Source organism: Danaus plexippus, assembly GCF_018135715.1.
Source record: "Danaus plexippus chromosome 22 unlocalized genomic scaffold, MEX_DaPlex mxdp_27, whole genome shotgun sequence".
NCBI lineage: Eukaryota > Metazoa > Arthropoda > Insecta > Lepidoptera > Nymphalidae > Danaus > Danaus plexippus.
Window position 1 is genome coordinate 3,481,886 of NW_026869855.1, and position 72,089 is coordinate 3,553,974.

The window sequence follows — 72,089 nt, forward strand, 5'->3', positions numbered from 1 at the left end:
TTCCTAGTGACATGTATACTTATTTATCGAGGAAACCTAAAGAATTATTTGCCTCTAATTCTTTAGTGTAATGAATCGTGCTAATCGAATTAAGGTGGTTCAGAAAAGCAGATGTTTCATTATTATTTCATATAGGGTGCATTTTGCAATAACCAGAGGTTCCAGGAAAACTACGATTCTTACTTATATGTTATTATAATAAGAATTACATATAAAACTTATAACCTATACCTAAGACTACATGATTGCCCTCATATTAGGATAGCAATGCCAACCCATAGCTTGTGTGGTATCAGGAATCTTCTGGTTCACAAAGCTTGGTGTTCGTTCCGCGGAGTCAGCAAAGTCACTCGTAATATGATATTTTATCTGTACAACTATGTTGCCCTGGCTATGTTCATTTATATTTTAATATGTTGCGAGTACGTAATAAGGTTTCATCTACATACTATTCATATACTAAAGGTTTTATTGTAGTAAAGCAAAGGGCTCGCGCCTAAAAGTCCTCCAAGAATATATCAGTGGCAACGGGCGAAACGTTATCCCGATCCTGAATCCCGAATCCCGAAACACGATCCCGACCCCAAAACTGCAGAATTTTTCACATTCTTGTTTATGGATTGTAGGTAACCAGTACAATTTTAGTGGTTTTGCACACGATAGTATGAATAATTTCATATCTAAATTCAGTTTTTTACTATTTTTATTTATTTAGATTTTTGTTTCTGTTACTACTTTAGTGTCGGGACTTTGTTAACTTTTTGTAAATGGTACTATCTGCAAGAATTTCAATTATTTTGTTATAATTATCATTCGTAGCCATTATTACGATCGCGTTCCCTTTATTTATTTTTGAATGTAATATTTTCATACAATTCTCGTTTCATATATCCATTAGTGTGAAGATTCTCACAGGTTACAGCTAATTTACAACTAGACTATTACTGTAACTAAAATAATCAATAGGACTTTCGATTATTAGTACTTAAGAAGCACAAAAATGTGTTTTCAACAAAACACTCTTAATGATTTTGCTTGAACATAACAAACTTTGGAAACAAACGGCATGTTTCAATAATATTTCTTTAAACATGTCGCATTATAAGTATGTCGTAAAAATATTAATCATAAATATTGATATCGTTATCGTAAGTGACTGTATATTCTTATTCTAGAAATACTGAAACATGATAACAATAACGTTTTCAAAACAATGCAACATATTCTCTTCATTTTATAACAATATTATTATAATTAATCTCCATGTAATGTGTTTAAGCTTTATGACAATTACAACATCCTATTAAGGGAAACAACTATAGAAACATATGTACATATATATATTTATGTAAACTCTATACTATGATAATTATATTTCATATTTAGAAATTAAACTAAAGGAATAGTAAATCTTCAAGAAAGTCAAAAGATGTAAAAAAATATTAAATAATAAATGTGTTTAAATTTCACTCAATAATTTATTTCTATTTATTATTTGTTTAACATCTATTTTGTAAGTTATAAAACAGAGCAGTCACTCAAAAGGTTTTATATTATAATATCCAAGGAAAAGTTACCTGATGCCAGAAATAATTAAATTTCTAATATTTCATTTCGTCAACAACTTTTGTAATATCCAGTAGAGTTTCGTGAACGAGAAATTGTTCCAGCAACAATAGTTAAACGAAAGTTAAGTGCTGCATATTTATGTAAACTGCTGTCGAATTTGAATCAATATAATTTTACAGCAAAACTAAAGTCCTGTTACGTTATAATTTGAGATTTTGAATTCGGTTGAATGATCCTTCTGTGTGGCTGCGTTTGGAGGGTTTTGGTCAGAATCTTCCACGGTAACCAGCCGGGTTGTAAAATGATTTCTGGTGATTCTGTTCTGTTCCTGGTTATGGTATTCTTGGGGGAGGGGGTGATTAATTGCTATATGTTGCTTCCTTTGTTGTTATCATTGTTTTGCTATATTGTTGTGTTTATATTTTTATTTACCAAGAAGTTAACCATACTGTGTTCGACTTTTGAAGCGGTTCGTCAGATTTTTGAGCTCGATTCTTTTTATGGGCTTGCATGATAGTGTGATAGTGTTTTTTGACTGAAATGCTGAAGTTTTCTGGAGATATTTTACGAGTCTTTTTTTTTCGTAGTATTTTGTATCCTTTAATATTCCATTATGCTTCAAAATATTAATTTTTAATCCGAGAGCAGAAAAAGTAACAATTATTGGGCGAGGTCTGTCTCCTTTCGTCCCAACTCTTCGTATCTCTTGAATATCTCTGAGTTCTAGTTCGGTGCTGAAGTAGTTTTTAATAAAGCTAACGAGTTTTGTAGGTTATCGTATGATGACTTATTTTTATCAATACCAAAAAATACTAAGTTTCGTTGTTTGCCTGTTTTTCCATAAAGTATATTTTTTTCTCTACATTTTCCACCCTCTCCTTCAGTATGTTATAAATAATTAATATATAGCAACATGATACGCACATCTATGCGTAGGACTTAGAAGGACTCATCAGTTACCATATGTAGATACATATGGTAACTGATGAGTCCTTCTAACGAACATCTTGACGATTCCTCGTGCGACACAAGAAATGCGTTGGTCTTACTATCCCTACATCAAGGCATACATCATAATATACGTCTAAATAAATTTCGTAGTTTTCCTAGAACCCTTGGCTGGCTATGAACCGTACCCTATGCAACTAATTTTATTTATTACATTTATTATTTAGATTTGTTAAATAAAAAATAGATAATGTTATTTTTATACAAATTGTTAATTTAAATTATCACATTTTTTCCTAAATCTTTATTTGGCTGTACAATTGTCATATAATGAACTTTAGTAAACTCTATGTATGTTATGTATTATAAAACTATAAAGTTTTATATTTAAAAAATAATATGTAATTACAACGACACATAAACGTAAAAGCGTTACGAAAATAACCGTGAAAAAAAAGCGATATACGTATATTGCGTTTAAAAAAATATTGCCATCATAAATAATTCTTTATTAATAATTTTAGACCAAAGAAAAGAGATTTTATTTTATGTTAACATAATTATATCAATTTTATCACAAATTTAAGATGATATTAAAAACGTTGACATAAATTGAACGCCAGTTTAAAATTACATGGCCCAGTTGACTATGACTGCCACCGTTATACACGATATTGTAGCGATGAAATAAAGTTAACAAAATTATAATTTATTTAATTGATATTTGTCAAAAAAAATTAAAAAACTCTTGAGTGTTTTGAAAACAACGAACATTAGGAAAACTGTAAAAAAAATTAAACAATTTTTTTTTACAACTTTTGTACCATTGTCTTTACTTCATGTACATAAAATCTGGTAACTATTGCACTAATGTTTAATTCAAATGAAGCTAATCGTAATATAGTATTCACCATTTTTATGGTATCCTTTCAAATGTTATTCCATGTTTGGGTTTGCTATTTTGTTTTAATTTTTTGAGTGTCAGTTCAACAAAGTATATATATATATATATATATGTATATATATTTAATTTTTTTTTTGAATAAATGTTAGGGAACTTTAACGGCCATACGTGAAATTGAAAACATAAAAACATTAATAACGCTTTCCAAAGGACCTATTATGCTTTAGTTTTATAGAATATGAACAGAAAGATTAAGACTTGGATAAATATATATTCATAAATAAGTTCAAGTATATGACATTTAATTTATTACTAAATCCATTCTTCATATAAAATAACAATTATATTTATATGTTATAAATGTAAAATAAGTAATGGGCCGGATAACATATGCACAGAGGCCGTTCATGAATATTTAAAGCCGTACAAGATTTATTTGCGGTCCGTTTCTACCTTTCACAGTGGTACTGGCTTTATTATTCGTCACTCAACACTAATTACAAAGGCACTTTATATATACTTACTGTATCGTTAAATATATCTGTTTATTTTGTATTTTTATCAAACAGCATGTTTTCAAATAATGATACAATTATTTTATGATAACCTAATCCCGAAATTTCAATTCTCTTACAGCAAGTGATTATTAGGCAGAAGAGACGATATATAATTTCAGTAGTAACTGAACACACGCGTAGTAATTTCTTTTGTAATTATTTTCAAATTTAGTTTAATGGAACAATGTATAACAAAATGCCAAACTTTTAATCCCAACCTGACAGGATTTATGCAAACATATCTATTTTTATTCCACGTGGTTAAGTATCTGAAGTTGTCCTTAGGTCTCATTTATCTTTACATTCGATGATCTCTGATGGAAATCAGTATTTCTTTCAACTATTTGGGACTGGTTTAATAATTATTTATATCGTGGTTTTATTAACAGAACTTAACTACTTAACTGTGTGATATTATCTACCACGAGAATTTGTATTTTCCACGTATTAGAGTTGCATAAAGTTTATAGTTGTGTTGGATTATTGATGGATATTAATTTTGTTACAACTGAAAGGTAATGTTTTCGGGTACCTTCTTTCTCTACTGATAAAAATATTTTCTTATATTGCCTGGGTATATCCAGGACTACTTGTGATGCTTCCTTTTTCTTCTTGCTCGTATTCTAACTTATTTTGAGCCTTACCTTAGATTAATGAACAATTTGCGCTATAATTAAACCCTTTAAATGATTATGATAAAACTAAGATTGTCGGATATACTATGCGTTTTTTATTATTTTAAAAATACATACTCTCAACGTATACGGCAGTCGAGATGAAAATGTCTGTCCATTTCACCTCGTCTGCCCGTCGCCACAGTAGCTGCAAAGTACCCGAAACGTCGGCAGTGTGTAGTTTTAAAATAATAAAAAGGCATAGTATATCCAAAAATCATAGTTTTATTTAAATGAAAACTCACGTAAATCTTAGATATCATTATGTAATGTATTTAAACAAGTATTTGTTTTCTCATAAATAAATGTCCCTTTTTGTTAATTGTATCAGCATGTGTCTAATTTGGGTATTTCTAAATGTTTATACGTCTTCTATGTCCTTTGAGGCTTTTTATAGCTATATTAAAACTTGAAAATTAATTTTGTTTAAAGCTTAAATATTAGGTTGCTTATTTTGTGAGTTTTTATCTTAAAATTGAAATAAAAAATATTATATTAAAAATTTAACGCCACGAAATTCATAGATAAGAATTTAAACCTGCATGATGCATAAACATAAATCGGATTCCAATTATTATATCATAGCAATCAAATTCTAAACAACTCAAATACTGTATTGAAGGTGATTGATGTAAATTAGTCGTGGTGGCCTAGAGGTCTGCCTCTCGTGCATGAGGGTGTTGTTCCGAAACCTGGACAGTACCAATGTGATTTTTTTTCCCTTTATAAGTACTTTCTAAGAGTATTTAGACACCACTGACGGGCGGTGAAGGAGAACATTGTGAGAAAACTTGGACTTATAATTTCAAATCATTACTTTGAAATTGAAAATCCACCTTGAGCAAGCGTGATGATTAATGCTCTAAGCTTCTAAATGTGAGAAAGGGCCTTTACTCAGCAGTGGGCACCTGTAGGCTGATGATTGAGATGATGTAAAATTCCTTTTTACCTAATATAAATCAGACAAACTTTCAATAACAAAAAATATTTGAGTGTTAATTATATTTTCATTTATTATTATTAATTTAATATTATTCAATTCAAAAATAGATAACATTTTATGGATACAGGCATAAAGTAAATATTTAAAACCTTTCACAATATTAAAGGCCATGACTAATAAAATGTACATTTCACGCTCTATTTCGTAAGCTTTGAAACGTTATTTTAGATTTAGCGATTCGTTAAGCTCTATTTACGACTGAATTACTGAGTAATTAACTTTATTGATCAATAAATTAAGTCCTTTTAGAATCACCTTTATAAAATCGCTTTCATTGAATTATAATTATAAGTGAGACGTCTTGATTGTTTATTAGTATTATTTTGTACTTTAGGTTTTATTTTTATTTTTTAAATATGTTAACGGAAATGTATGTAATCCGTCATTGTATACAATTTCTAGGAAATGTATGTAATTCATAAAATCGCACGGAAATGTGTGAAATTAATTATACTATACTGACACATTACACATTTCAGAGGAAATCTATATATTTCCTAAATAGCAATCAGAAATGTAGAACATTTAAGATATTGGTGGTAACGCGGGGACAGCGGGGCGAGGGGAGGGTATTGTTTCGCCTGATCCGGCGATCGCGCATGCCTTGTAAACTGTCGCTATTGTTCCAAAATGGCTGCCGAATCACGCATCGCGCTTATAAAAGAGCGATTTTATATGACTTTGGCGTCATTAAGAATATTAACAAACGCCAAACACACTGCTTTTATTGAAGATGAACGTTATAAAGAGTTAATTGAATAACTTTCTACGGCAAAAACAACTTCTAGAAAGACTTTTCGTGATTACTGGTTAAGTTAGGTTAGGTTAGGTTTTTTTTTTTTGCGTTGGGCAGTGAGAAGAGAGGAGCAGTTAGAAGAAGCCCGCGTACAACGATTGTGAGTGAAATGGAGACGGAGGAGACGCACTCCGCCTTCTTTGCCGGTACGCCGACGAGCCTGGCGCTTTTCCGGAAGCGGCCAGCGACCAGACGACAGTCAGGCGGGAGTTCGTCCGGCGGAAGTGCTAAGTCCTCCTTCCCTACTGCTGTGAAGAGAGGACGGGCAGTGGAGGAAGGCGAGTCGAACTCGGAGGAGGATACGGTGGCCAGGTCGACGCGTCGGGTCGAGGTGGCCCTGTCGTCAGTGAAGACGCTGCCGGCCTCGTGCCTCGCGAAGGAGATGGAAAGGGCCCTGAGCGCTATAGTCGAAGTAGCCCTCAAGTCTAAGAACTTGAAGGGCGGATACGTCAGGGCCTTGAAGACATCGGCGGCACTCCTGGGGGAGGCGAAGGAAGTTCTCCTGCAGCGAAAAAGCGGCGAGGAGAATGAAATTCTCCGAGCCCGACTCGCAGAAGAAAAGAAGAAGAGCTCGCTGCTGGAGAAGGAGCTGGGGCTCCTGAGAGAGGGGCAGGCCCGCCTGCGGGCGGACATGGACCGGCTCGCCACTGCCCCGAGACCAGCACGAGACGGGAAGAGCGAGGAGGAGCTTCGCGGGTCCCTCATGAGGGACCTAGGTGCCATGATGGACGCGAAGCTCCAGGGGATCGCAGACCGGCTGCTCCCCGAGAAGCGCCTGAGGCCACCCCTAGCGGCGGACAAGAGGCCACCCCCAGCGCCTGCGTCGGCTGCTGTGGCTGAGCCGACAGGCAGAGTGGTGAGCAGCAGGAAAAAGAACGGTGCCACCAGAGAACCGGAGAAGACGGCGAGACCTCTGCCCCCGCCGCCTCCATCCATGGACCAGACATGGACGGAGGTGGTAAAGAAGAAGGGCAAAAAGAAGACTGGCCCGCCGGTAGCCCCACCCCAAGAGGGGCCGAAAACGAAGAAGCCGGCCAAGGAGAAGAAGAAGGAAAAGAAGAAGAAGAAGAGGAGCCTCAAAAGCGTTAAGAATCCTGCGGTGGTAATTACGCTGCCGCGGGATTCAGAAAAGACGTACGAGGACGTCCTCAAAACGGCGCGGGCGGGACTCAACCTGGCAGAGCTAGGACTGCCGATGGGTCTCGTCTGCAAGAAGACGGAGACGGGAGCCCGCATGTTCGAGCTGCCGGAGAGCGCGGGGGAGGCGAAAGCTGACCTCCTGGCGCAAAAACTCCGGGAGCTCGTCCCTGAGGTAAAAGTCGCCAGTCTCCGCTCTGTCTGCCGTTGGGGGCTTACGCTCGGCGGTGGGTAGTTGGAGACTGGCCGCGTGGGCTTGGGTGGGAGGGGTAAGGAGTTAACCCTCTCGCGATTAAGCAAGCCCGCCAGGCGGGGGGACGCTCCTTTTTACTTAGAGTGAGCCCTCGGGGGAGGTGGCCGTGGATCGTCGCGGATGCCTGCCTTGAGCGATTCCCGCGTTGATCCACCAGGCGGTGAGGAGAGTAACCGCTGGTATTTTAGTGGGTAGCATGGGCCCTTCTGGCCCGTGAATCCCACATAAGATCCTCCGTCTCCCCTATATACCTACCCGTCCTAGACGGAGGGGTAGGTATAAGAACTTTCACCACGTTAACAAAAAAAAAGGTTAGGTTAGGTTATATTATTATCGGCGCCGACGAAGGCTGGTTCGTAGGCAGCGGGCTTATGCCCGCCGAATGCCTCCCTAGTGAGAGGAGCCTGCGGGTGTCGGAGGGGTAATGCGATGCCCGATGATCCAGGCAAATGGAGAGCTGCAGGCCTAACGTCCTGGCAGGCAGCTCTTGGATAGGAAGGAGGGTGTGGGTGGGGCCCACCTCTCCTACCGAAGGCGGAGTCCCTTAGAGGCTCGTGCTTAGTGAACGGATGAATGGCAGGCCGTCCCCGTTACACTCGCTTACGCACTGCGCCGAGAACGTCGAGGTGGTTAAAAATCCCAAATGCCCCGGCCGGGTTCCCCCTCGGTCGGAAGTCTTTTAGAAGATCTCCCTTCGTTAAAAAAAAAAGGTTATATTATTATTATTTCACGGTATGACTGTTACCCGATTGTCTCAATAAGTGATATAAAAAAATATTATTTACAACGTGTTTTATTACAGAAAGCATTTACTTTATACATTTCCTAATACGATATTGGAATTATGTACAGTTCCGAGAAAATTTATTCATTTCCTAGGATATATATGCATTAAATAGTTTTTCAAATAGTATCGGAATTGTACACATTTCCTAGGATTTGTATACAATTCCTTGATTTCATACATTTCCGGTAACATATACATACACGAGGAAAACAAAGACAGAATGAAATTATTCATGAATATGTTATATTTTAAGCAACTATGTTTTTTATATTAAGATAATATTTAAAAATCTGTAAAGCAGAGGATGGAAGTTAAAAGCCTGCTCGTCAATGAATTTTACATTCTATATTTTCTAATTGAAATTGAAATTATGTTTTATGAATAAATATAGAACAAAATAAAATACATTCATTAAGCTGAAATGTAGTTATTAAGACAAATGGAGTCATATTTACGAAAACCCCAGAGAGTTAATTAATGTTATAAACGTGGATTAATTAATTAAGATAAATAATACCTTAAAGTTTCTTTTAATAATGCAGGTGGTTTTAATTTGAACCTTGCGTTTTTGAGATTATTATTGCATATTATTATTGAAATTATAATTTTATTTTTTTATCTTTTATCTATTAAAACAATTTGATGTTAAAGATTAGATAATATTTTTGATAATTAAACACAAGAAATGTTTAAAAAAAATTAAGTTTTTTCGGTTACTACGCGTTTTATATTATTTTATAACTACATAACCCCGATGTTTAGGTTCCTTTACAGCAGCTGTGGTTGCAGGCAGACGAGGTGATCACTTTCAATTGATCAGTTTTCTGTTGATTTAGTTTGATTAGTAACAAAATAATAAAAACGCGTAGTATCCAAGAACTTTAGTTTTATATAAATGTGTACGTACGAAAATCTTAGGTATCATTACAAGAAGTATTTAATAATGAAAGTAAAAATTATGAACATATAATTTAACTTAATATTAATTTTTATAGAACCTTATAATCATGATTGCATTTTTTTTACCTTTCATTGTTTAAATATCATTGGTTTTTGTGCTCGTATTGTTGACCTCAGGAAAAATATGAAGGTAATCTAAGTACAGTACAGAATCAATAAATATAAAAATAGTCTTTAAGGTTTTTTTCACGTAGTTAACTAATATCTGAAATAAGTCAGAATTTTTTCATACTTTTTATTAAAAATTATTAAAACTAAATTACTACATTTAATATTACACATGAACTTTATTAGTGAAGTATAATTTTAAATTAATCAGACTTTATTTCAAAACCAGTTTGAACGTTGAAAAATTAACATGCAACATATTGTTTATACTTCGTTTTAAGTTCAAGTTAACTGATTTGGGCTGATGAAGATGAAATCATACATACATACATATATCCTTTACGCCAAAAACTGAACAATAACACTACGTAGTACGAATCGAAGTGTTAAGTTATTTTATTTAAAAATCTTACAGTTTCATTATTACTGTAAACTTTATTTTGACATACCTACGCGTCAAGGGCATCATCAAAAAGAAATAACTCCTCTTACTACTTAACATTTGCAATTGACAAAAGGGTTATAATGCAGTAATTGGTCTAAAAAATAGCCCGTAGATGATTCATTTCTTTTGCATACATATTAATATGTTTATTATTTTTGCATTTAATTGAAAAAGTTCTATTCTTATATAAATGGATAATATCTATAAAATCATTTTTTCATTAGCACTTATCTCAAACTTTTGAGAATTCGAAATTTAGTCCTTTTAGTATTTTGTTATTAATTTATTTAATACATTCCTTTTTTATTTTATATATAAATCAGGTAACTCATGGAAAGTAGTTTAAAAGATTGTATTTTTTTAAATCAGTTTGTCAAATAAGTTTCATGAACAGACGAACAGAAGATCGAGGCAATAGACTGTATAAACATACACATCTGGCATCCTGGAACTTGCTTAACTAGCTAGGATAAACTTGGTAATAAAGCAAAAGTGAATATTTTTCTCACGGAGTTGTTAGCAAACTTTTATGGAAACAAATAACCAGCTAACCTGATGGCCGATCAGCTAATGTATTCGTCTCTGTCAAAGAGAGCGAGAGTGGCTTACTAGTCTCTAGGTGACAACTGGCAAGAGATTACAAGGAAGACTGATGTTAAGATCCATTTTAAGCGAGAAGAAATGCAACCGCTGTGAAGACTACTTCTTGCTTAATTTAATTCATTTTATACGTATTTGCAGTTAGAAAAAAATATATTTTTTAAGAAATATGGAACTATGAATAATAAAGTCTTATACGAAATAAGGGCATTTGAATAATCAAACTTTAAATCCGTATAGCTGTTTCGAAAATTTATTTTCAATACATTGATAAGATCTGTTGTCTCACTAATTTACAATTTTAGTAATTATAATAATCACCTAATAAGAGGATGAAGTCGTTGAATGTTTTTATCAGAATGATTTTATGTAAGTATATATTATTTTAAAATATAAGTCTTCTTTAAATATAAAATTTACTTCGTTAAATCTTAGCATTTGTAAGGCATCATTTGAATATCATTATTAGTACAGCATTAATGCCATACTGTTACTGTTATATCTACGAGTGTAATCCGCTAAAAATTAATTTGTTTTTAAATTTATTTTTGTCATTTACTTCAATGCTTACAATCTTAAATCTGAATTTTGATTTTAATTATCAAATATTTATATACAACAACAAAATCTCAGCGACAGCGTATAGGAATCCATTCGATATTGCGACGAAATTCGGAGAAGCTTTCATATTTGCGTAAACGAAATATGAACTGCATTTCCATATCTCCGAGTCTCTCAAGTTTTTTAATTAAGTGCTCGGTCAAATTTAAACAACTTACATCCGCGCAAACAAGAATTGGAAACGAGAGAGAATATTCTCATAGATTTCTTTTTTGAATTCCCGTCGTTCGCAATCATAGTTTTCTAGGAAACCCTATAGGAATTGCTATAGATCGGAAATTTTCTTTTAAAATTACATTAAAAACGACTGATATTAAGAAAATATAAGGGATAAGATATTTTGAATGTTTTTGTGCCACTGCTATTATTTATATTTTTTATTTAAGTGGTTTAATGACATGGAATGTGCAATTTATAGAGTTAATTACAATTTGAAGTTTCGCAATACTAGGAAGAGCTAATGTTATACCAGTATCGATTTCCCTTATAGTAGAGAATTAGGGTTGGTGCTGAGATTTGACCAATTATATCAAATAGAAATAATGTATAGACAAGTTACCTTATTTATGTTTGATAAATGAAATACAATAGTTAAAGGCAAAATCATATATGTAAAATTATTTATTGATTTTTCTATATAATACTTATTTTTCCAATTAATATTTATGGATTATAGTATAGTAAGGTACTATTAATGCAAGTAACCGTACCTGTGTAATAAATATGTTGTATAAACTATAACCCTACAAAGAACAATGTTATAAATTTGAAATAATTATGTTAGAAATTAGAATCGAACAAAAAACACACCACAGTCAACCCTAATTCTCACGGCAATACTGATCGGTATTCATTATTCAGATTCATTGCTCCCAATATACTTCAGCAATAAATTGCAGACCTTAATACATTTCAAATAGTTATATCTTTATTTTAGCAACGGTCTGAACTTGAATAATTGATCTTAAAGAATACTAATTACCTTTAGAGCTTATAGAAGACAGCTGAATATTTAGTTAGTGAGAAACTAAGATACTTAATAAAAAATATTTTTTCGTTAACCGGCTTGCATGATATATATGAAAATGGCCATTTTAAGAGCCCTATACATCACGGATGGTGACATGAGAGTGTAATATATTTTATATAATATAGTATTATATACGATGTAGGTTACTATTTATTTATATGTTGACATTTATATCTTTATTGCTTTTGAGATGCTAGAACGCATAACGCACATAAAGGCAACAACCATACAAATGCATTTAATTAGATCGTATATCATTCTATTAGATTATTAAAAAAAGAACAAGAAGCAGTGATTAAAAAAGCACTTTTCTATCTTTAACACAGGGTACAATTATTGAAAAACATACTTGAAATTTCTCAATGACACTAAAGAAACTTTTGTCTCTGTGACACAAACTTTCTGATGGATGGCGCACTTCGAGATGTAAAAGTAATGGGTTTCTTTGAGTTTGGTTTTACTTTTTAATATTGATGATAACAATTTTATTATAATTAATTGTTTCTCTAAAAATCTTTAACAGTAAATATAATTTCCACTTCAGGTCCGTGTAAAGAATTTTCCAGATATTATTTATTTTATATATAGGCTCTTTATAACAATCCCCCTCCATACTTTCTTTTACTTATCATTCCAAATACTTGAAATAACTAATAATAAGAGAAATAAGGTTGTGGAATTTTATTTTATTTCTTTTTCATTTTATTTATTTTCACTCACCTAGTCTTTTGCTTCCATATATAATAATTACACTAATACTGCTGACACACTTTTAATTAAGCGTTTTTGGGGCGCACTACTTACTTACTATATGATGATCACTATCGTTGATAAAATATGAAAGCAGAACAAAATGAATATAGAAGAACACAGGCTTACATGAACATGGAACTTATAACCTGATTGGAACTGAAAATAAACTGCTTTTGACTACGGTTGTCAGTTTCACTGGAGATTTAAAATATTTGTTGTTTTATATCTTAGACATCTTCTCAATGATGCACAAATTATTCGTACTATAATATATACTCGCGTGATAAAGCTTACATATTAGGAGATAGTTCCCTGTCATGAATATTCCGTGTTCGTTGAGATTTATAAGGGCCGAGTTTTCCTCTTGCCGTAGATTTTTTCCTGTTTGAATAACATTCGTCGATATCCTCGTTTCAGTTTAATGTTGAGAAGTGGGTAATGTATGAGTATGAGGATTCTTAAAACATTTTTATTTTAGACACATTTATTAATGAAGGTAGGACATTGACAATAGTAGACTGACATTGATATTATTGATTTATTGCGGATAAATCTATTTTCGTCGTTACCTAAACATGTAGGTCAATATAACCCTTTCGTTCTTTAATAATTTATTTACGTCATAATTAGGAAAATGTAATAGTACAAAAAATATTTTAAATATGACAGTTACCAAGATAATAGAAACACCTTTTATTAAGAAAAAATTGTCTTCGAAATCAATCGCTACATATCGATTATTAATAGTGATAAAATAAACACAATATCCAATATAATTATTAGAGGTATTTTGGTACAGTATATGTTGGAGATATTATTACTTCATTGTTTTTTTAAGAGCCTTGCTTCTCGATTATAGTCAGGTGCTCAGGCTATTGGACATTACCTGATAGACGGTTTAATGAATTCTTTATTTTGAAGAGATCCGAGCACTGCAACGGTTCGAGTGAGAATGTTTTAAATCTATATCCTCGCCTCTATTTATACCAACTGACACTCATTGTTGTGACTGCACTTTCAGAGTTGGCTACGTGGCTATGCAGGTGACAACTGATAATTTTAGCCATCCATTGTTATTAATTACGTCAATAAAAGGTATTCAGTATATTTACAATATTATTTATTTTCAGTGACTATAAACAATATATTGCTTGTCGATGTTTTGTTATCCATCAAGAATAAGCTTGCTGATTCATGTTATTACAAATTCTTCATACATACAATACTTTTCAGTAATAATATGTCCACCATGTTTCAGACATGAAATAACTCTAAGGTGGAGTTAACAATAGTATTGTGAGCTACATTGTTAACAACACTCTCTTTAAAACCCTTTAAATGGGCATATAAAAACGATTGTCATAGTTATCATGCTATGATTATAATGGATAGTAAACACTGATCAGTTCAATGACCTTTGATCAAAAACACAACTGAATAGTGTTGCAGAATAAGACTTCTACAAAGATATATTGTAAGGTTTTTTTATTCATAAACTATTATGGGTCACACTTTAAGTTTTATTATTAAAATAAGTTTTATTACTTAAAAACACATATGCTTATACAACACACATACATATTAGTAAATAAATAATAACAATAATACTATTAATAATTGCATCAAAGAAACTTACTAATTTATTGGAATACTTATCAAAATTATATATATGATTGAAACTTTTAAACTGAACCAACAATAATAAAATCAAAACTATCATTCTTATCCCGGTATTGACTTCTGAAAAGTAAAATATCAGAAAAAGTTTGTACCAAAAATGTAACCAATATATATTTATATAGCTATTATTGCTTATATTCAGATTTGATTAGATCCGATATATATTCTGCTATTGTTACTGTTGGTATATTTATATTGCCTCTTGGTATAAACGGCATTACAGATGCATCAACAACTCTTAATCGTTTGACACCGTACACCCGTAATCTAGGATCGACAACTGCGTCTTTATCCGACGAAGGCCCCATTTTACAAGTCCCAACCGGATGATAAATAGTAGTAGTATACTCAGTAAGTAAACATACAAAATAATCATTGGATCCCCACTCATGATTTTCACAGTTTTTTATAGGAACTCTTACAAAACGCGCTCCATTTTTTTTAAATGCTTCAGTTTCTTCTAAACTTAAAGCAAACTTAAAACCTTCTATAAGAACATCTATATCTTCCTTATCAGTAAAGAAACGCTGATAAATCAAAGGGTTCCCGTGAACGGGATCGTTATTGTTAAGCAAAATAATACCTCTACTTCGTGGTTTTATTAAAAGAGGTTTACAAGAAAGTCCATCATAAAAAGCAGCAGTAAAACTGTCACTCATTAAATAAGCTTGAGGATCAGAATAAAACTCCGCAATATTATTAATACCTTCAAAAATAAATTGTATATCTGGTGCATTTTCAAGAGAGTACATAGTTTTTATAAACGCAGTAGTACCAGCAACATTTGTAGTTGCCAATGGTCCATACTTTTTCGGTTCCTGGTCATGGTACCGTTGCACCTCTTCTAATAATTGCTCAGAACTAACGTTGGTGGCAGTTTTATTTGACAGAGAAATAATAAAACCGTTCGCAGTAACGTGGTCTTGTAAATTATGACCAACAGATAAGTCAGCAACAACCGATATATTCAAACTCTCTAATTGCTCCCTAGGCCCAATACCAGATAACATCAATAATTTTGGGGAATTGACAGTTCCACCACTAGATATTACTTCCTTTTTAGCATAAACATTGTAGGATTTGCCACCTTTCTCATACGTAACACCTAAAACCGTTTTTGTTTCGTGGTCTATAATTAATTTGGTCACAAAAGCGTTTGTTATAATATCAAGATTCTTTCTTATATCACGAATAGGCTTGATGTAAGCCACATTTTCTGATACTCTTCTTCCATCTTTAGAAGTTGATAGAGCTATATTGACACCAATATTATCTTCTGCAGTTAAATCTATTTCTGGGACATTAGATTCCTTAAAAGATTCAAGAAGCATAAAACTATTATCATCGTAATAAGGATATCTCTCTACTGTGATGGGTCCACCTGTTCCGTGAAGATACGTATCAAGTCCTTCAACAGCTTTATTATTTTCAGATTTTCTAAAGTAAGGCAAGAGCTGAAACAAAACGTAGTAATATATATAAAGGAGAACAAATAAGTTCCCGCCGTTTTAATATAAATGGCGCGGCATGGTGTGTCCGTTAGCTTTCGGAGATGATAAAAAATAGTTTGGACATTTAAGAACAACATAACCTATCCGGCTTAAAAGATAATTTGGATATTACAGAACAACATAGCCTATATGTATGTATCGAAATTTGAGCCATGTAAGCGTCATTTGTGGGAAATATTAGTTTACTTCTTTAATTTAAAGAAATCTGCTTCTGTGGCGGAAAGATTGCTCGTAGAAGCATATGGTGAGGGTGCTTTAAGTGAGAGAACGTGTCGTGAGTGGTTTCAAAAGTTTGAAAACGGCACGGGGTAGAAGACAAAGATCGCAGTGGAAGGCCAAAAATAACGACGATGCAGAATTGGAGGAATTATTGAAGGAATAAAACTCGCGAAAATCTTAGATCTCTTTAGATCTCATTATTATTGAAGGAAAATTCATCTCAGAAAAGAAAAAGAACTTGCTCTAACATTAGAAGTCACTAAGCAAGCAATCTCACATCGTTTAAAATTATTATTAATAATTCATTAACAAGGAACTTGGGTTCCGTACGAAATAAAGCCGAGAGATATTGAACGCCGATTACGCTTAGGTGAAATACTGCTAGCTAGACATAAGAAAAAGGTTTTTTACATCGTATCGTTATTGGTGAAGAGAAGTGGATATTTTATGACAATCCAAGAAGAAGAAAATCATGGCGATTACCTGGCCACACGTCAACATTAACAGCAAAACCGAATATTCACGAAAAAAAAAATATGCTGCGTATTTGGTGGGATTAGCCAGGTGTAGAGTATTATGAGTTGCTTAATTCAATCGAAACAATTACTGGAGCCTTCTATCGAACACAATTGATGAGATTGAGCTGAGCTCCGAAGGAAAAACGCCCTCAATACTATTCTAGACACGAAAAAATTATTCTCCTGCATGACAATGCTCGTCCAAATTCTGCGGGTCCCGTTATAAAGTATTTGGAAACGCTTGATTGGGAAGTGTTATCCCACACGCAGTATTCACTAGACATTACACCGTCCGATTATTACCTGTTCCGGTTCATGAGATATGCTCTGTCGACGCAGCGGTTCACGTCTTATGATACCAAAAATTGGGTTGATTCGTGAATAGCCTCAAAAGACAAAGAGGTCTTCAGACGTGGGTTTCAAGTGCTGCCGATCGAGATATGGAAAAAAGTGGTGGCAAGTGATGGAAAATACTTTAAATAAATTTATATTACCGTTCTTCTATAATAAATATTTAATTTTTGATAAAAAACGGCGGAAACTTATTTGTACTCCTAAATTTTGCTCCAAAACGTAAGAATCTTAATCATGAACATTAGTACCTTATCATAGCCCCATCCGTAGTTGCCTATTTCCTCCCAATGGTCATAATCACGTCTATTGCCTCTCATATACACAAGGGTGTTTACAGCGCTCGAACCTCCCATGCTTTTGCCACTGATGCCAACGTAAATTTTAAGTTTTAGACTTGGGTCAAATTGACATTAATTAATATTTTTATGTAATTGTTCATGTTTTTACCGAGTAAAATCACACATATGTCCTTTCATGGATCTGCAACTCTTTTCTTCCGGTTGAGTGCTATAGTTCCAATCCAACGAAGATCCTTTTAATGCTTTATATAGTGATGGTACCATTGTTATATCCGGTTCCTCGGATCCAGCTTCTATCAAGAGTATCTTTGAAAAAAATTACAAGTAGGATTTTTTTAAGCTATTCATATTATTCATATTGTAAAATTATCATATTTATAAAGGCATGTTATTACATGCTCGTTACTAGAAAACACTAAAACTTGGTTCACACATTCGAATAGTATTTATATTTGATTTACTAAGAGTTGTTTTAAGAGTCAAAATTTACAAATGATTGTCTTCAATTAAATCAAATGTACTATAAGTTCTAATGACTGCTAAAATGGAGTATCTCGAAAGTGAACCCCAACAACGCAAATACTTTAATTCTCTAATATATTTTACAATTTAGAATTATTCACATATATAAAGTGAGAGACACACTTTAGTCACCAAAAATTATAATGGTTAAATCATTATCCAAATATTTTACTCAGTATATTTTACTTAAATTTAAATAAGAATTAAATTTTTACCCGCCATTGTTCTTCTTCTGATAATCTATTTGCTAACACACAACCTGCTGATCCAGCCCCAACGATAATGAAATCATATTCATTTTTTTCTTTTGCCTCATCTTCATATTCTCCACTACTATATTTATTCTCCTCATCGTAGTTATGTGGGTTTTGTTCGATATAAGTTGTTGGCAATGAATTGTTTTCAATTCTTTGTGATATCTCGTCCAATCCAATATTAACGCTTGTCCGATCACTGACACTGTCCTAAATTTATTAGGAATTTAAAAAAGGTAAAGAATTAATATGATAATTATTGTTTACACGTCTGTTAATAAACCTTGAAATAAAATTTGTTATCACGAACCTACTTTGCCTAGTTTGGTACCACTTGCGACATCCGCATCCAACGTATGTTTTTAACTATCTGAACACTATCACTTTTCAAATTTTTCATAAGATATACTCGTTTTTCGGTAACTAACGAATACCAAAACATAAAACTGTTTGTTCCATTTGTAGTGGGGGACTTGTAGTAAGGTAGTTTTGACGTATGGTTTACTTTTCCATCGCAACCTCGACTACCACCTGAATAACGAAACAAATATTAATTTATCAGTTAATTCTAATGCAAATTTCGAATTACGTCAATAATATTCTGAATTATATAAACGAACCTTGAAGGTGCGGATTATTTTTAACCTTTAAGAATTTCAATATTGAGTTAAAATAAGACATACAATTTAGTAAACAACTTTTGTTAAGACTCCTATTTTTTATTTCTATATTAATTTTCTTTATATTTTAAAATTTTAAAATGTAAAATAAATGTTGTATAATATTCCAGGAAACAAAAGTAATTTATGAGCTGCTGCAACAATATCCTAAGACCACATAAATTTTAACAAAAAGTATTAGAAAGAGAGTAGTAACTATACAGTCTTATTTGTGAATTCTATAACTGTATCTTTGTCACTTAATAACTCTCTGATTTATGAACAATTTCTCACGTATTATATCAAATTAAATTCCAAAAACTATGATGACAGGCGATATGGAAAACGATGAACCATATAATGAGAAAAGATTTTTCTGAAGAATATGATTTACCAGTAATTATTACAAAGATACAGCTGACAACATAATTTATATTCACATCTCGTAACGGAAAAGTAACCGTTCAAAATTAATTGTAAAATTTTCTAGGAAAGTGAACGACGAAGGAAGGTATAATAGAAGCGAGAATTAATGTTAGTGCTAGTATAATTTAAATCGGAAAAATTTTAAATAAAAAGGAACGTGGATTTAAAAAAAAGTTATAGAATTTGGCAAGTGTTTATAAAACCTGTGAGAATAGTTTATATTAATATTTGCATAAAATTTATTAAGAGAATAATCTGCACTGTAACCTGTATGAAAGAATATATCATCCTATTGAGATCAAGTTTGATAATGACAAATTATAATATACATTTTGAACAATAGTAATTAAGTATTTGCAAATAAAACAAAATACGAACAACGTATTGTTAAGATGAAATTATAAAATATCCGCCTGTATATATATAATATACGTATTCAAGATATTTTTTACATTTGTCCGACTTACTTAGAAAACGAGAACGTCGGATTATTTTGTGATAATTTACAATTTTCTAAAAACAAAATTAAATATTTTGTAAAAATTAAACAACGGGCAAATATTACTGGTCATATTTGTATTCTTTTTATACCAAAGATAGTTTCCTCAACTCTTTTAATGCTATCACTAATTATTATTAGCTCAGAACCAAAAACACCAAATATCACATAAAAAATCCAAAGCTTGTTTATGTTCCACTTCAGGAACTCAAATTAATACCAGAAGTTTACATAGACGGAAACGGAAATTAAAGATGTCTTACTATAAGAACTATTAATTTCTACTCACTCAATGGAGAAATATTGAAACAAAAATTGTATGCTCTCAAAGTATCAAAATAATTACTTTAAGAATCTGGTCGTGACTTTAAAACTATGAGCATCTTAGACCTCCTATAATGCTTTCTAGCATGTTTAATTTTTTTTTAACTATCATTCTGAAGTGAATATAAAACGTATTCCTGAAAAAAACTTTTTGCTGACACTATTCCTTTACATCTGAAGACTTTATATTTACAATTGATTGATTGATTGATTGATAAACTAATTTGTAATAAAATGAAGTAATGTGTTTATTGCAGTGCTTATAAAACTGTTGGTGTAATTTTTTACTTACTTAAATTTTTTGGTGGTACAACTGCTCTACATTTTTATTTGATACTCCATTCTTTTATAAGTCAACTAATTGTAGTTCAATCCAGCAAACACTTTTTTATATACATTACATCACAGGGGGTACCCAAGCTGCTACAGCTAAATCTGGGCTGGCTCGACCGGGGTAGTACCACCCTCTCACAGAAGATCGGCGTGCAGTAGCCTTTGAGGACTGCATTTCGTCCCTTGAGTGAGAGAACGGGTTGCCCTTTCCCTTTTCCAACCCTTACCTCTCCAACTTCCACAATCAAGTTCGGCAACGCATCCGCAACATTCCTTATATTACAGATGTCCATAGGCGACGGCGACTACCTTACATCAAGTGCGCTGTGTGCTCGTTGGCCACCCTTTATATAAAATGAAATTAACCGTCCATTTAATTTAGCAAAACTCCATTAAAATAATTAAAGAAACAGTTTCAATAACATCATCTATACGTTTATTTAGTTTTAAACTGTACAATCTAAGCTCCTTATTCAAATATGGCTTGAGGATGAGGACCGGACTTGAGTTACTTGTTGCCCTATTTTCCGAAGACCTTCCATTAGACAGTTATCTTTTAGAAAAAAAATAAATAATTATCACAATTATAAAAAATAAGAATATATTTGTTTTATTGAAAAAGGTCTCTTTAAAATATCAAAAGCCAAATATATACTAGGAGGATTACTCTGAACACTGTTTATATTGGTTTTAGTAACTGGATTCAGTCTTATCTACTTATAGCCGCTTACGCTTTATTTAATGTTAAAATATTTTAAATACTAATTGTTTTGTTAGAATGAGGGTAACGTGATGACTAGAAGTAATATCCTGATTCAAAAATAAATATGAAAATATAAGTATTGAAAGTACTCATCGAGTTACAGATTCATGAAAGTATAAACGGTTAGCGTTCAAAATAGGGCTGAAATTCCATGATTCGAAACTCGAAAAAATTCCAAAAATATTCATATAGTAATATATATTTGATTATATAATTTTACATAATATTATTTCTTTTTCTACAATTAAACACTTTACTTTGAAAAGCCTATAGAAATAAAAAATCATATTATCGACAGCCCTGCTTCAATAATATTCATTATTCACTTTCTTTGACTCCCGAGCTACTTGAGTACAAATCGAAAACTCTCATTTCCATTATAGTCCTCATGTTTCATAGCAAAGTTGAAAGATATTTCAACTCGGGGCTTGATGATAATCAAGCCCCGACAAAGTCTGCTCTCCGAATGTCTGATAGATAACAAATAAACTGACGTTAAACAATTTTTTTGTTATTATTATAATAGTTACTTATAACGAATAATTTCGTGTTTGGTTCTCTTTAGATGCAAAAGTGAAGTAATAATTTTATACTTTGGTAAAGAAAATATTCAACACAAAATATTTTATTCCCGAATATCAATTATATCTCAGGGGATTTTCTTGGGAAGTATATATGAGACTACTTAGTTAATAAGATAAATATATCAAGTAATTATAAACTCTGATATTTTTTTCAGCTAGGTTACAAAGAAGCCGAAAATAAAAATGTACAAAATGCCGTCCCTACACGATAGTGTACACGTGGAGATTTTACGATCATAATTTTGTAACTCATGTCATACTTAATGGAGGAAACGTGATATATTTTCCATAAACCACTTCCTTATCTAAATTCAATTGTACTTTTTATCGTTTATTACAGAAATTGTATTGGTATATTCGATATAAAATCTTCATCAAATTAACTCTTACTTTGTCAAGGCATTCTTCTCATTATATTTTAAGAAGCTTTGGTTTATTTCATACCGTTATGAGGTCTTATTCATTTCTATCATAGTACAGTGATAGAATCAATTCAATACTACTTTACACACTAAAATACATTTATCTACATTACCTGGAATATTTTTAATGAAAATTCGACCTTGTCAAGAAGAAATTATAAATTTTTAGTCTTAAAGTATGTAGATAGTGAAAAATGTAATTCCATATATTTTCAGAACATTACTGAATTTAATTTAAGCCGATCGGTATAGGTTTTCCACAAAAAATATCATTTCAGAATCTTCAAGCGGCTTATGAATTATTTCCTTGATTATATTTGTATTGAAATTATTCGAAATTCACGATGACTAATCATTTTCGATCAAATTACATTTTTATGAAAGTTATCTAACGGCTTTGCTAGAGAAAATAATTCATTGTTTCTGATATACATATTGCAGCTAAGAAGTGATACTGTGATTATTAAATTAAATATAATATATTGAAAAAAAATAAATCTTCATATTTTATTAAGTTCTGTCATTTATTTTTATGACAATGACACAATGCCTAAATATTGTTTTGGATACTAAAATACTGCATACACTTTTTTATTTTCTAGCGATATTACTTTCAATGATTTCAAAGACAAAATATAAAGGTATATAATATATGTCATATTGAGATTATATTTCAAACTACTACTACTAAGATGGCTGAAATCTTACCTGAAAGACCGATTGCCAGAAATCGAAGTAAATGGTTTAATTTCACAAATATTTTTTGTTTATTCGGGCGTACCGCAAGGTTTCCAAGTCGACCCTACACTGGTCCTTTTCTTCATAAACGACCTCTCAGATTATATAAATCACAATGAGTGTTTATTTTGTCTATGATTTATAGTTGTATAAAATTGACAGCGACACACACGTCACGTCTGACACTATAGACAGTGTTGCCAAACGTGAAAATAATTTACAATTTTTACAATAACGTTCCAAACGACGTTTAAAAATCTTGAAATCAATAATATGGAAGGTCAATTTCAAATATTATTTCATAAAATGAAGATTGAGATCCAAAACCAAACTGCTGAATTGAAGGATTCTATTACAAAAAGCATTATGGACAAAATGGAAGAAAAATTAATCCCTTTAGTGGAAGAAAACAAAAACCTGAGAATCAAAGTGGATAATCTAGAAAAAAAATAGTTTACCTAGAGAGAGGGGAGAGGAGTAACAACATTATAGTATTTGACTTAGAAAATAATGAAAAATCCTCCTTCGAACTACTACAAAAAGTAAAAAGGAATTTAAAGCATGACCTAAACATTGATCTAGAAGACTACGAAGTCAACAAAATTTATCGTTTAGGAAACAAAAACAAAGAAGGTAACAAACCTAGGCCGGTACTATGTTCTTTTAAGTAAGTTCTGTAAGTAACTGGAAAAAGACTGAAATCATCGAAAATAAAAAGAACTTAAAAGAAATGTATATTTCAGAAGATTACTCAAAAGAAGTGCTAGAAAAGAGAAAAACATTGCAAGCGGAATTAGTTAAAGAGAGGGAAAAAGGGAACATAGCGTACTTGAAATATGATAAATTTATAGTAAAAGAGAATAATAGTAACAGCCAAGAGAAGAGAAAACGAGAAATATCTACGTCACCTTCTTTTTTTCCCTCTTCTTGCAACAACCAGCCTAAAAACAACACACTATATCTTCATTCAAGTCAAATAGAACAAATGCCTTCGTTTTGATGCGCTCCAGGTCGAGCTCTCTTTCTAATATCCCTGATACCTCGAATATAACAACTGCCAAATAACAAGAGCAACTAAATATCGGCAAACGGAAACCAAAACCAACCGAAGAAACTAACAACAAGGAAACAGGAAAACACCACCCTCTCCCAAGCCGACTGGTCCTCGTGGGGGAAAAGACCAAAACCCTCCAACAAGAAGAAACAGCAAAATTCAAAACAATAATCATAACAAAAATCACAATTGGAGTCCTATGCCGATTGGCAAACAGATCTACAAAGGATAAACAAGAAGCAAATATTAGACTAGAAATATTAAATTAAGTAAGTTTGTATTGTATAGGAATATTATATTAGGTTAAGTTGATCTGAATAAAGGGCTTTAATATAGAAAACAAGTTTGTCTCCGAAGTAAATGGAGTCAAGGACTTAGGCATAAATATAGACGAAAAATTTAAGTTAATGAAACACATTGATAAAATAGTTAATAAATGCTTGAATTTAATAGGTTTTGTTATCATGTCACAATTTTAAAAATATTAATGCCTCTAAAACTCTTTATTGCACATTATACCGTTGTGTCTCTGAATATCCATCACCATCATCGAATCTTTCTAACAATATTCACATTGCTGGATTGGAACTAATTCAAAAAAGTTCCACCAAATTCTTGGCTCTTAGAGCATAAAAGCTGTCCGTATCGAGCAAACTATCATTTCTCATTTGCATAAAGTAATTCACGACATACTAGACTCACAAAAGTTGCATTCTCAAATTGAATGATAAGTCCCAAGAAAGATTCCGTTTCAGCCCATTCAAAATACTTTTGTTATTTCATACAAATGTTGGAAAATTTGACCTCTGACCCTTGCACGAGAAGCTACAACACTATCATCTAACATGACACCGACAAATATTGTATTACCAAAACATTGTTTATTTTAAGAAGTTGGTAACCATATTAGTTAAGTAGTTATAAGTTTATAAATATTTTAATTGTTATTGTCTTATTTTAATGTCTTTGGATTACATAACTTTGTTTTGATCGTCTTCTTTATTTTTCTTAGTTGTTTACAAGCACATTTTAATTTATTTTTTTCATATATATTACTATGGGAGTAGATTATTAAGTTGCTACTTATTTTATTAATTAATATAAAATTTCTTTAGATTTGCCAGGCCTTTGCCTGCAGTAGAGTATCACTCTGAAATGGAACGTGTCTCCAATATTATTATTTTTTATATGCCCATAGTGTTTCTTAGACAAATAAATACATAAATAAAAGAATATCTCCAAAAGTTTTGGGATAACAAGAATAGAACATTTAAAGTTATAATAAGTATGTAAAAGTAAAAAAGGTTTTGCTTAGAAATATTTAAGAACCTTGACATTATTGAACTATCGTTTTCTTTCATTTATGCAGGTATGTTCTTTTTGATGAACGAAGAATTTTAAAAGAGTAATTTTTAAAAGTAAATATTAAAATAAAATATTTAAAACTTTCTAAGATCATCATTGAAATTCAAGTTTTACATAATATTTACCTAAAACCCAGCAGATTTGTTTGTTTAAAAAGGAAGTGCCTATTAAAGAAAGTTATTCGCAGTTACATAGATATGCCATTTGAATATACGTACATTCTCATTAATTTATTGGGAATTTTTCTGACCATTATGACGGAATATAAATAAAAATATATCTAACACTTCCCTTTGCTCAAAATATAATAGAAAAATACTGCACGCAAGCATATCATAATATAAATAAGAACTCAACAATCAAATATAGAAACCAAATATAGATCTGATTTCAAATCTATTTTAATCATAAAATTTTTAAACATAAAATGTGGACAACGGTCGAACATTATGTGAAGATGAGAAATGAGGCAGAATATGTTATCCACTGGGAGTATTTTATTCAAGGAAGGCAATGAAGTAATGCATACATAATAAATACTCTTTCTGTGTATATATGAATGTCTTACTAATTCGTTTTAGACCAATTTTTTTTATATAGATGCAAATTGCAGAGCAAACCTATAAACTGTATTTAAATTGAACAAGGGCAGAAAGGCATTGTTGATATCTATAATTTTAGAACCGCATGAAGTATAGTCCACCTGTTTGTAATCACGGTGATAAATTGCTTTTAAAACTTTCCCCTTCTTCTAGAAATGACATCATCACATTTTTTTATAAACATGAGATTTTTTTTTACCTCGTGACAATTCAAAGTAGAAAATCTTATTCTTCGTATTATAATATGTAGTTTGCATTGAATCATATCAAAACACAAGTCATTTCATTCCCATAGACAAAATTAAAAAAGAAAAAAATAATTATTAGGATATTTATTTTATTATAACTCCTCAAATGAGATACATAATTACAAAAATAAAATATTCCCAATCACATATATAGTGGTTCATTTAAAAGTATTTTGATAATGAGAAACGGAAATTTGGTTCCCAAGAACTACTAGGTATATGAGGAGAGAATGATCTAGAAGCACCAGCACCGAAGTCTAATGATGTAGTAGGATTTTGATAGAGATTCAGTTTGCCCAACGCATTAACATCCGTCCGCTGAAGGAAGGGTGTGTGAGCCACGTCTAAACTGGCGCCTACCTTCTTACTGTGAATAAAATACAGCTCATAAATACAAATTTCTTTCAAATTTTTCATTTCTATAATGTGTCATGTATATCATCCATAGAAAAATAAAAAAATGTATTCTAAAAAATGTATGCAATAGATGACAAAAAAAAAATGTTAATGCTTACTTGAACATATAATCAACTCCCCCTCCAACAGTATTAAAATTAGGTACTTCGGGAAATTTCGGAATGTTTCTAGTAACAAAGGCGTTAGCATTCAAATTATGCTTATCCGTGTTCATCAAATTTAAATTTCCCGCTAATGTCTGCTGCTTGCCAAAGTCTGGAATACGTGATTCTGACAGGCTAAGAGAATGACCTTTTCTGAAATCGAAAAACTCTACTTATTACTTTCATATTCTTTTGATGTAAATAATAAAAAAATACGTAACAGTAACTTACATATTATCCAAAGCCAATCCATAACTTTGTCCGTTAGGAGACGTACTTCCAATCGCACTTAAGATATTTTTATCATTATGAGCTATTGGGAGCTTAGCACTTAAACCAACTGTACCTTTATTATCAGCGGTAATTCTACCTTCGGCTCTTTTAACCCTCGTCCTGTCCGTAACGGGCACCACATCATTCATATTTGAAAGTTCATCTTCTGTTAGTAAAATGTATCGACAGTTTACACCAACTAGCAGTACTGCTAGAAATACTATTTTGGACAACATTATATTAGTAGTTTGTGACAGCGGTGTCTTAGCTATTGATAAATCTTCCTAATTAAATCCGCTTATATACTTAGACAGACCTAGAAAGAAAATCCCCTTTTACTATTATTGATAACTAAACGTGTATAATATATATTTCATAAATAATTTTATTGAGAGTTCACGTAGGTTATCATTTAATAATTATTATTAATTTATTAATTATTATGGCTTAGCAATTTTGTGAATAAAATTAACGATATAAATATTGTATTCCTAGGGGTGTTTCCAGATGTTTAATAGTCATCAAAAACCAAAAAAGGATTTGCTTTTTAATAAAACACTTGAGTTTCAATTAATTAAAATCAAAAGAAAAATGTTTATCGTAGCCAATAACATATGTTGAGATGGAAAAACGTCAGAAACCTTTACTATTATTATCACTTCTTATTGCTGCGTAATTTTTATGCACGCGACATGTGATAACTGTTATCGACACTTTATAATGTGGAAGGTTACGAGGGAATTCCTCAGAACCTGAACTAAATTGTACCGAACGATAACATTTGATCAATACACAGCTAACTAGCGCTCTTTATTTCCTGAAGCAACTTTATACTTAAAAAAAAATAAACGATACTTTTAAAAATAACAAAAAAAAAAGAAAACATAAAATGTGTATATAACAAAATTCTTTACACATATGTTATGTTTACGCAATTGTTCAAAGTGTTTTAGCTGGTAATGCTTTGTTAAAAGAGAGATTAAACTCGGTAAGTAATGAATATAATCGTATATCAACCACAAGTTGTATCAAATTATAATATAAAACATGACTGTACTTCTTGCACTTTCCTTAATAGTATATCTTTCTGTATATGGTGATTGTAACTTCTTATGTTTAAGTCACCACTTAGTATAAATTTCCATGAGATATGTATTGTTTAAAAGGAATATAATATAGATAAAAACATTTTCTTTTTTTTTTAATCCCATAGAGAATAGATTTCATATATAATTTGTTACAAGAGCTTTATTTAGTACTGTCATATAATCAAATTCAGATTTACACGCACTTAGACGTTTTTAGGATAAAATAATAAACAAAAAACTGCCAATCTCTTAAAGCTTGCTCAAATGTTTGCTCAGGCCTCAGCGGCTTCGCTGAAGGCATGTTGTTTGAACTCTTTGCTAAATAAGTTTGCCAAATGAAGTTAATGTAAAACGGGAGCTTTTGTTGTTTATATATCATAATTTAAGTAGTATAATACGGAGTTATAGCAAAATTATTTTATAGGTACCGATTTTGGAGGAATTTAAACCGATCTTTTCTCTTATTAGTAACCAATAAAACTTATAAATTAAATTTTATATCGACTAAGAAGATAAAAATCTAAAAAACCACGAGAAAAGATCCACGCAAGTATAACGAAATATCAAGCGGCCATTATCGTCAACTGTTGTTTTGATATGACTCTCACCGGTGACTATTACCTACAACTGTTTCGATCAAGATACATATTCATGAATGTGAAAAATAATTATTGTGATTAATTAATCTATATTCAGATGGATCGATATAGTTATGAGATTTTAGCGATGCGGCACATCATTGGTAATGGGTTTTAGTGTTATGGAGAATCAATATAAAACTTTTTACCGTCGTAGATATAAAGTGAGAAATAAAGCACTATTTTATATTTAAAAAATACTTGATCCATAAAATAGACGATTTCTGTATTTTTTTAGTTTTTATTTAATTTATATTATTACAAATTCAAAACTTTTTTTTATCAACTAATAAGTACTATGTTAATCGTATTTGTTTGAAACTGGAAACTGGAAATTACGATTCACTGTTTAGGGTAATCACACAGCATCATGAATTCGCAAGCTGAGGGAACCCCTTGTCATTGTATAAATATGAAGTTTTGCATCGTCTTGTATTAATCACTCTTGAAACTTCAACAGCATCGGTTGCAACCCGGTCTTCAAACTTATAACAGATTTAATAAAACTATGTGAGTTTTTATTAATATGAATACGAAAAAATAAAACACTATTTTGTTAAAATTTTAGTTTTTCAACATCTTATATTTTATATATTGTTTCAGATAAAAATGTATTTCCTGTATATTTTATTTGCCGTCATCTTCTCAGCGTCAGCTCAGGAGTTTGTTGAACCGGCATTTGTTGTCGAACCGTAAGTCTTATAATTATTCAATATTAAACTTGAACTCATTTGTCGTAATGAACTCTATTACAATGTAATAAAATTCAATTCATTACTGACTCTTTTCGTTTATGTTCTAGTTATCTTGAATGGTACGTGGGTCAACGTGTTCGTCGTGACGTCACTTTTGATAAACAGATCGGTGACGGAAAGGTGTTCGGGACACTCGGACAAAACGATAAGGGACTGTTTGTAAGTAACAATATTAAGTATTATATAATAATAAACTATAGAGCTATTCTTTAAACTTTATAGAGGGCGCTTTGTAGAGCAGTGATAATCAATGTGCATATATGTTTATAATGTAGGGTAAAGGTGGCTATGAGCATCAGATCTTCAATGATCACCGCGGAACTCTAAACGCTCAGGCGTACGGAACCCGGGTCCTTGGACCAACCGGGGACTCCTCGAACCTCGGAGGAGCACTTAATTGGAAGAACCCTAACGCAGCCGCCTCCTTTGACATCAGCAAACAGATACATGGTGGCACTTCAGTGAGTACATCTACATTTAACAAGACAATTTATATTTTAACAGTTCTTGGTGTAGTAATATTGTATAACACTAAATACATAATTCCAGTATCAAGCAGCAGCTGGTGGGAGATGGCCGGTCGGTAAGAATGGTGACTTCTCCCTCCAGGGAACGTACGGTAAACAGCCCGGCATGAGCAGAGAATACGGCGGTCTGGGTAGCTTTAACTACAGGTGGTGATGCTATTGACTGTTGACTGATAAAAATATTTGTAAATATATTAATTAATAATACACTATTTTTAAATAAAATAAATGCAATTTAATTTCTGATATACGTATTATGACTTAAGTTACTATTTAATCTTTAACAAGAGTAAGATTTTGTCAAACTAATTAAAGATAATTATGTGACCGTAGTGAAGAATAATATTTTACTATTTGTTCAAACCTTGTTCTTAAATTTAATATGTAAGTTTATATTGTGTTAGTGTCGATTCAGTTTAACAAAGAGTTTGAAATACATTTTTATAATCAGGAATAGACCAAAGACAAAATGCACAGCTATATCCTGTATGATTTGTGATTAACAAGTGATTGGAGTACATTAGTGGACGCTATTGGTATCTTTATAAATTCATTCTGTGAAGGAATTTAATATAAAGAAGATAGAGAACAACTAACAAGTACTAAAAGCTGAGAAAATATGGCTCTTCTAATTTACTAACACTGCTGTTTGATTTTTAATACATTTAATATGAACTAAGTCGAGGGTTGTGTTGAGATATTTTTATAAGAAACTTAATGTGAAAGTTTTTTGTATTTACTTATCAGTGTCGATATAAAATTGTCACAGAAATTACTCAATATTGTTAATCTAATGACTCAAAAAACTCTATGTTATTGAAATTTTTATGACGATGGTTATATTTTAGGATTAACCTCATTTAATTATTATTTAATGTTATTACTTGCTAATTTCAATAAGTTTTTAATTACATTCATAGTGTTTTGTATATCTTAATAAAGTTAAATTTTATAGCTATTATTAGCTATTTTAGTAAAATTAATAAATAATTAATTACTCGAAGATATATAATAATAAAAAAAACAGGAGAGGATTTTTTTTTCAAAATACACGTTTCCTCGTCATATGTAATATGAACAGGTTCATTGTGAAGATATCTTAAAAAATACATATTATAGACCTAATTCTCACCCGCGACTTTTCTCAAAATAAAATTACAATATGTACAATGTAATAAGCCTAATTAAGGTTCAGGCGATTAGATAATCTAAATAGTACCTACTTTAGATATAAATGTGAACGGAAATATGTGGTCCAAGAATTAAACAAAAAAAATGTCTATATTCCATAGACTCTTTTATAGACAAAAATTTGGTCATTAAGACAAAGGATTTATATGTTTACTTTAACATACTTAAAACTAGTTTTTGCCCGCGTTTATGTCCGCGTGAACGCTCAGAGAGAAATGTGTACAGTGCTTTAAAACAATACATATAATTATACCAATAACACATATTGACTGCATCATCAGCAGGGTTGATTTGTGAATCTAAATCATCTGGGGCGTCACTCCTGACGCATACAAAAAATTCATTCCAATCGATCCAACCGTCCAAGAGGAGTTCAGTGACATACACACGTTTGATAGAATTATATATAACAGCCAGTTTTAATAAAGAGACTATTTTTTGCTACAATTAAACCCAATACCATTATTAACTTTTATCCACCCAGGAAAAAGGAGGCTACTAAAATTTTAATACAAACTTAAATTTGCATAGTTAATGAGACATACGTTATATGTTCTCCACAAACAGGGTTTAAAACTGTTACATTATAACACATGTTCCACTTAGTAGCTTAGTGGATACATTAAGCCGAGGAGCGTTTAGCTAAAGTACAGTACTTACGACTTTCAGAGAATTAAAACACAAAGTTTCATCACTATACATAAACAATATTACGTGTTATTAATATTTATTGCAAAATGCTTAATTATATCCTGCATGTCGTTTTATATCCGAAAGCCATGCGAGTGAGAGACGCTCTGCTGAGCACTCAGGCGTACATGGCAATGTTTTGCATTCATATATTTCCACCAATCGAGAGATTCCTCTTTGGTAGTTATATATTTTTAACAGTGAAATAAATTAGTATACCTTTAATATCTGATCGACTATTTATTTCCTACAATCATTACTACTTTACAATTACAATTGCAAAGTTATATTAAAAAACAATTATGTTTAAATGAAACTAGTATTATTCGGATTTACTACGCGGATTTTTTTTATTTAAAAACTACATAATCCCGACGGTGTGCCGAGGGCACACCTCGTCTGCCCGTGATCACGGTTGCTGCAAAGTAACCGAAACGTCGGGATTATGTAGTTTTTAAATAAAAAAAATCCGCGTAGTAAATCCGAATAATACTAGTTTCATTTAAATGAATACTCGCGAAAATCTTAGATCTCAACAATTATGTTATCTTAATGTCCATAATATTCTGAATTTTATCCCTTAAATAAAAAAAGTTGACTTGGTATAGGGTAAAATGTCAGTGAAATTTATTTTTCTTCACTAAACTTAATTATCCAACTACCTCATGCATTCGTTGAATTTCAAATTAATACATGTAAAGGCTAGTTCAAAACCGCGACTACTAATGATCAAAATATAACCTTAAACCGCAACACGTTACGTCTACGTGTTATAATTAAGAATGATTTCAATATCCCCTAAATTTAGATCTGATGTTTTCATCTAATAACAATTCATCAGCCAATTCATGTAAAAATTGTAAAAAATAAAATGGTCTTTTCTTCACATCATAATAATTCTTTATGTACGAGTCGTCTGAAAAAATATTATTAAACTGAACGCATTAAAACACAAAAATTAATTAATATGAAATGCTTGCCTTAATTGCCGACAAGTAGAACACCGTTTTCAGCGTTATTCAATTTTAAAGGAGCAAAGTAAATAAAATATGTTCCCTAGGGTTCCGCAAAGTTGAAATGACTGTTGTTTGACTTTAAACTTTAAGTTAATAAAGAAATAAAGTTTAACTTAAGTCAATAATATAACGTTAACTAATATTTTTTTATAAATAAAAGAAAGTCGCATTAGTTACACTATTTATACCTGACGGACAGCTGTACGGATTTAGTTGAAAATTGATGGAAAGATTGCTTAGAACAAAGAAAAAGATATGGGAAACTTTTCATCCGATCGAAAAAGAAAAAAATAAGATGATAAAATCCAAAATCTCTTTATTTACTACTTATAATAAGGATAACAGTTCGCCTGGTCAGCTATACATTAATTACAATTCTGAAGCTAACGCAGACGAAGTGGCGGCCAAAAACTAGTATAACATAGAAAGTATTTAATCGCCCTGGTGAGTATTAAATCGCGCTGAAAATTTATGAAATTTTTAATAGCAGTAAAATTGTTTGCAATATACCGATTTCTAAACAAAAAAGAGACGGATTATATTTTGGGGTCCCAAAAGAACTTTATGTTAAGCAATTTGTACCACAAACATTTTTGTTATGAATTAATTTTAAGTGTTAGCGGTAATAGAATTAATATACTTGTATTTTACACTTTACTTCGAGGAAATGAAAAGGAGGGTTATGTTTTTATTTTCAGGTACGCATTTCTTTATTAGCTTGCTCTTGTAGATTTAATGGTGAACTCACTAACACTAGATAAAAGTACGTGTTTAAAATGTTTTGCTTCCCAAAATTCATCCTATTCTGTATCCCTCCCACTTTATTAACATAAACTAGACCTACTACTATTTTCTTGCTCATTATCCAATCAATCAGATTTGTATCTCTAGGATCTATTTAATTCAAACTTAAATTGGACTCATAACATTTCAATATTGTCAACTTACGTTACGTTTTTAATAACAATTGCAAATAACCACGTGATATTTAAGTTATTTATGTTGCCACAATGCATAAATATATTATATACCTATCTATAACAATACACCAGCTTGTAGTATAGAAATGTTTCTTCAATTAGTTGTCATGTCTTCTGTTCGGATTCTCAAATGATCTTTCAAATAGCTGTACAGTTTTATACAGTTTTCATTTTCATACTTATCCTGTTTTCAGTGAAAGCTAAAGAAAATAACGGACAAAAATATTAGGGTTCATTTCATTTTATATCTGTTTTAAACATTATATGATATTAAGAGTTTCCCTTCAGGTACGTTTAGTCTACGTTTCTTAAGGTGAACGTTTAGTGAATAGCGAGTGTATTTAATTACAAAATTCATTGTGACATGACAAGTATTACATCAGTCGCTGTTTTAACATATGTTTCATGTTGTTGTACCTAAAAAGTTTTCGAAGAGTTTTTAAATTACTTCCTTAAACAACTTCTGTTTGACTGCACGAAATGTGTTTGATGTGAAGAAGCAAAAGTACGGTACGAGGAGCTTTAAAATTTTTGATAGAAAGTCTACCAATACCTTCGAATATTTTAAACAATGAAAATAAAGTAGAGGAAAAGGTATTGTTTTGTAGAAGAAACTAAAAGTATCTCCGTAGAAATAATAATAAATTTAAAACTTAGAAAATATTATGTAGTAATAGCAGATACACGATAATTATACGTACATATAAACTGACAAAGCATCACTTTCCATTTAGCTGGTAAACAATTTTTCGATTAGTATTTGTAGGCTACCACATGCATATGATTAAATATTAAAACGCAAAGATTTCTTTTAGACATTTGGTTACAATTTCAGCAGAAATGTAGTGTTAATTATATGATGATTAAATCACATACATACAACATAAATGTTCTGTTTATTGGAGGTCAGTACAAGACATGCTGTAAGGATTAGAGTATCTTGATATAGAGATAACTATAATATTACACTATCTATCGCTGATCTTATTTTATCTTCCACTGTCGTTATTAAAATGCTTCACCTTCGCAATAGTGTCAACACCATATCTTTAAGACTAGGTTGTATATGTTCATAAATCGTCTCACGACCGTATAAATGCTTGTCTCGGGCGTAGTTTTTTATAATAAATTGCCATTAAAATATTCTAACAATTTAGTTTAAGCATAAAACAAACGTTGCAATCAACATGTTAATATTGTTGATTGTTTATGACCAAAGTTGTTGACACTCAAAAGGTTATTATGTAAGGATTGGATTAATCGCTTAAGAACCAATTTCTTCACAATTTTCAATATAAAACATTAGTGATTAAAATGTGTACATGAACATAAATTATTAGAGGTCTGGAATATGCTTATTTTATAATTAATCTGTGTAAATAAAAGCGTAGCAGAACGCCAAGACTGATCGAATGTGAAATGGCTTGGTTGTAATGAAAGTGAATAATATATAGCGGTGAGTATTGAACCAGTAACAGTTTTTAATTATCTAAAAGGCGTTTAATATATGGATTGTTTAATTATTACTTAATATAAATGATTCGAATTGTGTACAAATATTTTTAATTAAATGAATGCAAAAAAAAAGCTTACGGTGTTTGTTATATGGGATGTTCAATTTAAAGAATTTATACATGGTGATGTGATCAATGGAGTTAAAAGGGATTTCATTTTACGTTGCTGTGTTACAATAACGTAATAAAACACCGAATTAACTTAGTAATAAGTTAATACATTTCAACAGATATGATAATTGTTCCTAAATATTTTATAAGTAACCAAGTTATAGCTCAATATTTTTTTATATAGGTTGAAAATTACTTCGTTGGAATACGAACCTCCTAATTATGAAAGTTTGTTCAAATGCCAGTACTTTTTCCTTTCCATAAGTGCTCCCGGTACCGTCATATGCTGATTAGATTTTTGCAAGATTCGTTTTCTGTTGGAGATCACTCGCATTGAGAAAGAACGCTCACACGAATCGGGATATTTGAATCTCAAAAGGTATTGGAATCATAAACAAATACAGAACTTAATAAAGTATTTTAACGTAATTTAAAAGTGAAACAATTAAGGTAATAAATCCCTCCTGATTTAATATGAATTAGACGGATCAGTGTATAATAAATAAGGGTTTTTTACGTATTAATATATATATATAGTAAATATAATTAAATTACAAAACATGACATTTCGAAGCGATTCTTTGTAGAGAAGGAAACGATGTATTTATGCAGATTCCTGTAAACACTAGCAGGGTAAATAAATCGAATTTCATGTCATATCTATATCATACATACTCGTACATATGATCGAAGTTATACTTCTTTAACATAAAGTCTAAGTATAAAAAGAAAATAGTATTGAATTAAAAACTGTGAATAAAGCTGAAATTCAATCACGAATACTATTCCTATATAAATCGCAGACCGTACATTAGTTGAGATAACTCGTTAACTTTGTATTTCAACTAAACGTGAAATAGATCTTTTCTAAGATGATTTATTTTCTCGCATCATTCAGAAAGACTATTCGAAGTTGTTGAACGTACCGTGGAATAAAATTTAAATAAGAAATATAGACTGAGAAATTCATCGAAACGATCAGGCTTCGACGCTGGAACTTCCGGAATATTGAGTTTCAGTCACTTTACCAACTAAGCTATCGTGTCACTTGAGTACAGTCCTTTCTATAATTTTTAGTTCATATTTAATTTGAGTTTCGTTTCAATATTGCCTCGATATTACAAACATAATTTCATTAACCCATAGTGGGGTGTTTTAATTGGTAATCTGAGCAGAGCACATAATTTTATTGAAAAGTCTTTTAGTCATAGCGATATTGTAAAGTCTTTAATAATTACAAAATGATACTTAATCTTCTTAAACGAATACAAACTGTCTATTGAGTAATAAATATATAATGTAATAACTTGAGACAAAATATACTTTAATTATAGTAAACTTAGTGCTGTAGATTTTATAATTTAATTTAAAAGCAGTATGGTCGCGACGGGCCGTAACTACGAGGATAGCATGGCAAAACAGCATATCAAGCATCAGACTATTTGCGGAGCTTGTGATATAGAAAAACTAGATGTTACAAATATGTATATATTTTTTTATATTAAAAATATAAATAACTTATACATACATGAGCTACAAGAAATTAATAGATACTTGTAAATTGTGTTTTAATGAATATAGAATATAAACCATTTATTATTAAAGATTTGATTGAAAAAGTGATTAGTCGATTTATTGGGTATGTTATTCGTATATCGTCATTTCACGTGTTAAGGAAAGTTATTGAATAGACAACTTTGTGTTATGGAATTAATATACAAAGTATATTTTATTAATATTCTAATACTATAGCTAAAAAGTATATATAATAAACTATACTATACTAATATACTAGCTGTATTATACTAACTATACTAGCTAATAGTAAGAATTTAGGTGAAAATTTAATTTAATTAATAATTTTAAATTAATTATTTTGTAACTTTAAAAATGATAGAAACATAACTAGGTCTATTTAATTGAAAGTTGGAATTAGAAGGAAAGTGTATTTATTAAAAATATGTCAAGATTTGGTGCTGGTAATATTCTTTTAAATCTTGATATTGTGATATCCGTGTAGTCGTTAGAAGTTTTCCACATAGGCTGATGCAGCTGGTTACATCTAGCATTTGCAAAAATCTGTAAAATGGATTCTTCGTTTTCAAGTTCTGCCTTTTATTTTCCATGTCACAGATGTTAAGAATATAATGATGCGTGTTTCGGAACGACGATGCCATCTTAGAAGTCTGTTTCTTGAATAAAATAATAAAGTCGATAGTGTTTAAAAGAAATAATATCATTGGTTGAAAAGGCCGACTTATCTTTACTTCGTCCATACTTTCTAACTAAAATGTTTAGTAAGATAAACTCAGTTTACTTTGAAAAGATCCTAAAGTTAAAATGTGTTAAGTTTTACTTTTAGAACGACGAAAGTTTATTTTGAAGTCCCTTGAGAATTGTTCACTTCAACTGACTTGCAAGTAGAAGTGAATGCGACGAATGTTTTTTAACCTATAACAAAATAGATAGCAGTTTTTTTTTTGTTTACTATGTTTTACTCCAATAATTCTTTTTGGCATTTTTGTGAAAAAGCTATAAATTATTATTACTTATTAAACTATTCCATACTTATTCCGGTTATTTTTGATAGCGAATTCTGACACGAGCTATCAAACGCAGTTCGGCGAATGAGGCTGAAGGCAGACCACGTTGATCGTTGTGTCTAAATTCACCAGTTTGATTGATGTTTTATTTTGTTTTTTAGGAATTAAAAAGTAACTTTTAGTTTTCACTTTAACTTTGAAAATTTACGTATAGTTTTGAAGATGATTTTGATTTTGTATTAAATATATTTCGGTGACGTTTTTGTATTCCTATCGCTTCTTTTTAGAGTCCAAGAATTCATAGCTATTAGACCATTCCCGAAGCAAAACATTATAAAATATTTGGAGGAAACATTTTTGAGTAGTGACTTTTCTAGCCAATTGACCCTCCCTTTCACCTCAACATTACGTGATATTATTAATTCAATATGTTCTGGTTTATATTCCTATTACAATTTTTGACAAATGTATGTTTAAAATTGCTTTATTTGGTTTGCCCTTACATATTATGAAAATATAAGTTTTCAATTTAAATATCAGGATAAACAAAAGTGCAATGATATATGCTATCTGCTTTTTATATATGACGACTATTTATAGTGACATGATACAAGCCAGAATTTAATACGATATAGGCATTATATATATCGGATTTTATTATAAATTCATGATTTTAAAGACAGGACGCCAGCCTCGCTGACGTCACTAACGTCACTTGTTTCAGTACGTTCCAGATATTTTAAAATGAAACTTCAATTCTTCTAAATGTTCTTGTATTTCTCGAAGGTTCTTCATAATCACATTCTTGATGATCCGCACTCGCTGAACTCTGCAGTCCCCTGTCGTGCGCCCAGACGTCATATTTATACCAGAATTCAAACATAGTTCTATTCTCTTTGATTTCGTTTTACTTTTAACAATAGTAACGACGACTAATAAGTTGATATAATAATTGATGACAGTTATTTTCATGTGGCATCCGTCATTGAAGCTGCTTGCGCCGATATATATATTGTATTTTATAGGGTTTATTGGATTTGATTTTCGAGTAAAATATTTTGCTCGTCAACGGCTATATTATGTTTTAGTTGATAGCAGGTTTGAGTTTCTTCATTTCACTTAGCCAATATTTCCGAAACAAAGACAAATTCATTTGCTTGTTTTAAGACTTGACTTTGCTGATCATATGAAGTTTATATTTATAATTCTTGTCTCTTCAGCTCTACTATGATAAAAAAAGACAATAAATAGGTACATCTAGGCTAGCCAGTTAAAATTATCTGTAGTTACGATTTTATTGTAATAAAATCGTCCAATAGGTCTCCAATACTGAACGACATTTTTTCCTTATATACTTTTATATATTTAAAGACTTAGTTTGCTATTATCAAAAATGCATAGGTAGGATTATTAGTCATATTGCTTTATTTTGGGTATCCTATAGCCCTTCCCAAACTTTAAAAACCCTATTTGATTGTAACTTACAAATACTTGAAATTTTGCTTTGCATTAATACCAGCAGCTGGCATTTCTGGTTATTGAAAAGAGTTTTGATTTTCCTCCTCAGTATAATTTGCCAAGTACTTTTCAACTTTTTCCGTGCATTTCAGTTCTTCACTGTATATTTTGAGTTTCGTATGTGTCAATTCGAAAATGAACCTTTTGTTTTTCATAACAAAGTTTAAAATTTATTGAATCTGATTCAATATATCAAAATTTTTCACATATGTTTGTTAGTTTTAACTCACTTTTATTGTACATGGAAATCATGCAAATCAAGTATTACATCAGTTTATTAAGATACGGGCACATGTGCTAGTAAGTGATCATGTTAAGAAAATTGAAGAAAGTAAAATACTATTTAAGGAAAGTGTCGCATTCTTTGACAACAAGATTCAATATAGATTGAATAATAAATAGTTATAAGTGTGATTTCATTATGTCTATTTCCTGAAACTGATTTTTTTATTTAAATGAAACTAATATTTTTCTGATATACTACGCGTGCTTTATTTTTGTAAAAAACCACATACTCCCGACGTTTCGGTTACTTTTCAGCAACCGTGATCACGAGCAGACGAGATAATTTTTTTAGGTGATAGAAGTCTAATAAACTGTGAATATAGGCTAAAATAAGCAGAGAAATTTAGACATTTTGGATAATCTGGTATTATTACAATAAGGCATACTTTAAACAATTACTTGATCAGATTTTGTGTAAACAGGTCCAGCCGCTTTTGTTTAGTAAATAAATCTAACTTTTGACAATTAACGCGTCCGTTAACGCACGCACACCAAAATATATTTTTTTATTTTTTTGTCTGTTTGTTTGTTCCGGCTAATCTCTGAAATTGCGAGACCGATTTTGAGAGGATTTTTATTGGCAGGTAGGTAGGTAGGTGGTATAATATAATAAGGAGTAATTAAAACTAATTCTTATCCTGATCCCGAATTCCGATCCGGTTTTTAATGTTTTTTTTTTTTTGTTTTTTTTTTATTCAGATGGGAGTCGCGGGTAACAGTTATTAATAAGTAATAAGTTAATGGATTGTAACTTTATAAAAGACATTGTGAACATTAAAAAATCATATCCCAAAGGATATGGCAAAACATTTCACTTCTTTTATAGCTAGTATCTTTTGTTTAGTCTCGGTTCAGGCTCATGGACCCGAACAACTCATGAATTATTTAATAGGGACTGTGCTGCCCTTGAGCAGTTTGGTTAGTTTAAAATTTGTATATAACCTTTGTGTTTTACTACAGTAACAGGTTTTCGTATATCTGTTTCTATTTATATTGATTCCATATATGAAAGAATCTTTCTTCCTGAAACAAAGTACGTCTGTTTTATTTTTTAAGATAATAGTTTAGGCTCTCGTAATTTTATTTAACCTCAAGTCAGTTGATTGATATTGCATAGAACGTCCAGATTGAATATACGCCTTCTCTTGAACATTTTCAGTTTTTTATCAACAATACACATTCGGAATAATATTGTAATATATAATAAGCATTTACAATTATATTATAAATATATTTTTTTATAATTAATATTTGTATGCTTACATTTTAAACCTTAATTTAAATTGAGAGTATGATTCACTCCCATCCGAGACGCTCTGAGGTCACACTATTGTTAACACTACGCCCTACATTTTAATATAAGTGTTGCCGACATTGTTTTCTATTTTATTATTAACTTTTTTTATTTATTATATATGATTACCAATTTTTAAGTTCATATTTAACAAATTTCTCTATATTATTCAAGTTGAACTTAATCCAAGATAACGTTAGTTCACTTAATTCATTTAGAATGTCTGTTTATATTCTTGGATATTTGGTTTTTGTTGCCAATTCTTGTAAGACAAACAATAAAAGAATTGAATACTTAAAATCAAATTCATTACTTTCTTTTCTTTCTCTAAAAGATTCTTTAAGGAAATTGTTCAGCTATTATTTATAGAATCATTATTGAATTTTGTAATTTAATTTTTTACAAACTCGAGTGCAACAACTTCCATGATTTTTATAGATTTATTTGTGTTATATGTTAATAAAAAAAGTCTTATTGCTGGCATGACTATCGAAAGATTATTTTATTATCATAAAAAAAAAAGAGATTGTGATGTTGATCTGTGGAACCATGACAAACGCGAAACATCTTTTAGGATTGTGAAATATTTATTAGAAAATTTCTACAAAACGATTTGATTTAGGTTATTAAATACGAATGTGTTAGTCATAAGCTGTTAGTAATAATCTTTATATTCAAGCCTCGAGACAGCTATGACAAAAAAGTATGAAAAGGTCAATAACAAAAATCTCAATATAATTTATTGAAATGTACAAATGTAACATTTGTCAAGTCGAGTAATAAGTTTTTGTTTAAGTGTGAGCAAGAAGAAATTATATCTAAACCACACGAGATACATTCTCTGTACTGATTTTTCTATTCTGCTTGAATTAGTTTCAGTAACATTGTTATGCTTGTAATATAATTTATGTGTAAAAAAAAAATAACAAAAAGATTTAATATATGCTTATGTTTCAATTATATTTAATTAATGCACAAAATGAGGGTTCACACGGCAGTTTATTAATAGCTTTGCAAATAAATTAACATTATTTGTGATATTAAAAAAAATGGGCAATAAAATATAAAGAAAAACACAAATTTAATATACAAGTAGCAGACGATACGATCCTATAGAAAGATAAAGTAACTACAATTGATATGGTAAATATGTAACACAAAAACAAACATTAATTGTCACTTATGTTATATTTAAACCATTTAAATAATTTTTATTAATACCTCAATTCAGTTAACTAATGATTTTTTGGATTTACTCACCTCAAATTATGATTTTTGTAACATAAGCCGGGCTTTAGAGTCACTCGTTGTCCCATTAGTGGCATTAATGGCTAAGGACGTGTAATTTGTTTAAAAATTTCATTTCTGTTCTATCGTAGATTGTTCTCTCATCAATTTCAACTTTATTATCATTTCATAGCTACATTAATTGGCACGAAACATAGAAGAAAAAGTTGGGAATTAATATGAAATTACATTTATTTATCCTTACAAATGTAATCATATTTACAAGTACACCTTGCTATACATAATGATCCCATTTTTATTATAATAGACCATTCGATGTTTTTAGTAAAATATCTAAAAATGTAAATATAAGATCCATTAAAAATATATTCACAGACATTCAAAATACCTTGTGAGATATTGACCAGTAAATAAAACGAAAATATCTTGAGCCAGCCATGCGTAGGTCGAAAGCTCAACTTACCCTGATCTTTATTTTATAAAAAACTTAAGACGTCTGAAAAATCAAAACGATTCAAAACAGTTCCTCAGAAAGCGCTTTTAAGTTGTGTCAGTTATAAATGATTTTGATATCATGCTATTCATAAGATTATTATTTCAATTATTGAAAATTTTCTATCAATTCTCACATATTTTTGATATTCTTTATAATTAAGTTAAAGTAACGTCTTCTCTATTTCCTTATAGTCTATAGTTATTTAAACAATATTATTCTTGAATTTGTATTGAAATTTTCTGTATTGACTAGTTTTTATGTATCTCATCCAGTTTACAGAAGAAAAGCTTCTGTATATATCTATTCTATACAAATAGATTTGTAAATCTAAAATATGTCTCGTACTATAATATTTAGAGCTATCTTAAATATACCAAAATTAATAATTTACTTAAAAATATATTGAGAATTAAAATCGATTGCTAAAAAAGCCTTCGAATTTCAGTCAATAAGTTTAAGTTCAGTTGAAAGCGTATCAAACATATAGGCAGAGAGAGTCTTAGTTAATAAAATATAGACAGGCGATTTTTTTTTGGTTCAATTATTAATTTAAATTATAATTATAACGCTTACATTAATATCTGTTTGTTATGAGTATCTTTATATAAAATTACATTTTGTACATACATACATTTTTCGCAAATCAAAATAATTGTAGAGTGTATTTGCTTAATTTTCTTACAAACATTGATAAAGACTGAATTGATAAAGAGATAAATACTGAATTTATTTTAAAAATTATTAAAAATATGATAATCCCGATTGTTCACAACAGAACCTGAATTTTTAAGAAAAAAGACTATAGTTATAAAAACAGCTTGATTTATGAAATACAATAGTGCCTTCACAATTGTGTTTAACTGACATAATAGTAACAAAAGTAAGATAAATTGCTGTAATTTGATTCTCTTAGTAACTGCTCTAATTTGACCTCAAGCTTTGTAAACAGGAAGTTAGGCGAAGTAACTATTTCTTAGCTAAAGTCAAACCCATTCCTGTCTCAGTAACTGCTGTCTGAACTCTGAATAACATTAACGTAAATAACATTATTAAACAGTTCTTCAGAACAATCCAGTTGTTTACATTTAAACCTAATTATATGAGTCTATAAGACACCTATTCTAAATTAAATTTCTAGAGAAAATTTTTATGTTACCAAGTTCAATCTTCATATATTTTCTTGAAACTAGAAGTAACTTTTCCTTCTATATTAAACTATTAGAGCAGTCGTGGACTGAGGACCAAAAGTTTTAATTTTAAATAGTTTAGAACCGAGAGGAATTGATGCAGTCACTTAAACTTTTTATTATTTTGGTTAATTTTCTCAGTATAATAATAACGGAATTAATCTTATATGTAGATTTAACAACAAAATATTGCGACCATAAAGTGCAGCATAAAAATTACGCAAGTTTTGCAAAATAATATTTTTTTTAAATGAAAAAGCAGTGTATATAAAAATATTGACAGAAAAATTAAATATCGAGAGCAGTTTAAAGGATTTTTAAAGCAAAAATATTTTTTACTTATATTTTGGTTATTATGCGAAAATGATTTTCAATAAAATAAGATCCTGCATTATATTATTAGTTGTCATATCATTGTAGTCTCATATTTTTTATACATATGTATAAAAAAATATTTTATGACTGTTTATGTACCTTATATGGACATTCATCATATACGAAATCTTAGCAGCAGTAACTATTGGCCTCGACATAAAATTAGTTGATAGACAATAATTTAAACAATAGTCTCAATGATTGAAATGTCACATGATGGTACAGGAAAAAATCATATGGAAGCATACAAAGAAACAAATAAAATTATACTCTATTTTTTGAACCATTATGGTTTAAATTTAAATGAGAAGACAGGAGGAACAACGAGAAAACACTAAAGAGTATTTGCAAAATCCCAACAGTCTATATGAGGACCCTCAGTAAATAGGATTATGAGAATCCGAGCGACTCCCGGGATAATCTATTTGTGTGGAGATTTAGTATATTACAGACTTAAAAGATTTACTTTTGGAGTAACTGTGGATTTTACAGAAACAGGGATAAAAACATTTATTCTGAGCAAGTGTTTGAGTATCCTCATATAAAAGATTACATTTAGTTGAATTTAAATGACTGCTGACAATCGAAACAGTATTTTGAATAAAGTTTAAGTTTTCAAATTTACCTTCAATTTGTATTTATTTTCTATGGTTGTTTAAAAGAAATACAGCCTTAAAGGAACTTTAAGCCATCAAAAAAATAAAAAAGATCTATGAGCCTTTAATGTAAATTTTAAGAATGTAGAGTGTAATTAATATTGTGCTTGGCCATTGTTTATAATTTTGGCCATTATATATGTGAGAGCAAGGGGATCCTCGTGGATCCGAGGCCATACCCTAGTCCTTTAAAACGCTTTCGAGTCTGGGCGTTTTGTACCGACGAAGATGGACGGGTTTCCATTTTGAAGTACATAATCTATACTCAAAATAATACTTGTTTATTGCTAACAAATTCTTACAATGAATGTCAAGAATTGTATAGCAGTTACAAAAATTACAGGACAGTATTGATTTATTATGTACTTTGTAAAATGACAATTACGTAATCGTTCATCGCAATTTCCCTACGTCACGTATTCTAAACGCTTAACAGACACTTTGATGTATTCATTACCGAAGTTTGCTTGTTACGTACGAGGGAAAATATAGAATATTTTTGTATTATGGTTCTGGCAGAGCGATATTTTCTCCTGATACAGAGGATTAAAAGTAGTTAATGAATTTTAAGACACAAATATCTGTATTTTTGGAATTATATTCCGTTTTAACAGGGATTCGTGAAGAAGGTGTCTGAGCACGAACTTAGTCCTAGGTTGTGGGAAATTTAATTAAATATTTTGAATTACAGACAGCTATTGATGAATGTATGTGTGTAATTCATGGTGGTAGTAACTTATATATCTATATATATCTATATAGATTTATTTATTTTTTATAATTATATATATATATATAATCTTGCAAAAATGAGGATGACGTATAAAATAAACATTGTTTTTAAACTCATTTACAGAAGCCTTACACATTAATTACTAACATTTTTTATTACATAATATAAAATATTACTATAACATTACATTGAATTTTATAATAAAATCTTTCACTCTGTGTGAAAATATCAGAAATTTAATGAAGCCAGTCTCAATTTAGCTTTTAAGCATTTAATCAATATGAAAGTATAATATTATCGTCTCTTATTACGTATGTAGGATTTGAATTTACCATTTTATTGTGGTTTTTACAGTTGCCTGTTCTTTTATCTCAAAGTATTTTTATGAATATTTAAACTCGCCTTATTTCTATGAACGATTTAATGAAACATAATCAGCGACACGTGAATAATCTGTGAAGTGTTTTATAATGTTGAAAATGCATAACATAGAACGTTTATATACAATATTCACATTGTTTTTGCCTTATATTATAGGCTTATTATATTTGTTTTCCTTCAAACTTTGAAGTTATATTCGTTGGACTAAGTAAATAGATAAAAACACACCGTGAATATTTAAATAAAAGCTTCTGGTTCAAAGAAGAATGGTAAATATAAAAATAAACATAAACACAGACTAGAGAAGTTAACTGGCAGTTTTGATAAATTTTATATATCAAATGAGACAAAGTATATCCCAAAACATTGTTAATAATAGCTTTTTAATAGCTTAAGTAAATGTTGATGTCACAGAATTTCATGGAAAACAAATCTTTTGTTCCACGCTCAATGATCAGAAAGTTGAAATAAACGGACGAATCAACGATCTACTTTTTCTGGAGATCTCCACTGACATAAAAATATTTTAATAATTATTTATAGAACCTGTATTTTTTTTTTTATATATTTGTAACAAAATAATCTTAAAGCCATAGTCTATACCTACTTCGCGACTGGTTTTGGCTTTTTATAAAATCATTTGTTATCTGTGGCTTCACTTTTTAATAACTTCTATATTTATGTACGATTGAGTTAAAAGAGAAATATATACCTATGCATTATATTGAGAGAAAAACATTTAAATAATATATTTAAGAAATTTAAATCTTTGTACAAACGACCAGGCACATTATCAAGAGCGTTCAACTCGAGAAAATCGCTTCGAGTATCTTCAATTTAAACAATAGACTTGTGGCGATTGAAATTTAAAGAAAAATACAACTCCGACTCTCTTTGTTCCGTTAAGTTTACAATCTGGATAAGAGTTAAGTAATGGTTCGTATCGTGAGTTGATGTTTTAAATTGTTCAGAAATAAATTATATTAAGATTTGGGTTGTTTACCATTGAAATACACGTTACATTTCATGTGCATATAATCATTTTATTTATAGATGCAATTATATATATTAAAATATTTTGTCGGTTTATTTATTGTTCAAATATTTTCATATAATAATTACAGTTTGTATTTATTCATTTATTTTTATTATATAATTTACTTTAACACATCATTTAAATTTGATGTTCCGGGGTTGCATCAACTCTTGATTGCGAAAAGATAAATAGAGTGTTCAGTAAAACGACTTTTAAGTACAAGACTTACGTGTCATTTTATTTTTTTATTTAATTGTGCTCTTCTTTGTCTATAATCTTGTACAAGATAAATGAATATTGAGTTGATGTTTTTATTTCGATTTTCTTTTTATTATTATAAAATAAATTTCTACAACAATTTCATTATAAACTTTTCATCTATTCTTATAACCGCCTATACATGTACCCCGAGAGAAATACATTTACAGAATATTTTTCGCACATACAAAATTTTCCAGCAACGCATCCGCATCACCCTTTGTGTTGCAGATACCCGTGTGCGACGGTGACTATTTTCCCATCAGGCAGGCTTGCGCTTGTTTGCCCCTTTGGGACATAAAAAAACTGCCCTTATGCTTAGTCCCACTTGGCATCGTGTTTTTTCATCTTTGTGTTTTTCCGAAATACCCTTTAAGTTAATACATATATGTACAGATTAAAAGCAATATTTATCTCTTCAAAGTAATTTATTTCGATTAATAATTAAGAATAACGTCATTATTACTTATGTATTTAAGGTTTAATGTTTTGTTATACAAATATTCCTATAAACGGTTTTCATAATTAAAATAAATTTCATAATTATATAACACATTAAAATCAAATTAAAACTTAAATCATGGATACTTGACAGAGCTGCAAAGATAAATGTTAATGAGATGGTTCTAGAGGAAATTATATTCAGTTGAAAATAATTGAAACGAATGGAAGTCTCAAATTAAGTTAAAAATATAACTTTTAAATTATTTAACCGTATAATTACTAAACTATTACTCGTTTAATTAAACTCAACTATTTATTTCCTATAACCTCTCTCTCTCCTGGGCATTTATGATTCCCATCTTGTGGTGGGAGTCTGCCTTTTTTACCTTCTTCTTCCACTTCGCTCTATCAGACTCTTCTTATTAAACACCATTATTATATTAATATGAAGAGACTCTTACTTTCAGCCAAACTTATATGTATAATTAACATTACATGTTATCAAATATAAAACAGGACATACATTTATTTTCAATTTAGCTACGGTAAAGATTCCGTTTCGATATAAAACCTGAGTTTTTTTTAATTATATATATATATATATATATATATAATTAAAAATTATTATATTTATATATATATATATATAATTAAAAAAAACTCAGGTTTGCCACCTGTCATATATATATATATATGTGACAGGTGGCAAACGAGCTGACGGCCTACTTGATGGGCAGTAGTCACCGTCGCCCATGGACATCCGCAACAGAGATGTTGCGGATGCGTTGCCAACCTTGTTTGTTGACGAAAAGGGAGGGATGGGAATAAGGAAATGGCAGTAGAGGGTGGGAACTGGAAAAGGGCAACCGGCTCACTCACTCATCAGACGAAACGCAGTCATTAATGGCTACTTCCCCGATCGAGCCAGCCCATGTTCGAGCTGCAGTTACTTGACCACAGCTGGGCTCTACCACCTAAAAATAATACCAGAGTGTATCAGAGTTTATCTTTCAACAAGTTACAAGGTCAAAAAAATGTCTTTGAATGAATTATAATAAATGAAGATACATTAAGCATTACTCACCAATGAAGATGTAGGTATACTCGTACTTGAAATAATAAATGTACAAATTACTATAACAGTTTGAAGGCTTTTAAATATATTCACATAATAATAATAATAAAATATTAAATATAATTTGACTGTTTATTTTCGTGGCCCGACCTCTAGATATGATAAACATTAAAAAGACCTTCGCTTTTAAAAATAAGTTAAGTCAGTCGAAAGTAAGTCAACAGAAATAAAGTAAAATAAATATTATATATAAATGTGTTTAAATTATTTCTTACAATATCATCAGATTAGTTTATTTTCAAAGATATATTTTTTTTATCGTTATTAAACAAACCTGCCTCTAAGACGTTTTTGTACTGATAATATTCAAGTGATAGCTGATGTATAGCCGGATAAATTAAATTCCTAAAATTGCTTTACGTTAACAACTTTTGCAATACCCAGTCGAGTTTCGTGAACGAGAAATTGTTCCAACAACAAAAGCTTTGCCAAGGTAAAGAGCTACATTTAAACGCAGGTCAAATTCATGTAAAATAACAGACTACTTTTATTGCGACACTCAAATAAACTTAAAACTTATTGCAACTTTATCAAATTTACGTTATATCAGCGCACATATATTTATGTATATTTATTTTAAACCTTTTATTTATTATAAAGTCTGTAAAACTGAGAATAAAATAAAAAATATATATTTTAATGCCTCTTTAATTATTTTTTTGTGATGATTGTCTTCTATTTTTTATGTCGTCCAATGTCAATGTTGTGCTATTTTCTTTTTAATTCTCAGAAGCTCACCAGTGATCCATCAGTCTTTAATGTTTACAAAAATGAATAACAATTACCATAAGATTCCGTGATAAATTTGGTAAAAAAAGGCAATTTGTTTAGGATCCCAACACATGGATTTCAATACTGAATTTTCTGATGCGCAGTGGGCTCTTTAGCCTACCATGAATATTTAAAACCCAACAAGATTTATTTGGGTCCAGTTCCTTGCTTAGTTGCTCCCTTAGTAGTACTGATTTTATTATATGCCACTTAACAATAATTATAAAGGAATTTCATATTAAACAACTGTTTGTTTAAATATGTAATGAAATAAAATAAAGAATAGGTTTTTAATATCGGTGGCTGTATTTTCCCTTACCGTATATTTATTACTATAGTTTATTATTGGATCAAACTCTTATTACTTTTATTACTAAAAAATATATTTTATTGTTTGTTGAGAGACCACGCTCTAAATTTGTAGGTTTACTCGTTACATCTCTTTTTACCAGTAATTTTATCAAAACTTTTGGCTTTGATCTGTATATAAAAAAAGGAATGCGTTACAAAATTTTCTTCATTCCTTAACTGATATTTTGTTTACGAACGAGGGAGAATCATTGCTCAATTAATTAAGCATGTTTTACATAAAAAATGAGATAAGTTTTTTAAAAATCAAGGAAAAAAGCTGCTCTTAAAAAGCCCTAACTCGATACCTCTCTTATAAAATTCAAATTTCACCTTCAAGTTTCTAGCAACCATTAAAACGTTAGGAAATTCATTATACTGTATTTACATCTTAAGTCTAACATTTTAGATTAACGAACTAAATTACTAATCGGTTATCCCATTTCTTGCAAGTAACTAGATATAAAACTTTTTCATTTAATTGGATTCAGCTTTTACTTGTTGGTTTTAAATGAAAGAGGTCACGATTACTGATTTTTTTTACAAAATCTTGAAATATTTTTACAAGACTATGAAAAATCTTTATGTAATTAGGATACACGGGATCAAAATAATAAATTCAATAATGTTATTAGACATTACTTACAGTAATTGTGTTAGAATATGCATCCTGTTTACAAAACCGAGAACTTTTTTTTTCATGAGTGTTCGATGTTAGTCAATCATTAATGTGAGCAAAACAAAATCTTAAAACCTTTAATACAACCAGTACGACGGAAAATAATGGGCATCAGAATATAGATTACATCACGTTAAAAAGCAATATAGAACAAAATATAATATATCTTTATTAAGATGAAATATTTTAATAACGAAGATTAGCGCCGTGAAATATATTTATAAAAACCCAAGAGAATTCATTAATAATGTTATGGACGTGGATTAATTAATTAAGATTAATAAGAGATATCTTGGAGTTCTGTTTAATATTTCAGGTAGCGGTTATTCAAACATCATATCTTTGAGACTGTTATTTTATATTTGAATTGTTGAAATACATTTTATGTTTTTTAATAATTTAATTTGAAAGCGGGTGCACTTATTGAGAGTGACGACAGATATATATAATTAAAAAGTAGTGTTAAATACTATATAACATTTAGTTTATTCCGTTGATTTTACCTGTAGATTATATTAAACTAACGTTATACGTTGGGAGTATTTTTTACTTTCCTTTGGTTCTTATTCGAGTGATTGAGTAATCTTTAGAATCCCTTTTCCATTAGCACTTATCTCTAAATCTTTTAGAATCAAATGCTTTAATGGTATTAAGTCTCCGCGGATAAGAGTTAGTTGGGCAATATTTTCTAAAACTGAATAATTAGTTTTGATATTTGTTTATTTGATATATTATTCTTAGATTGAGGAACTTTTTCCTCATGTAATTGTGTAATATAAAAGTATACAAAAAATAATAAAATTCAGTCACACAACAGACGAAAAATATTAATGTAAGCCTTCTGAACGCGCCTCAAAAAGCCATCAGACCACTATAGATGGGGGGTTGTCGTTGTCAAGCCGGGTTGCGGGTGCAAGCGGAATGATGTACCGCGGTCTGGCTCGGAGCAGGAGAAGGTACGGGGGGGTTTTTAGTCCGTAGGAGTCTGACAGTCCCTCTTGCCCCACCGAGGACAGGAGGGGCTAATTGATGATATTCCCCTTTATAAAAAAGCGTTTTTGAAAAGTATATGGGACACAACATATAATTTAGTAAATATTATTTTCTTATTAATAAAAGTATTCATGTTTTTGTAAAAGATATTATAAATAAGCAATAAATACCTGAATGCTGATATAATCTCATTTCTTGTAAATATAAGCGTATGTCACGATTATTACAAGTTATGCTAAAAACATTGTATTTAAAATTATATGTGGCAAATGAATTTATGAAAGGGCATGTTCTTGATAACATAAAACAATAGAAATACATTGGAATATAATCTTAACAAATACCTAATTCTTTGAAATATACATAAGGTTTATAGAGATGAACTATGTAATTTTATCGATAAATTAGAAGAAAATTTTATCATTAGGATAAGAAATTAAAAAAAAATTATAATTGCATTTCATTCATGATGTCAAATATCTGCGTTCGTCTCATTGTTATATTTTACATAAAATACTTGTAAATATCTTATCAATAACTCGTGTAATGGATTAAAATGTGTGACGAAATTAAAGCCCCTTTTGTAAAAAAAATATAAGGTTAATTATCTCTTATAAAGTATTATTTATTTATTTATTAGGAATGTTATTTTCACTCGTCTTTAAAATCGAAGGTTTAATATGACAATCTTTCACAGATAGACGTGAATCATTGTCTAAATGCTCTGATAAATGACTTGCTGTGTAGTAAATTGTTCTGGCTAATTAATTTATTCCCATTTGGTGTTGGCGATTTGTTGGTATATATTTTTATCCTGAGGATCACCGATACAGTAATTATAACATATTCATATATTAATTATATCCAATGAAACTAAACATTTGTCTTAATCAATATAAATACGAAAGATAATTCAGGATAATGTTCTTAATTATTAATTTATAGCAATTTGAAGTCAATTATTGTTGATAACAAATAATATGTCTTTATATGGGGTTTTCCAATAGGGACGCTTGAACTTTGACAGCTGATTGCGGCCATGTTGTTTGAGTGACAGCTGTCAAATGCAGTGTGTTATATTCATTCCGTCCTCCCAAACCACCATGGCAGGTTACAGTGTCGAGCAGCACGTGCAAATCATAAAATTGTTTTATGAAAATGGGTCTTCAGTTCGAGCAACGTTCCGCGCACTTCGCCCGTTTTACGGTCGCGATGATCGTCCTGCCGAGTCGACTATCCGTCGATTGGTGGACAAATTCGAGTCAACCGGGTCAGTTAACAATCAGCCGGTTCCCGTGCGTCAACGTAACGCGAGATCTGCCGAGAATATCGCCGCTGTGCGCGACAGTGTCCTCGAAAACCCGCGGCAGTCAATTCCGCGTCGCGCACAGGAACTCGGCCTTTCGCAGACGACAACTTGGCGAATTTTGCGTTGTGACTTGAGCCTGCACCCGTACAAGATCCAGCTGACCCAAGAGCTCAAGGTTAATGACCATAGACAGCGCCGTGTGTTCGCTGACTGGGCATTAGAGCAGTTGGAAGTTGACGCCGATTTTGGCAAAAAAATCATCTTCAGCGACGAGGCGCATTTTTGGATGAATGGCTATGTCAACAAGCAAAATTGCCGTATTTGGGACGAGACCAATCCACACGAGGTTCACCAAGTGGCAATGCACCCGCAGCAAGTGACTGTTTGGTGCGGATTTTGGGCCGGAGGCGTGATTGGTCCGTATTTTTTCGAAAACGATAATGGTGTGGCCGTCACCGTCAATGGTGAGCGATACCGGTCGGTACCGGTCGGTAATATTCATGTTATACTGGTAGTATCGATTTCCTTTGTGGTACAGAATTAGGGATAGTTCTGAATTTAAATTGACTCGAAAGTTTGTTTAGTCTTTTTAACAGCATGGTCTTTAGCAAAAACAAAGGTTTTTTTTTGATGACAAAAGGAGCAAACTAGCAGACGGTCTACCTGATGGAGGTGGCACCTGGTGGAGGTGGTAAAGGGAAAGGATGGGAAAAAGGAAAGGGCAACCGGCTCTCTCACTCATCGAACAAAACGCAGCCATTAAAACATTACTCTTTAGTACTTCCCCGGTCGAGCCAGCCCATGTTCGGGCTGCAGTAATTCGACCACGGCTAGGTTTTAAGACAAATGTGTTTTAAAAATAAAAAAATCTGTGTGCAATGTGATTTCAAAATGCAGATAACAAATAGATAGTATTCCTGAGATATTATACAGCATCACTAATGACAAACACATTTTTCTAGTTAAATTCATAATTTACCTCCCTTCTATGAATAAAATGAATATCTCAATGCTTTAGTTACGTCATATTATTTACATTTTCCAATTATTTTTTTTGACATTTGTCTTTCTTGTTCGTTGTTATGTTTCGTACAGATTATTACATACTATATTCTTCCACATGCCATCCATAAATGCTTAGCTGGTAGAGAATTACGCTAACCTTTGGGTTCAACAGTAGTATAATAGTCCTTGTACACTCATATTTCTATGTATAATCATAGAAGATAGTTGATACAGATTTCCATCGAAAGAAGCACTGTACATTTATCGGGAATACGAAAGTGCAGCTTACGAATTATATAAATTCAACATTATAATATGACTCACCATTGTATTTTACAAGCTTGCATCGATAAGGTTGGACATGAAATAGTAGAATTAATTTTAATTTATAAATCTAGCTGAAAGTAATATGGTTTTTCTTCGGCCTTCCATCTTCAGTAAATTGTGCATAAACATATACATCATGCATTACTCACTGATTGGCAGATAAGCGTGGATGGCTGCACACAGACACATAACGCATCGTAGTAATGATTTTGATGTATTTCATATTTTTACTAATCTTTGTTCCAATTTTCAACTTTATTTATGATTAAGGATATTTATTTTTTTTGTCATAAATTAATAGTTTACTACTTTATAACGTAGAAAAAAATATAAAAGCTTTAAAATACTCTACATATTTTTAAAAATGGAATTTAAATTAAAAAAAAATTGAGCAATTGAAACGGGTGGGTGGGTCTTTACTATGAATTTTTCTGTTACTTCGTTCATATTTACAGTTTTAATAACTTTAAAACCATTGAAGAAGCTTAAAAAATATCTTATAAGTATTGTATAGTACCGGAGTGCACAAATACTATTTGAAAAAATACCCGACAAAGTATTTTTTCGTATTTCAAGTAATGCGAAAATAAGAAAACCGTGGTGTGGGGTGATCATAAGGGATAATATATCACCTAAATCGTGTTTATATTGTTGTGAAGACCATTTTAACGTTAGTATGCTTTATTTATTACAGGAAGTTTGTGTATTAGTAAAAAGTAAGTTTTGCATTAGCTATTAACCATTAGAAAAATCGGTTTAAAATTAACCTAAAGTATAAGAAATGTTTAGTAGCAATAACTTTCTATAAAAACTTTATTCCTGTTGTGGTTTTAAGAAATTTTTATGCCTTAACAACAATTGCTGAATCACCGTAAGATTCTCGTAAAGACCTGAAATAGACAAGTACTTATAAGCACTCAAAGAAAACAGTCCACGTAAATCAGGGTATCAATTTGTAAACATTAAATCATTATATATTTATCTCAGATACACACAAAGTCAAAGTGATTATACTTAAGTGAACTTCAATAATAAAAAATGTATTTATTATAATTTTATAGACGTGAAATAAAAGTTTCAGAGTAATTTTAATGACAACTGGATGCGTGTAGGTTATGTTTTGGTGTATTATAAGTAAACTGCTGTGTGCAATAATGAATAAAAATCTATATTATGGTCTTAAATATATAATGAAACATAATAATTACCTTGCAGCCTTTACTCCTCTGATCTCTGCGCTTGTTAAATGGGGATTAGATGCAAAATATGCTGTCATCATAAAAGCATCTATTTTCGGTAATTGTCGGATTGTGCTTCCACAAAACCAGCTTCAGTCATCGTCTTAAATTCACTACAAATCTAAACTAAACTTCACACAAGAATACACTTTTAAATAACTTATTTTTTTTCCACAAAAACAGTACGAGTTTCGACGCTTATGAATGCAATGTCGTATCAGATGACGTCACATATCGTTCGACCAATGGTGGCGCGTTTTCGAAGTTTGAATTTCGCTCCCTTATTTTGCACTTTTTGAATATTATTTTGAGGTTTAAATAATAAGTAAATAAAAACAAAAACCTTTTCATTATAATATGACGATAATAAGCAATCGAGAAAAAAACATTTTAGGCCATCTAAAATTTTAGCTTATTCCCTATTCTATAAGCCATTATATTGTTAAGAAAACTTAAACGTATATGAATAAGGGAATATCAATAAACAATTTGTATAGTCCCTCATACAACGCATAATTATTGTCAAAACTTATCTGAACTTTTAATAGAACAGTGAAGAGGCATACTTCAAAGTCACAGAAACTTTATGATGGATTATGAATTAGCTTCGATCGTAGTTAAAAACTAAGAAAACAGTTTTATATAAAGATATTAATGACTTTTGTAGTTAAAAGGTTCTCGCGACAGTTTTTAAAGAACATTGAAGCCGTAAAATGTAAAACAGATCTCTATAGTTATAGCTCTCATGTAACAAATACATTCTTTGACATTAAGGGATATTGAAAGGTCGTATATGTTAAGTTTTCTCTAACATTTTATTAAACATTTTACACTACTTCATTGACTCTACAAAATTCGACTCATTTGCTCTCTTCCAACATCACGTCTAAAACAGAATTTTTATGTTCCATTTTGTACAACCAATTATATCAAAAATCGTTTTCTCGTCAGATCCTGTTATAATTATAATCATTTGTATAATAACATTGAAATTTTTTATTCGAATATCTATAATTTTATTTGTAGTTGAAAATACGAATCCTTAATAATATAATGTAAAATAAGATTCGGGTGTACTTCTTTTTATCATTATTCTTGTATATATAAATTTATTTTTGTTTCGTTACCTTTATAAATGATTATCGTAGTAAATTGTATATTTGATACTCCTTGCTGTTAATGTTCTTGTTGTATTTGTTGTTTTATATTATTAGTATTATTTCAAATGAAAGGTATAATACACTCCATGTCAAAATATCTGTGGAAAATGTTCTGGCAAATTGTTTTTCCCTACCGAAATAATTTATTATAATATAAGCTGTATCTTTTCCCATAAATAAATAAATAAATAAGTAAGTAAACATAGTCTCCACTCAGTTAACTTATATATATATATATATATATATATATATATATATATATATATATATATATATAAGAGCATCAGGATGGTGCCTCATGGTGATTTTGGCCATACACACCCATCATGGGCGTTGTAACGATCGGAACTCAAAATATTAGCACATTTGTACCGTCCAATATCTTATTACTCGATCTCTTTACAGTTGTGTTTAATATCACAATCAAATAATAAGATGAAAATGGATTATGAGCCAATAGCTTAGATTTGTGCACTTCGTTTGTCGGCTGTCCATAGCATAATGGCAGTCCTCACTCTCAGTGACAATAACTACCTTATTCGGAACTGGCCGCTCATAATTTTTATGAAACAAATCGAGTGAATTACTTATAAGGTTTATTATTAAACTAATTCAAAATCGACGCGCCGTCATATATATTATAAACATAGTAGTGCTTAACAGGTTTCTCGTTATGTCTAAGTGCACTTTATCCTATTCTTTGGGCTCATTTAATAGAAAACGACAAACTATCTGTAATTTTAAATTATAACCTAAAGTGATAAAGCTTACAAATGGAGGGATAGTTCCCTGTCATGAATACCACTTTCACTGAGATTTATTGAGGCCGGGTTTGCTTCTAGTCGTTGATTTATGTCCTGTTAGAATTAAATTTGTTGATATCGTTGTATTAATTTAATGACAGGAAAATGAACATCAAAACCAAAACTTGTAAAAAAATCTAAGTCTTGAAATACAGTTCTTCTACCATAAAAAATTGTGTGATCTATGTACGTCATACCAAGCCGATTAATTTATTGGTTCCCTACTTATAGGACCTAAGTTACGACGTAATTAGCTAATCTAGTAATATTTTATAGTATCCACATTAATACTAAAGATCTTCTATGATTAAATAAAATAGATTGACGTGGCAGTCGCATGAAAACCCAATGTCTCACAGTCACTACATATCACAATGGATAAGGTTATTTAATGTGATTGCAAAATAGCGATGACTAAGTTGCGAGACTTGGTTGTTGTTACTTTTTTTTGTTTTTGGTGGCACCCCTTTTTTTTGTATAGGGTTTTCCATTAAGGGCGCTTGATCTTTGAAATGCAAAAAAAAAATACATGTAGGAAAGATATTTGCGAAATTTTTTTTTTATTTGGAAGGTCTATCGACCCCATTATGTATGGAATATGACATCATTCAAATGACCGCCACGGCTTCGGCTGGTGGCGCGCACACGAAAGGTCCAATTTTCGATGACTCTGGCGCACAAATCGGGCTGTATTTGATCGATCGCGTGGCGTATGTTGACTTTGAGGGCATCGGTGGTTTGCGGCTTGTTGGCATAGACCTGCGACTTAAGAAAACCCCACAAGAAAAAGTCCAGCGGGGTCAAATCGCACGATCTCGGTGGCCAGTTCACGTCGCCTCCGCGCGAGATGACCATGTCCAGAAATTGCTCGTGCAGAACTTCCATCGTAGCGTGTGCTGTGTGGCACGTAGCGCCGTCCTGTTGAAACCACATGTTGTCCAGATCCATATTCTCGATTTCAGGCCAAAAGAAGTTGGTTATCATCGACCGGTATCGCTCACCATTGACGGTGACGGCCACACCATTATCGTTTTCGAAAAAATACGGACCAATCACGCCTCCGGCCCAAAATCCGCACCAAACAGTCACTTTCTGCGGGTGCATTGCCACTTGGTGAACCTCGTGTGGATTGGTCTCGTCCCAAATACGGCAATTTTGCTTGTTGACATAGCCATTCATCCAAAAATGCGCCTCGTCCTTCCTTCCTGAGTTCCTGTGCGCGACGCGGAATTGACTGCCGCGGGTTTTCGAGGACACTGTCGCGCACAGCGGCGATATTCTCGGCAGATCTCGCGTTACGTTGACGCACGGGAACCGGCTGATTGTTAACTGACCCGGTTGACTCGAATTTGTCCACCAATCGACGGATAGTCGACTCGGCAGGACGATCATCGCGACCGTAAAACGGGCGAAGTGCGCGGAACGTTGCTCGAACTGAAGACCCATTTTCATAAAACAATTTTATGATTTGCACGTGCTGCTCGACACTGTAACCTGCCATGGTGGTTTGGGAGGACGGAATGAATATAACACACTGCATTTGACAGCTGTCACTCAAACAACATGGCCGCAATCAGCTGTCAAAGTTCAAGCGTCCCTATTGGAAAACCCCATATATAGACCTCCTTTCTATCTTTTCCAGTACCCTCTTCTTCTCAAATACTAGCAACGAATTCTCTGAAAGCCCACTCTCTGGCTTATGATACGAGCTACATATATTTATAATGTATCTAAAAAACTTGAGGGAAATTAGAAAATATTGTAGTTTTTTTCTTTATTTATGCACTAAACACTACTTGAATTCAAAATTTGAGGCTTTTTTGGATATTAGAATTGACAAAATTAAGAACTTTGACGAGTTATAGTTCTTTAATAACTGGATAAAATTGAATGAAATTTTAAATATACTATGATTATACATAGCTTTATTAGTTATTAGAAATAATGGCTTCTAGTTTAATTCATAATAAACCCTTAGATGACATGCTATTAATATTTTCCTGAATTAAGACCCTGTTATCTGTGATAAAGTGAAACATCAACAGACCTCAACTTTATTTTAAGTGAATAAAGAGAATCTATTATTTTTACAAAGAACAATAAATAATTGAATTTCGTCGTGAAAAAATGAAAAACATACAAAGATAAAGATTATAATAACTTAAAAAAATAATCATCTATTTTTCCAACGTCAGCTTTAAGTTAAAATGATCCGTATTTAATATATAAAAATTATAAATGAAATTGTACTTGACTCATGTGTAATATTGAAAAGACATTACAGATAAAGGACTATATTTTTAACAAACTAGTATTTAAAAAAGAAGAAATTTACTCTTGATTGATAATACTTTATTATTATTTAATCGTAATGCTTGGGCACGCGACATGTGATAAGTCGTATCAACTGTTATCAGTTATTAATGTCAAAGATCACGAGGGAGTTCCTCAGAATATTCACTACTTTATAACTTAATGTTCATTATGATTAATATAGAGCCTTGCTTGTTATTTTAGAAGTTTAATTGAGTTTATTAGTTTAATATTTCATGGACAATACGCTTCCAGCACAACGAAGTTAATGATGGGATTAAATTGTAAGCAATGGTTAAGGATAATAATAAATGATTTAATATTGTAATTATATGATGTGTTGAACTTATACACTTATATTGCAAATGAGTGAGATAGTGACGAAGAGTTTTTTTTTATTTTTTATTTTCTACTTCAACTGCTTCTGCAAAAAATACGAAAATAGTAATTAACCTAATTTAGCAAGCATTAATTCTAACCAACATGTAGCCTTTAATCTATCATTTTGTAAGAATTTTAATTATTTTATGGATTCTATACCGAAATTTTAATTACCCTTGGACATGTGAGCCTATCGACTACATAAATTCAAAAATGTTCAGTTTGAGTGCTTTTATATTCGAAAAAAGAAACCTCTGTATTTAAGTTACATATTATAATATAAAACATGTTATCTTCTTAAGTTATTTTATTTCTCTCTCATATTGATAATGTTTATTTATTTAAAAATATTTATGTATTAAAATTTTTTTAGCGTGAAAAAATAAACACAACACAGGCCACCTGCTGGAGCTAGCTCGTACAAATGTTTGCTCCGGCATCACCAACTTACCAAACTCCATTCTGTTTGGACGACAGTTTGAGTTTATTTTTTGTTGTTTATAAGAATAAGAAAAAATAAGATTTAAAATAAGATTTTTTAGAGCCCAATTCTGTATACATTTTTTCAGAATTTAAAATATTTAATCTTTTTAATATAAGTGTCAAAGTTTATTGTACTAATTTCGTATCAGTCTCGACTCTTGATATTATTATTCAGTGAAAACCAAGAAACATTCTTTAGGGGAATCACACGTCGTCGTGAATTCGCAAGCTCAGGGAATCCCTTGTCATTGTATAAATATGAAGTTTTGCATCGTCTTGTATTAATCACTCTTGAAACTTCAACCGCATCGGTTGTAAACTGGTCTTCAAACTTATAACAGATTTAATAAAACTATGTAAGTTGTTAGATATAATAATAAGGAAAGACAGCGTTTTTTGTTAAGGTTTTAGTTATTATACATCTTATATTTTATATATTGTTTCAGATAAAAATGTATTTCCTGTATATTTTATTTGGCGTCATCTTCTCAGCGTCAGCTCAGGAGTTTGTTGATCCGGCGTTTGTTGTCGAACCGTAAGTCTTATAATTGATCAATATTAATCTTGAACTCATCGCGTGCCTCTATGAACTCTAATACGATGTATTAAAGTTCAATTTATTATTGACTCTTTTCGTTTATGTTCCAGTTATCCCGAATGGTACGTGGGTCAACGAGTTCGTCGTGACGTCACTTTTGATAAACAGATCGGTGACGGAAAGGTGTTCGGAACACTCGGACAAAACGATAAGGGACTGTTTGTAAGTAACAATATTAAGTATTATATAATAATAAACTATAGAGCTGCTCTTTAAACTTTATAGGGGGCGCTTTGTAGAGCAGTGATATTCAATGTGCATATGTGTTTATAATGTAGGGTAAAGGTGGCTATGAGCATCAGATCTTCAATGATCACCGCGGAACACTAAACGCTCAGGCGTACGGAACCCGCGTCCTTGGACCAGCCGGGGACTCCTCGCACCTCGGAGGAGCACTCAACTGGAAAAACCCTAACGCAGCCGCCTCTTTTGACATCAGCAAACAGATACATGGTGGCACTTCAGTGAGTACATCTACATTTAACAAGACAATTTATATTTAAACAGTTCTTGGTGTAGTAATATTGTATAACATCTAAATACATAATTCCAGTATCAAGCAGCAGCTGGTGGGAGATGGCCGGTCGGTAAGAATGGTGACTTCTCCCTCCAGGGAACGTACGGTAAACAGCCCGGCATGCGCAGAGAATACGGCGGTCTGGGTAGCTTTAACTACAGGTGGTGATGCTGTTGACTGTTGACTGATAAGAATATTTGTAAATATATTAGTTAATAATAAATTATTCACTAGAAATTTCACTTTACGTCTTTTATTTATCCATACTTATTTGAGACAATGATGAAAGTTTCTTGAAATGAATTATTGTCGGCATTGGAGATACAAGTGTTACACATTTTTCCTATTATCAACGGCCATATCAAACTTTTAACTATTTATTATAATATTTTAAACGACATTATAAAAATAAGTGAAAAAGATTCAAGTGAATTACTTTAAAAGAACCGGGAATAAGAACAACAGCAAGTTGAACTTAATGTCTTTGCTTTCTTTATATTTTTCGAGCTTAACTTTCGAACTTGGTAAGTAGGGAGTATAAAAAATCAAATCCATTAAAGTTTATTACATTTTGAAATATAAATAAGTTAGATACATAAAATTTTCGCAAACACACAAAAATAAAACTAATAATATCGCATATACTATGCGTATTTTATTATAAATTATTTTCTACCTGACATTTCGGTTAGGTTACAGTAAATTTCATCTTGTTTCCCCGTACTTTTTCATTTGTCATGTTTGTAATTGCTATATTATATCCACTATAAACCAGTTCATGTTTTAATTTATTTTTATTTAATCGATTCAATCATCAAGCAGTTGCAACGCCTTTAATATTATAAAGGTCGAGTTTGGAAGCAATTTTCAATTTGTTGTAAAGTTACACAGATCGGATGCTGTTATTTCATTTTTCCGAGTAACTTTAGTCTCTAGAGTCTAGACGCTTCGTAAAGTTTAGTTTGAAAGCAATTTAAATTATAAAGTGACTAGTTATTTATATTGTTTAATTTCTACGTTGGAGGCGGGTTCATTGGTGTTAATTGCAAATATTATTTTCTAAATCAAATTATAAAAACATTCAAAATCTTAATATATGAGACGAGATATTTCAATACTTTTTTATGACACGCATTGTTCTAATGTGAATATAAATTAACTTCTTGTATTAAGTGCCTACAGTGTATCATATTAATACAATATGAGACAATACAAGAAATACTTAAATTTCTCCTGGATATTTAAATGAAACTAATGACATCTAAGATTTTCGCGAGTTTTATTCATTTAAATGAAACTAATATTTTTCGGATAAACTATGCGTGATTTATTTTGTAAAAAACTACGTACTACCGATGTTTCGATCACTATTCAGCAACCGTGATCACACGCAGACGAGATGTCTCCTGGATAGTTTTTAAATTTTCAATCCCAAGTTACATTTATTACAAGTTGATGCAGATAATGAGTAATCGTTTAAATTTTTATATGATGTTTCTTAAAACTGTACACTTGACATTCTTAATGATGATAATTTCCTGCAATCAAAGTTGAATATGGTTGAATAATTGCTCTTCATCTAGCAACGAGAAATATGCTATTCGTATTGAATAGTAATAGTCAAGAAGGAATCGGCGTTTGAATGCCGAAAATTATTTAACCTCATTTTTTTTATGCGATTCTCGTCAAATTGCCCTACTGATGATATAAATCCATGTTGCCATGGGGTAACCTTGTGCCATATTGTTTGAACCGAAATTATTTAAACAATTGCAAGAAATTGTTATTAATCAAACGGGACATTTTTTTGTATACTTTATTGAAATACTAATAAAAAAGTTCCTATGACTTTTTACGATAAAGTAAATATTTTCAAAGATATTAATTTTTAAAGGTTCGAAAAATCTCAAACTTCGAAACATTCACCCATGTAAAATATATTTAAAAAATTTACATAAATATATATTTGTTTTTAGGGTTCCGTAGCCAAATGGCAAAAAAAGGGAACCCTTATAGATTCGTCATGTCTGTCTGTCTGTCCGTCTGTCCGTATGTCACAGCCATTTATTTCCGAAACTGTTGAGTTTATGTACATAGTTGAAACTTTGTAGGTTGATGTATTCTGGTAACCGCTATTCGAGTTTTGAATAAAAATTAATAAATTTAAAAATAAAAGGGGCTCACTCCATACATGAAACTGATTCAAAAAAAATTTTTTCAGCTAACCTGTACGTGGTGGGTGTCTATGGATAGGAGTTTAAAAAAGATATTAAGGTTTCTAAAACCATTTTTCATTAAAATCAATTATTTGAAAGATAGACGCTTCCAAACTGAAAAAATGAGTCTCCTCCACTCTAACTTTTAAAATAAGAGAATGAGAAAATTAAAAAAATATAATCTGTAGATTTCAATGGAAACTTTCAACGAAAATTGGTTTGACAGAGATATCATTATTAGTTTTTAAGAAATAATGCATTTTCAAAAAACGCATACACAACTTTGTCGTTCATACAAACCAAGTTATTTTTTTTTTTTATAAAACATCGATCAAACTTACAACGCACTAAAATAACTTTTATATTATGTCATCTACTTGCTGCTACGGAACCCTTCATGGGCGAGTCCGACCTGCCACTTGTTTGAATTTTTAACTGTTAATTTTGCGCACTTACTAGTATACGTCGCTTACCTTTAAGTGTCGCCGTCTCTCTCTGACTCATGTGCTGCATCGGTTTCTCTGTGTCTTAAATCATTATTCATCATTTATCATTTATCTTAAGAACTATGAACTATGAACTAATTATCAAGATTGTTAAAGCGAGCAATGTTGTTAATAATTAAATAATTTCGGTTTAAACAATATGGCACCAGGTTGCACCGTAGCAATAAGATACATTTACAATAAATATCACAGGAATAAAAGACGTACAGTTTAGTTTCTAGTGAATAATTTATTATTAATTAATATATTTACAAATATTCTTATCAGTCAACAGACAACAGCATCACCACCTGTAGTTAAAGCTACCCAGACCGCCTAATTCTCTGCGCATGCCGGGCTGTTTACCGTACGTTCCCTGGAGGGAGAAGTCACCATTCTTACCGACCGGCCATCTCCCACCAGCTGCTGCTTGATACTGGAATTATGTATTTAGTGTTATACAATATTACTACACCAAGAACTGTTAAAATATAAATTGTCTTGTTAAATGTAGATGTACTCACTGAAGTGCCACCGTGTATCTGTTTGCTGATGTCAAAGGAGGCGGCTGCGTTAGGGTTCTTCCAGTTGAGTGCTCCTCCGAGGTGCGAGGAGTCCCCAGCCGGTCCAAGGACGCGGGTTCCGTACGCCTGAGCGTTTAGTGTTCCGCGGTGATCATTGAAGATCTGATGCTCATAGCCACCTTTACCCTACATTATAAACATATATGCACATTGATTATCACTGCTCTACAAAGCGCCCTCTATAAAGTTTAAAGAATAGCTCTATAGTTTATTATTATATAATACTTAATATTGTTACATACAAACAGTCCCTTATCGTTCTGTCCGAGTGTTCCGAACACCTTTCCGTCACCGATCTGTTTATCAAAAGTGACGTCACGACGAACTCGTTGACCCACGTACCATTCGGGATAACTAGAACATAAACGAGAAGAGTCAGTAATAAATTGAATTTTATTACATTGTAATAGAGTTCATTACGACAAATGAGTTCAAGTTTAATATTGAATAGTTATAAGACTTACGGTTCGACAACAAACGCCGGTTCAACAAACTCCTGAGCTGACGCTGAGAAGATGACGCCAAATAAAATATACAGGAAATACATTTTTATCTGAAACAATATATAAAATATAAGATGTATATTAACTAAAACCTTAACAAAAAACGCTGTCTTTCCTTATTATTATATCTAACAACTCACATAGTTTTATTAAATCTGTTATAAGTTTGAAGACCAGCTTACAACCGATGCGGTTGAAGTTTCAAGAGTGATTAATACAAGACGATGCAAAACTTCGTATTTATACAGTGACAAGGTATTCCCTGAGCTTGCGAATTCATGATGCTGTGTGATTCCCCTAAAGAATGTTTCTTAGCTTCCAGTGAACAATGATAAGAAAACAAAACTATAAATTATGATGTGTTACTCCTAAGATGATATTTAGTTTGTCTTAAAATTGATAAAAATCATTGTATATATGCACATACATTATATGTACAGATTTTTTAAAGGATTTAATCCTTATGGAGGGACGTTTGTGACAGACCTTATATTACTCCTACTTCCAAAAAACTTTGAAACTATCTACTTATGAAATATAAAATATGAAGTAATTCCTTACCAAATTTCTACAAAATTTGGCAAACTAATTTATCACAGCGTTCAAACAGTATGCCTCTTGTGAAGCCGGCGGGGCCGGAGCAAACATTTGGTTACGCTTCGAGATGGCCTGTTTTGTGTTTGTTGTTAAGTCCTAAAAATCTTTAAATAAACTTTAATCGCAATGGAATATATGATAAATAAAAAAAAATACTACATATATTTTATATAAAACGTTTAAGGAACTAAATCGAAGGACATTTAATATTTTGAAAATAAAATATGTTTGATTCGCCTATTGGGATATATCACTGATATACTAGGTATAAAATTTATATTTTCAAATGTATGTTACCAGTTTTGTTGCTTACAATTTTAATGTCTTTAAAAATAATTAATATGTAGATTCGACAAAATTGACGAGACGAAAACAGCACAGTAGACATCTCATATAAAATAAAAATGATACAAATATATTTAATAACTTGATATATTTTTTTACATACACATTAATTTGTCAATAGTATACATTATTGAGACGCGTTTATAAATGAGTAAATAAAATTGACTTAGTTTGTAATTCGCTAAACAATGTATCATGTATTTCTAAAGTATAATAATAGGTTAGTGGAAGACTCTCAATACCCGTCAACAATGTTAAGGACTGATAACAGCGGTTATGTCTTATCAAATGAGATGTGCATAAATATTGTGTTACAGTGATAATCAAATTGGTTCTGTTCGTTTTGACTTTCTGCTTTTGTATGCCTAGACATCGCTGAGGTATATGTTAGGTTATTTTAGTTTAATAGTTTAATAGAAAGGCTTCATTGACTTTTGTGACAATACACAATTGAGGCATCTTCATAGTTATGATATACCTTCACGTCAAAGCTCGGGAGTGATGTGTTTTTGTTTAATTAATAAAATGTATTCATATGCGTTTTAAAATAAAAATACTTTATGCGATTCTTCTCTATATAAACTTCGTCTGAGTTCAATTCCACTTTTATCGTTCAAAGAATCGCGAATCAGACTTTGGGAACAGCATATGTTGGAGGATAATTTAAATTTGATGTACACTATTACGTAAAAAATCAATGACGTAGCCTTATTTTATATTTTTTTGTAAGAGTTTAAAAAACATTTGTTACAGCAGCTTCACGAGGGTATATTATTCAGGTAGGATCAGCAATGTTGATGGTGTGACCGCAGGTTTCGCAAATTTAGTCCTATAAACCAACATCTCGTCTGCTCGTGATCACGGTTGCTGCAAAGTAACCGAAACGTCGGGAGTATGTAGTTTTTTACAAAAATAAACCACGCGTAGTTACGCGTAACCACCGAAAAATAGTAGTTTCGTGTAAATGAATTTAATATTTTTGTGGTAGCTTTACAATGTTTCATAAGGTTTCTAACACTTATAATAAAATCCTATTTCCTTATTATCCATGTAAAATAAAGTACTTCTATTTAAGCTCAAGTTTGTACTTTACTTGCTTAATCAAATAGTCATAGAATGTTTAGAAAACAAAAGATAATTTAAACTTTTTATAAATTTTTAAAAGATTGTTAATACAATATTTTTTTTTTTATTTTAATAAAGTATATTAGATAAACCGATCTCTATATAAATTTATCGAAAACGGACCTTATTTTACAATCTTTATATATTATCCCCGTTCCTGCCATTAAACTGAAACAAGGATATCACAAATCTAATTCAAACAGGACATAAATCTACGGCAAGAGGAAAACCCGGCCCCAATAAATCTCAACGAACGTGGAATATTCATGACAGGGAACTATCTCTGCATATGTAAGCTTGATCAGGCTGGTCTATATTTTAAAATATAGAAACGAAAATTACTCAAAATCACTAAAAAAAAAAATATAAAGACTAATTGATGTTAATTAAGATACACCGTCATGAAAATTAAGTTAACTATTTTAGGCTAAAATATTTTTTGATCTATTTTTATAACCAATGCCTTGTTCAAGTAGTTTTACTACTTGCAATTTTAAATTCTCTACGATGGTTCAAGGTTTCAAACCTAGACAGAAAAATTAAACGAGGATGTATATTAACATAATAATTTAAAAGTTAAGTCGATCATATATAAGTAATGTTGCAAATAATTCAAGGATATTGAATCCATCAAAATGTTACGGCTATAGTTGCAACCACTTTTACACATTAAGTTCTGTTATAAACAAAAATTTGAAAATAGAATAAAGTTGTTTCCCAACACAAAAAGATATACTGAAAGCTATTGCTTTAGTGACTAGACAGCTACTTGGGTACCCACTCGGCTACAAATGTAAAATTCCTTTATACTGTTAGTACTTTATGTTGAAACCCTCTTATTGCTTTAATATAAGGTTTTAAAAACGATTTATTTGCTGTGGATTTTAAAATGTTGCAAAAGTATGTAAAATTATAATATTATGATGTTATAGCACAAATTGGCTTATAAGAGGTTTCAGAAACATTAGGAAGCACCCCTCAATTTTTATATTTTATCTTTTACGTGGTATAACTATCGGCTTTAACCTGAATCATATATTTTTGTAAGGAATTTAAATAAAGGTCAATTTCGTTACCGTTATAATAATTAAAAAAAAAATCCCAAAAAATTTGCTTCTCAAATATATTGCGCTATTTCATCTATTATCGAGGGAAATTGCCTAAAAGCCTTAAGTCATTTAATCTTTAGAGGTTTAGAGATAAGTGCTGGGAAAGCTATACTTAAAATATAACGTAATTATACAAGAGCCGATCTTTTAAAAAGACAAAGTTGTTTATACAGAGAAAAAATATATTATAATTAAGAACTATTAAATTATTATTGGTAATAACTTGTTTTGTAACATACATTAGATACTTATATATAAAATTGTATAAACTTTCAAATTACGAGAGCGATAGATTGTTAATTTTGTACATTGTAAACTAAAATGATTGTGTGTCAGTAAACAGATTCCGTGGGTATAAGTTTATATTAAAATTAATATTTTACACAAAAAAAAAAATATTATTTCCCTTGAAATACGCCAAGCCGCATATTTTCACAATAAGTATAACACTTCAGAATATAGTTTATTTTAAAAAATACATACATAAATCTAAAACAAAATAATAGTATCAAAGATATTATACTTGAAATGAAAGTTAAGTTATTTATCTTAATTAATTAATCCACGTCCATAACATTATTAATGAATTCTCTTGGGTTTTCATAAATATGTTTCATGACGCCATTTTTCATTATTTGTACGTTTCAGCTTAATGAATATACAAGTTTTATTTCTTCTTCACTATAATTCTTCAACGTAATCATTTCGTAGCCCAAAGAACTTCTAAACTGACTATTTGTTTTCATCATTAAATTTATGAATAATTCGATCAAAAGATAGTTTTTTTTTTTTAATTTTTGGATAATATCTGCAGCGCAATTCTGATTCGTGATATGACACAATTCAGATTCGTTAAAAATAAATATTTCTTTTTTGTCCTGATTTTATGAAGAATGTTATTCAGACATTAACTCAAAGGGACTTTTTTTTCTAATTTAGACACTTATATTGTTGTATTAATTTAATTTTAGCAACCTGGAAACGAAGGGATTAATGAATTTAAATTTTTTAATTACTGGTCAGTAGTTACGTTGTAAATGAAAGCTCCAAAATGAAGGCTCCAAATAATATTACAAACCTTTCTAAATATTAAGATTCGAAATATAAATTTTATAAGAGATTTATGGACTTAAATACTGTGAAAGCTTTTTAAGAGCTGCTTTTCTCTTATTTGTAAAAAAAACTTATTTCTCCTTTAATGTAAAACATACTTTGTTTTCTGATTAATGATTGTTATTTAGCAAACAAAATACTATGACTCTTTAATGGATTCTGCTTGATAGTATAGTTCTGAACTAAAGACACTCAGTAAGAAGAACAAAAAAGTATTAATTTATTGAATATATCTTATAAGAGGTACATCAACTTAATAATATGATAGTATTGTCTCATATACCCACAACAAAAGTGACGTAGTAAAATTGTTTGAAAATTTTTCTTCTCACACTAAGGATCGCTAATCTCTTTAAGTCTTACTAATTATAATCAAACTTAACTGTTTGGTTCCTGGGGTTAACTTTCAACGGACACCTTAACGTAACGTTAATGTTTATTTCTTTAAAAATATTCTAATTTTGAAAAAAGTAATAATTACGTTGTTACATCTGTTTTATTTGTATAAATAGAATTGTATCTTAAGGCTTGTAATGATTTAGGAACGAACAAAGAATTCAAGAACATACTCATAGGAAACGAAATTCTTAAAATTTATAACAACTATATAAATGTATAACCTTACCTATATAACAAAAGAAAATAACGATAAAGGCACAAAGCGCTCAAAAACCTTGACTGTGAGTAATAACAAACATTATGATCAATACGAATTTCCTTTCTTTGTTGTTAACCAAATACGACATTATACATCTATCCACAATTGGCAATTAATTACTTAAACAAACTCAGGGAAAATAATATGTCTCTGAGTAAACATCCATTGTTCAAATGAAGTAAGAATTAAGTAGATCAATATAAAAGGAAAAAATATAGGTAAGAAAGAGAGTATAAAATGTAGGGAGTTAAGCATCTCAACGAACAGAAATGTTTTTTATACTTGCATATTGTCAGTTATTAATGTAAAATATTGTCCCATACTATAGTCCACATATTACGGCAGTAGAAACTTAAATACCATGTTTTTTGCTACCAGTCCTAAGAGCTACGTGACTTCATAATATATTATTAATGAGTGTCCCTGTGTTCATAAGTCTAAACTTACATATCAGTTATATTAACAAAGAACCTTTTGTATTTTTATAATGTATTGCTCCTTTTTTTCTAAACTTATTAGTTTTCTACTTAAAACCAACATACAACTGATTAAGTATGAATTCTTATGAATAAAGTAAATATAAAATGCCTTTGTAATTAGTGTTGAGTGACGGATAATGAAGTCAGTACCACCGTGAAGGTCGGAAACTGGTCCCAAATAAAGCTTGTAGGGCTTTAAATATTCATGGAAGGTCTCTGTGCATATGTGATGTGCATCATTTTATCGTTACATTTACACGAACGTTTATTGTTTTTCTATATGAACATATATTTTTTAAGAATTGGAAGATATATATATTATTCATTAAGTAAATTTGTTTTTTTCAGCATCACTACACCGTTAGAATCTTTAGGTAATCGTTATTCATTTTTATGGTAAGTACAAATTTACGGACCACTGGTTCACTGCTTATAACATCAATAGATCAAGTGGAAATTAATTTCTAATTTCTGATTGGTTACAATAAATCCTTAATAA

At 30.8% G+C, this 72,089-nt stretch overlaps 5 protein-coding genes and 1 long non-coding RNA gene across 6 annotated transcripts; 2 read left to right on the plus strand and 4 right to left on the minus strand.

Moving 5' to 3' along the window:
• Positions 1-13,885: 13,885 nt before the first annotated feature.
• On the minus strand, positions 13,886-18,709 carry LOC116773694 (glucose dehydrogenase [FAD, quinone]-like; the record flags this gene model as incomplete). The annotated part of the gene is made up of 4 exons (XM_061528673.1): positions 13,886-16,279; positions 17,676-17,790; positions 17,875-18,032; positions 18,464-18,709. Coding segments are annotated over 4 exons (1,848 nt in total), but the record flags the coding sequence as incomplete, so codon positions are not given.
• A 6-nt stretch (positions 18,710-18,715) lies between these two features.
• LOC133320410 (uncharacterized) lies at positions 18,716-23,339 on the minus strand. The gene is made up of 3 exons (XR_009753780.1): positions 23,221-23,339; positions 20,971-21,087; positions 18,716-19,033 (listed from the first exon to the last, which is right to left on the minus strand). It is a non-coding gene; the product is annotated as an uncharacterized LOC133320410 (long non-coding RNA).
• Positions 23,340-26,591: 3,252 nt separating this feature from the next.
• Positions 26,592-27,638, minus strand: LOC116773543 (defense protein 3-like). The gene is made up of 3 exons (XM_032666020.2): positions 27,311-27,638; positions 27,035-27,232; positions 26,592-26,886 (listed from the first exon to the last, which is right to left on the minus strand). The coding sequence occupies exons 1-3, from the start codon at positions 27,586-27,588 to the stop codon at positions 26,682-26,684; spliced, it is 681 nt and encodes a 226-aa protein (XP_032521911.1). The 5' UTR covers positions 27,589-27,638; the 3' UTR covers positions 26,592-26,681.
• Positions 27,639-29,512: 1,874 nt separating this feature from the next.
• Positions 29,513-30,606, plus strand: LOC133320408 (gloverin-like). Its single transcript, XM_061528748.1, has 5 exons — positions 29,513-29,586; positions 29,682-29,770; positions 29,881-29,992; positions 30,109-30,294; positions 30,383-30,606. Exons 2-5 carry the CDS (start codon positions 29,688-29,690, stop codon positions 30,512-30,514), a joined length of 513 nt encoding a protein of 170 aa, XP_061384732.1. The 5' UTR covers positions 29,513-29,586; positions 29,682-29,687; the 3' UTR covers positions 30,515-30,606.
• A 30,915-nt stretch (positions 30,607-61,521) lies between these two features.
• LOC133320407 (gloverin-like) lies at positions 61,522-62,618 on the plus strand. The gene is made up of 5 exons (XM_061528747.1): positions 61,522-61,617; positions 61,708-61,796; positions 61,910-62,021; positions 62,138-62,323; positions 62,413-62,618. Exons 2-5 carry the CDS (start codon positions 61,714-61,716, stop codon positions 62,542-62,544), a joined length of 513 nt encoding a protein of 170 aa, XP_061384731.1. The 5' UTR covers positions 61,522-61,617; positions 61,708-61,713; the 3' UTR covers positions 62,545-62,618.
• Positions 62,619-65,307: 2,689 nt separating this feature from the next.
• Positions 65,308-66,437, minus strand: LOC133320400 (gloverin-like). The gene is made up of 5 exons (XM_061528704.1): positions 66,305-66,437; positions 66,126-66,214; positions 65,904-66,015; positions 65,602-65,787; positions 65,308-65,513 (listed from the first exon to the last, which is right to left on the minus strand). The coding sequence occupies exons 2-5, from the start codon at positions 66,206-66,208 to the stop codon at positions 65,382-65,384; spliced, it is 513 nt and encodes a 170-aa protein (XP_061384688.1). The 5' UTR covers positions 66,209-66,214; positions 66,305-66,437; the 3' UTR covers positions 65,308-65,381.
• Between the last annotated feature and the right edge of the window lie 5,652 nt (positions 66,438-72,089).

Bases quoted from the DNA above. Each gene is read 5' to 3' on its own strand.
- LOC133320400 (XM_061528704.1), bottom strand. From the start codon at position 66,208: ATGTATTTCCTGTATATTTTATTTGGCGTCATCTTCTCAGCGTCAGCT. The intron at 66,016-66,125 runs GTAAGTCTTATA...TTTATGTTCTAG, and splicing joins CCGGCGTTTGTTGTCGAACC to TTATCCCGAATGGTACGTGG. The intron at 65,514-65,601 runs GTGAGTACATCT...ACATAATTCCAG, and splicing joins AGATACACGGTGGCACTTCA to TATCAAGCAGCAGCTGGTGG.
- LOC133320408 (XM_061528748.1), top strand. From the start codon at position 29,688: ATGTATTTCCTGTATATTTTATTTGCCGTCATCTTCTCAGCGTCAGCT. The intron at 29,993-30,108 runs GTAAGTAACAAT...TTTATAATGTAG, and splicing joins AAAACGATAAGGGACTGTTT to GGTAAAGGTGGCTATGAGCA. The intron at 30,295-30,382 runs GTGAGTACATCT...ACATAATTCCAG, and splicing joins AGATACATGGTGGCACTTCA to TATCAAGCAGCAGCTGGTGG.
- LOC116773543 (XM_032666020.2), bottom strand. From the start codon at position 27,588: ATGTTGTCCAAAATAGTATTTCTAGCAGTACTGCTAGTTGGTGTAAAC. The intron at 27,233-27,310 runs GTAAGTTACTGT...TTTCGATTTCAG, and splicing joins GGATTGGCTTTGGATAATAT to AAAAGGTCATTCTCTTAGCC. The intron at 26,887-27,034 runs GTAAGCATTAAC...TTTTATTCACAG, and splicing joins GGAGTTGATTATATGTTCAA to TAAGAAGGTAGGCGCCAGTT.
- LOC133320407 (XM_061528747.1), top strand. From the start codon at position 61,714: ATGTATTTCCTGTATATTTTATTTGGCGTCATCTTCTCAGCGTCAGCT. The intron at 62,022-62,137 runs GTAAGTAACAAT...TTTATAATGTAG, and splicing joins AAAACGATAAGGGACTGTTT to GGTAAAGGTGGCTATGAGCA. The intron at 62,324-62,412 runs GTGAGTACATCT...ACATAATTCCAG, and splicing joins AGATACATGGTGGCACTTCA to TATCAAGCAGCAGCTGGTGG.